We start from the raw sequence: 71,072 nt of genomic DNA, 5'->3' as shown, positions 1-71,072 counted from the left end.
GTCATAACATTTACTGATAAAAGTATGGTAGTTTTGTGTCATTGGACATATGGGAAACTAACATCATCTGTTATGCCATTTGTAACAGCTGTTATGTCATGTGTATGACTGTGTTATGTCAGCCTTATGTCGAAGGGTTCAAGTAGTGTACATTGTACATTAAGATAAAGTTTTCTATGTCACACAATTGCAACAATGTAACAGCCTGTGTTTTGGAGAGTATTTAAAATTGTTAGCTTGCCAAGCGTTCTATAATGAAGTAGCTAACTCTTGTCCAGGTGTTGTCTTCATTAGATCATCAAATCATGTTCTCTTTATGATGACTAAATTTTCATCTTTTGTCTGACCTGACAAATTCTTCTGATGACCTTGGTCAAAAGAATTTGGTCTCGTTATGGTCGTGAGCTTTCATTTCATTTTTGCAATCAGCAAAGCCCAATTAAAATGACTGAAAAGAAACGCCTAACACTTATATTCCAGAAATGATGTTTCCCACTACTGCCAGTTTTGGTTGTGGTGCTGCTCTTATCATAGCTATGGGGACAGCTGTTAAACTTACTGTAGGTTTTCTTGCAGCCATTCTATTTTGGGGAAAAAATTCACTTATCAGGGGCTCTGTTAAAAGTATCTCATTTGCTGTATGTGTTGCAGCCTGTACCACTGATGGGATGCATTCAAGCCAGCGTTGTGTCTGCTAGAAGAAATGGAGAGAGATTAGAGTGATGTTGCTTTTTGAAAGGCTGTTTCTCACAATCCCTCAGGAACCTGCACCTAGAAATGAAAGTGCACACTTCAGTACCTACAAGCCCTTGCGGTGACAACCCTTAGACATTTCTCATCCCCAGGTGCTGCTCTGGGTGGTGGGCGGCGGCCATGGTGGTGACAGGAAAGCTATCGGTTGCGCGTTTCCTTCGCCTTCGTTCTGTTCTGAGTCGCCGCACTCTCCCTCTCTGACAAGTCGCGGATCCCTCTCTTCTACCCGTCAGTTTGGCGGTTTACTCCGCGGAGACGTTGCCTCGATATCCGAGTTCGCGGATATGGCCTCGCATTACGGCCGCCTCATCCGAAACCACTCCTGAGCGCGGGCGGTAGATTTCCCAGGTGTCGCCAGGTCACGTTTTAATTGAAAAGCGGCAAAGGGCAGCTCCGCTGAACCACGGCAGAGGGCCACAGGGCTCTTTCAATATCTGCCCGACCGCGGAATCGCCGGCAGGTCAGTTTGTGTTTGCGCCGTATTTATAGACACAAGCTAATGGCAATGTGAGCGGTAAAAATAAGTATTGAGGTCAGTCCTCTTGGTTTGGATCGCAACCAGGCAGCAGAAAAAAAAAACATCCATGCTCTTGAGAGCATGCGTTGAACTGGCCTGGTTTCCGCAGCATCCCCTTCACAGTAGAGACTATCCAAATGCAGCTCAGTGGAAGAAGCCTTCCTAATGAGGCACAACAGGAGATACCCGCTAACAAAGCATGACAGGGGTCACCATCCTGACACAACGTGAAGGGAGAGACTCTTAATGAAGTGTGAGAGGGGGGATTGTCTTAACAAGGCAAGACGAGGAAAACCATCCTGAGAAGGTTTGAGAGAGAGACCTTCCTATCAGTACGTGGTTTCCCTCTCTTCAGATAGGGTGTTAGGGATTAGACGCACTCCAGAGGGATACTACGCCTAGCCCTGTGGAGCCATGGTGGGGAGAAGAGGGGCGTTTGATGATGTAATCTCGCCTCTCAACAACGAAAACTTTATGAGGTGGAAAGTGCTTTCTGTCTAGTAATTTTTTTTCACAGACTTGCTTCAAGGAAGATGAAACACGCTCAATTTCAGCGCCCCCCCTCCTCCCCCTTCCCTTCCAATTAGCCTCGGAACGCTTAATGGTGACCCATCTCAAACTGGGGTACAATGCCTCTGGAGGGAGAGCATTGTCTTAATTGCCTTTTGTTTGTTTTTTGGTCTTATCTCTCAGGCTTTTATGGGCATTGCAGCTATTATTTCATTATTATTTCAACCGGCAGAGTATACATATTTTTCAGTATAATTTTTTATCCTCATATAAGGCAATTATATGATACGATGTATTTTACATTTTCAGTCTTCATCATTAAAAAATGCTCATCGCAATTATGTCTCCACCAACCTAGCCTCTGGACTAAGGAAAGAACATGTTAAATTGAACTATTTTTTTCATGTGCCAACTGAAATTCACAGACAAAATGTTACTAATCGCATGACATCTATAGACTGACCAAATGGTCGACCTTGAATTCTAAACATTGAACGGTTCATCTCTGTACAGTTAAAGCTGAAACATTCCGATATGATTCAGTCCTGAACTGGGGCGACCAAGGACAAGGCAATGAAATGGACATTTATGCATGTTTATGAATTTTCATAAACTATAAGGTCCTCCCAGTGGCCACGTATACTACTGGTTAGTAATCGTATATTTAACAAGAGAATCTTAAATATTACTGGAAATCAGAACACCGTTCCATTTTTCCAATTGGCTGTGAACCTCGATCCACATACAATGCTCTGGGGTGCAATTACAGTGATGTTGATATTAAAATGTAATTACAGTGTCGGGAAATTGTGATTTGCGGAAGCTCTGCTCCAATCCCAAAGGGCCCCTAATCTCGGGCTCACAGCTGGCGCTGTGCACTTTTTTTGACAGGCTTGCTGTCAGACACCCGAGCCAGCGGCCCCCTGGTTAGGGAAACCCTGGTCCTATTATGGCAGGAAGTAAATTAAGTGGTAAAGCAGTGGAATTAGACATACAAGCTGTGGGTGGGGATTGACGGATTGGAGGGGAGGGCGTTCTGGATAGGCCAAAAAGCAGAGGAAGTATTTCTGCCGTGGTTTTGGAGAAGATGGTCCAAGAGCTGGTGTGGATTTTAGGTTGGCAAAGCAGTACACAATGAAGTTAGCCTCCCCCTTTTGATAAAGAGAATACAAACTTCCTGTGTGCTTCCAGAAAGTATGCCCATCTCCAGAGTTCTAAAAAGCATTTAAACATCAAAAAGGTTTGCGCTGGGCTAAGCAATGCTAGTGATATTTTAGCATAGAAAATGTGTGAGAAAGAAGTTTTTCTTCAATGATGTGGTAATGAACATCAAACAAATGACAAGCAATGTTATTTCGTGCCAAACACCTCAGAATTAATGGCTTTGATATACACAGCATATAAGAATAAAAATAATACTTTGTTTGCATAATCTGACCAATAAAGCTGCATTTAAAATCTATTTAGAAGTATTTGCTCCTCCATACTCTCTCTCTTTAAAGTATATAGCCCTTCCACCCCCCCCCCCCCCCACCCCCCTTCAAATTCCTATTTTGTTGGAATCCCTAATTCCCGTTTCTTTCTTTCACTAAAGGCTGTACTTTTGTCTATGTCACCACGACAACTTGTCAGTTTTCTCTGCCCATGAGCAAAGGGATGACAGCAATCTATCCGTCACGAGGACAGCAGTGAGCAGGCGGAAGTCGCTGACAGAGGCTTTTACGCGGACCCAAAACTGGGTCAGTGCACAGAGACGCTCAGGCTGTGCCGCTGACTCAGCCCTTTAAGCAAAACTTTTGCCCGTGAACCCACGTGAGGGTGGTTAGGTGGTTAACTTTGGGGAACTGCATGTTTTAGTTGAACCGTCAGTAATTTAATGGTATAGTGAAACTTGAAGGTCCCATAACCTCAAATTAAATGGTAAATGGAGTGCATTTAAATGTACCATTGCATTAAATTAAATGAATGCATTGTAAATGTACCATTGAATTGCAATACGGTGGCAGGAGATGGCATCAGTCACCCCTTACTAGTGAATTTGATTGAAAGTGATCCAATTCTTTCTAGGAGTAATTAATTCAAATGAATTAGTTCTGCAAACATTCATAGGTCATTCATAGAGCAGTACAAAGTGTATAATTTAGGGCAAAAGCAATAAGACGGACAATACCCTGCATAGTTCACCTGCTAAAGTAGTGGGTCTAAGAGTTTTTAAAAAAGGGTTTCTTCTGTCCTGAATAATATCTTAGAATTTTCTGGTAAGAGTCCATTGTCATTTGTATGTTTTAATCTTACCTGGTCAGCCCATCAGTTCTTCTGATTTGTTGTTACTGTACTGCATCTGTTTATAGGTTATTAAATCTGTAGGCACACAGTCAACAATCAAATCCAGTGGAAAACAGAATTCACCTTTAATAGAGATTAACACCTCCGCTCTGAGCTTATTATTTGCCTAGAATGTAAAGCGAATGTGGATCATTCCTGACTGCTAAAATCAGTAAAATAAAATAAAAAATTAGCCAAACTTCACTCAGTAATGCTAATTCCCTAGCTAATCCCAGTCTGCAGTCTTGGCACAGAGCTGAAAACATGTCAGGTCCCCCCACACGCATTATGCAGTCTGCCTAATAAAAGCGTGAAAGCGAGGATAAATGTCAGCAGTCCCTTTAAGCCAGCAAGCAGTCCCGGTTTGGTAATGGAATAATTGGAGCAGTGATGCTGAAATGTACGGGACACCTGTGGTGACTGCCGTCAGGGGCGGAATATTGAGGCGAGAGAAATGAATAGAAATGTAGGGGAGGGGGGAGGGGGGGCGGGGGGGGGGGGGTTGGTAGGGGCGAGCTAAAACCGACATGGAGGACAGTGGCGGAAGATCGTGATTGATGAGCCAGGACCTCAGTCACAGGCAGTAGGAACCTGAAAACTCCTGTTTTAAGCATTCATTCGTTAACCCCTAGGTCTGAACTGTCTCACGAAGGGAGATTGAAATGAGCAATGCACCTCGGCAGAAATGTTCCGATGGATGTGACTGGAGCAGGGGCGTGGCCTGGAAACGTAAAACATTTTTTAACATTTTTTTATTGGTGCCTAGCTGGTAGCGTGGAGCAGCAGGGAACTCATACTAGACATTCTGATCAATCTGTTTTCTATGTTCGTGTGGCGAGAATGACTGTCTGCTGCCAACATTTTAGAGTCTGGTTTGGATTGGTGGGCTAAAGAGAAGGAGGGGAAAAGCCTGACTACTTGTGTGGTAGTTCTATATATGTATCATCTGAATGTTATGAATTGTGATTACATATATGGTGATTGTATGTATGGTGGAAGCCTGGAAATTGGAAGAGGTGAGGATTAGAATGGATCGCTTGGCCACTCAGACGAGCAAACCCCTTATCAATGAATGAACAGGTAAAGGTTTTAATGGTTGTTTTAGCCAATGGGGAGCTGGTTCGACTGAAACAACCTGAAGCTCAGAAAGGACCATGAGGACGGGGGAACCTGTGATTTGTCCTGATTATGCTCTGGTCGTCATGGGACCAGACCCAGCTGGCTAACTGCTACTTTACTGAAAAATAAGCCCTCTGTGCTTTCAACACTTTAGAGATGACTCACCAACACAGCCATGAATCACCCAGAAACAACTAGCATGCAGCTGCAAAATCACCACACATGTAATTGCCCATCTGGTGTCTCAATGGTACCCAAAATGAGAAGAAAAAAAAAACATACACACACCATCAGAAGATCTATGGCATCAATCAATAGAAATTCACTGATATGAATATATGGATCTATGAACAAGGAACAGCAGGTGGCTAAAGCTAAATGATCAGCTAAGAAATCTAAAAAGCTAAAAAATAAAATCAAAGGAAAAAATAAATAAAAATATGGCTCAGATACTGGTGACTCATTGTTAGTCCTCATTCCTCATTAGTCCTCACCAGATTGCTTCGCAGTTCAAAAACTTCAAGGACAAAGTAAAAACAGGAAGTATTTTTCCAAATCAAAGCAGAGCTAGACAACTACTTCACTTCACACACATGCTTACATATTCTTATTCTGTCAAATGAGAAACACCCCGCATCTCGTTCTCCTTCAGTATTTAGGCTCTGTACTTTTTGATCAAAATGTCCAACAACATTATCCATGCTCAGTTTGTTTACATGAACTGGAATTCCCCCAACAGTCAGACACATTACAGACATTTCAATAAATTGGTCAATCAAACATTATTTGGTGTAATTTAATTTACTGGTCGTCATATGGCTGTTCACAGTGGATTATGAAACTAAAAACCTTTTTAAAATCCCAACCATTTTACAAACCGGAGAGAAACTGGGCCGAACAGAACCAGGTCTCACACTCACACAGTGCAGCCTTGTCACTGCTAAGCAGATTTAAACAGACGAGCAGAGCTCCACTTCCCAGGAAAAGCAAATAATAAGCAATGAAGAGATATGGAAGAAGAAATAATCCATGCAGAAAGAGAGAAAATGCACAGCTTCAGGCAGAGGCAGCATTAGGGGAACGATTATATGGGTGTGCTGGGGGCTGGCTATATTTAGACCCTGAGGAGCTGTATCGTGGATAGCGGTTGGCTGCCGGTTTGACTAAGCATAGGGGTTGAGGAGGGCTGCCAGGCTGTTAATAAACATCGCTTATAAACACCCCTCCCTGCGCTCAGGAAGCAGACACTTCATTTTGTAACATGGTGCCCGGGGTGGCTTTTTTTGCACGGAGCACAAAGTCTGATGGGTAGGGGAAATGAAGGCCTGTGGGCTTGCTGAGCCAAACAGAAAATAACAGTCTGGCGTGATTGACGGCTATCGCATCGCTCTCGCTGAAACCCTCTTCCCTAGGAGCGCAGATCGGGGGGGGTGGGGGGGGGGGGGGGGGGGGTGGGGGGGGGGGGGGGGGGGAATGGGCTGAGCATCCAGGGCTAGCATGCCCTTAGCATACCAGCCCAGTTACAGCCCCCAGGAAGACTCGCCATAAAGTGACGCCATAATCAAGGAACAGGAACTGGCCATATGTGGGGAAATAACTGAATGAAAAGGCATCTTCTGACCGGAGAGTAGCTTCCTTCCTTGTTTAAGGCAGATGCTTGGTAATGGTGTACCTCAATTACATCTCCCTGTGATGCAGGTGCTGGGTCTGTACCTGCCGGAACCACCCATCACACGGCCAGCTAATTAATGCATTAACAACTGTTTTCATATGTACAGTACAGTATGTATGTGCAAAACCTATGTCATGCCAAACATCTGCCAGAAAATATGATCCATTTTGGGCCCTGAGTCAGATAGAATACAGAGCAAATGTGAATAACAGGGTTTTAATAGAGACACATGTCAGACAGCATTATTTATTATAACAAGAACATCCTCACACACTGTTCTTCGTTGCTCCCATTTATTAAAACTATGCTACATACATAGCAGGTAGACTGTACTTGACCTGATGAAGATCTGAGGGTTGAAACTGAGTTGAAATCTTAGGATTGCAAATTGTTTGTGACATAGTTCAATAAATGTGAGCAAAAAACAGTAGTGTTCATGGTTTTCCTTCTTTTTACAATTGAATTCCCTTATAACACCAGCACCTACAAAAGACAGGGATGTGCTTGTTTTTTACTCCCTTAGCCTTATTTATTGCTCATGAAGAGCTACAGTAAGCAAACAGAGTATTTATGTTTCGGGAGATGTAATATGTGTAATATGATGAACAAAGAAACATTTCAACCTTAAGGGACCAGGATTGCGTAAAACATTTTTAAAAATGGGCTCACAGAAAACACAGACAGTTATTGAACTGTCTCACGGCAATTAAGCAGTTCAACTTTTCTAGAACTTTCTTTTGCTCCTGCACTTGCAAACTCAACGCTGCCTCTCAGCATCTCATCTGCAGACTGAAGCACCTCCGTAAGAAAGTGTTCTTTGTTCCTGACATTTATAATTGGCTATTCTGGGATCTAGCAGCTTTCTGCTGCTCACACATGATGATGCTGCAATTTTGCTGTGTTTCCGGCTTTGTCTGTGTGCTCTTTTTCAGTTACTCTGTGTTAAGGCTTTTTTTAAACTCAACTCAGACATCCTGCAAAATTGCTCCGGGTCAAATTCATATTTAAACATTATCAGCTGCTCTTTTTATCATACAAAGAGTTTTGACTCAAGTTTTTAGTCGCACCATGGATTGTCCATTATTTTATTTGTTAGTGATTTTGGTTTTTCCCTCCAAGGAAATAACATTATAATGAGAATATAATTTAACACGTTAAACGGGGTCCACAGTTAATAATGTGTCACAGTGTTTATTGCCCACTATAAAGAGACAACACGCAGCACGTGCTCACGCTCGTTCCTGTTTACGAGCCTGCCCTTTGCACCGCGGAACAGGTAGATTTATTTGTACACGGCCTACGCTCTGACATTTACATGCTCGGTGCATTATAATTTTCTGCATCTCGTGTTGTGGCGAGACTCGCTAGGTATGCAAACACTGACACCTTTATCTGTTCCAGCCAATGCTGTGTATTAATCACCTTACAGGAGTTACTGATCCAGCACTAATGGTTTTGTGTTAAATAAATTAAAAATTGCAGAGCTCTCATTAGATTCTCTCTACCGAATTGCACGCCGAACATGTACATAGTTCAGTCAATGGGCTTTCTTCTGTACATATCAGCAATTATTGTATTGACAGCAAAATGGGCAAGAAAAAAATTTTTCAGCTAAATCTGTTTTTTTCTGGTTTTTTGTTGTTGTTTAACTAGAGAAAATTTCAGCAGCAAAAAAAAAAAATCAGCAGCAAAAAATCTGAGTAGCTTTTGGGGAAGTTGTTGCATTAAGGAACATCGTGGCAAAGTGGCAGAGAATATTGATGCCTGGAGATTTGAGTTCTTCCCTTTAGTATGACAGAAATCCCTTTTAGAACGGAGTGTACCTTTTTCCAGGAGTTTCTACTTGAAACTTCACTGAGCATGTGGTCACTTTCACTGAGTCACTTTATGTTATTTCTGAAATAACGTTTCTTGGTAAAGCAACGTTCATGCAGGGAACGATGTTAGCATCATGCACTTCCTCTTCCTTTAACTTTTTTTTTTTTTGGCTTAGTCATTATTATTTTCCATATTGTTTTCCCAAGATATAATTCACATCACCAGTCTTCTTTGATCTCTCCAGCTCTCTTTCTCTGATCCCTTACCATACACTGTCACATACTCATCAAAAAAACAGAGGCTATTTTTATTGCATTTCAGCTCAATATTAATAAAACATACACAGGATTAATTTTTTTTGCCTTAATTTCTCATATCAGCAAGAACACGCTCTGTTTGCGCTGTGCTGATACTCTGTGTTCCCTCAGATAGTCTGGCTGGCATCGAAGCAGCAAACACCGAGAGCAAAACACAGCCAACTGTGAAATTACAACAATGAGAGCTGTCTGTTGTCCTGACAGGCCAGGGTAAAAGAGTTTCTGAAGACTAGAACACAGGAGCTGCTGTTTATCAACAAAGCCATTTAGAGGACAATGCTGTTGCATGCCTAGGATAAAGGCAAAGTAATGTGAGATCTACTCTGTTCACACTGCATGCATTGAATTTGAGTTACAGGTGAAGATGACATTGTACTATTTGGTCAAATTTTTTTTTTTTTTTTTTTTTTGCAAAATAATTCATTGCTAAAAATGTAATCTTTCATATCACAAAGTATTAAATGTGGATTTTAGCAAATAGGTTGGTCTGTAGTGTTGAGGTTGCCGTGCTGGAATTAGACAGTTCACTATTAGATATATTGATTTTGATCATTGAAAATAGAGGGAATGCAAAGCAAAAGCAAAAGTACCCAAGTACAGATACATGCTGTGGGATGGGGGGATTGGGGGGGGGGGGGGGATTGTGGCTTGGGTGGTTTGGGGAGATTTCTGGGTGCCCAAGCATCCACCCCTTTTGCCCCAAGTTCCCCTTTGATTTGATTTTTTTAAAATTGTATTTGTATTATTTTTTGTTGCTGTCATTCATTTTCATTAATCAATCTTGGTAAAATATATTCTATACAATAACTGGGTGTCAGAAAACAAATTTAGGCTGATGTGACCTTTTCTCACTTTGAGCACCTGTCCCTCAAAAGACTACTTCAGAGGCCCTGCCCAAGAAGACTGTACCAGTGCATACTCCACTTTAAGTGAATGAAGATGATTACACCACAGTGATAACTGAAAAAATCCCATTGACTGATAATTGTTTCTGCCATCAGGATCAATTTCAGGGCAATTATTTGATAAGGTTCTAAAGATAAAGGCTGCTATCCAATCATGGATGTGTACACAAATCAACACAATTCCTGTATTTTACTCACAGAGACAAGTATGCAAACGTACGTTATTGAAACTAAGGCATGCTGTATGAAAAGAGTGAGATGGCTTGAAGAAGAAAAACTTGACCAGAGATAGTGGATTCCCCTGAAATTAGTGATAAGTGACATGTTAGTGCATACAGTGTCGGGCTAGTTCGATGGTATGCTATTGCTTGGGGCGGTCACTAGCTTGCTAGCTGGCTGGCTATCATGTTGCCAGATACAGCAGGAACACCACCTCTGTAGTCATTCTCTCCTTTCCTCTGTGATTCACTGCTCGATCCTCGTTTCCATACAGGTTGCTCAGAAAGGGGGCTGATTGACGGATGCATTGAATAATAAAATTTCCACCGGGGTGACCATAAAATTCATAAAACGTCTTATTTATAGTTTCATTTTATAGTTTCTTTTTTTTTCTAAGTGTGACTGCAGCTTTAGCGAGAATTGGCAGTCTGCCCGAGCTATTGAAAAGGGATTATGGTTTGCATTGCATTTTCATCCTGGTTTGTACACACACACACACACACAGTCATCAAAAGGCATTTTTCTAATAATTCCAATGGACTTCCTGCCCCCAAATCAAAACAATCAAGTGCCATAGGGTGCTGCCTGGCTCAGAAGGTTAGGAAACATTTGATATTTTACTTATTTTTCCCTTTTTTATTGTATGTTTAACTGTGGCAGGTTTTTTGAAGTGTGCACTTTTGTTTTTTTTTTAAGTGTATACTGAGGAAAAGTTGGGAGAAAATGGGGAAATGCATCATTTTAATGATGCTAAAGTTATTTAATATTTGTTACCCCCAAACGTCAAAAGGCATACTGTAGCCAGTCAATAAATCGCAAAAATATATGAGTTAACTTTGACCAGTAACATGTTTTGTTAGGTTCCCTAATGCCTTGAAACTTTTCAAGTACACTGTAAATAATTGCTGTAGTTCATACAGAAATATCACTGAATAATGAACACATCCTTATTGTAGAACTCATGTACAGTATGTAGATGTAGATCTGCAAAGCCTGATGGTCAAAACTTGATGGCGGGTAAAATTTACAGCAAATATATTTTTGCTGTAAATCTAAATACAATAATAGGCCTATTTGAATGCCGAAGACTACAAAAGGCTATGCTATGAAAAGGTTATTACTTTCCTGTCCCTTTAATCCTGTTGGATTATTTTCAACATTGACCTTGTTTTCTGTAGTTTTTGCCATCATGCCAATTGATTATAGTCTACTTTCATACCCTTTTATTCATTGCCTATATAGCCTATATTGAATTCTTGAAATAATAAAAAAAGAAAAATTGAATTGCAATTGTTGGAAAAAATTTCACATGAAAGTCAATGTATACTAATCCAACCAGGCCCAAATTTGACACAGGCGCACCCTGAAATGTTCCACACTACTGGAGAGATTTCTCATTGTCGGGTAGGTAGCCTGCCATTTATGACTTATGCAAAGTAGTTTCAATTGTAACTAATTGAAGTAGCTATGAAATATCAAGCGCTAATTTTTTTTATCACAACTTCAAAAACTTATGTGCAGATACAGTAATATTTTTTTATGTGGGAAAATTGTGTTCGTTTTTTGCTTGACTTGATGTTCATCTCTGTTGCCTCACGACAAGAAGGTCCCAGGTTCAAAACCCTTTCGGGGATTTCTGTGTAGAGTTGGTTGTATTCTCCCTGTGTTTGTGTGGGTACTCTGGTTTCCTCCCACAGTCCAAAGACATTCAGGTTTGGCTAACTGGACACTCTAAACAGCCCATAGGCATGAGTGAATGGTGTGTGTGCATCCTGTGATAGATTGGCGACTCTATCCAGAGTCTATTCTTGCCTCTTGGCCAAAGCATACTGGGATAGGCTACATCATGATTAGGACATGAAGTAAACCTTGTGCTGGTGACCAACTAGGTTATTTACTGTAGGTTATCCTCCATGTGTTGCTGTACTTTGAGTTCTGAAATTGTTTGTAATAAGCACAGGTGCATGACCAGTTATACAATTAGGTACTAATTGTGATGTGTTCATCATTTTGAACGACAATAAATATGGATAAGTGTGGAAAAAGCGAACCATGAACACACAAATAATGTCAGACCAACAGTAAAACAGTATTCTACTGGTACATTGCATGCCAGAGGATTTAATTTATATTGCACATATTGCTGAGTTATATTTACCTCTTGACCACAGATTATGAAAGGCCAATACTTAAAAATGGAAAAACACAACAAAGCGCAAACAAAATGCCAGACAATGACGTGGCAAAATAGCTGTTAAAAGCACAAGGAGAAAGAGGCCAGTAAGAGGCAGCATTAGTTAATTAAATTTTTAACAGAGGCATTGGAAAGTGCAAATATTCTTATTAAGAAAATAAATCACACAAAATGAATGCCATTTTTTAAGAGGCATGTGGTAAGCATCGGGGTAAGTCCAATGCTTATGACAAAATCATAAATGGAGTATTTTCCCCAGTTTCTGGTTTGCAAAAACAGAAAATCAAAGAACTTGTCAAAACAGCCGATGGCATGCCTATTGTTACTGATGAATCCACAGATTTGAAATATTATTGTTATTATTGTTTATTTTGTAAGGACAATCAATCAAGGTTGATTTGAGAGTCATTTTAGCTGATTCGGTCAACACACAATGAATTAATCCTCAGCAGCATTTCAAAATGCTTAGAGACATTAGAGGTTATTTTTAAGAAAGACATTACAATTACATTATTATTACAACAACACCATTCATCAACAACAACCCGCTAGCATGAGAGTCTGAAAGGCGAGATTCACAAACTTGAGCAGCTACCAGATTCATGAATACAACAAGTTCACAGCGCAGGCAAAACAATGAACTGTTAATAATTTCAACCATTAGCAAGCAATATAAAAGCCCACAGGATATTCATAAACTGTAAAGCCCACAGTGTATTAATACTCCAATCAATTGAAAAGGAAAACACAGTCAACCAGCTGACTAATTTCTGAAGACATTTGAACCTAAGCAGGTTGACAGCCTGGATGTGAAAATCCTTCCACTTTGTTCTGTTCCTGGCTTTGATTAGGACTGTCCCTCTGAGCTTCAAAATTACTCACAGCACCCATGGGAAAACACACAAATCTTTCAAAAGGATCAAAGGAAGACAACCAAAAAAAAAGATTTCCGGTGTAACAAGGGTTGTCACTACTTGGCAGTTGCCAGGGATTATGTGAAAGCTAAAAGAAGTATATCTTCTTATTCCCAGATTTTCAAATGGCCATCAAAGAAAGAACAGAAAGTAAACCAAGAAGCACATTTAAAAATATACAAAATTTATAGCACATTTTGCTTTATTTGAATGTGTGACATTTACAATGCTGCCGATTTTATTACGTATGGCTGCTACTATTTTTTTGCCTTAAATTGTCTTTTCAGTACTGTGTGGCAGGTTTTTCATTTTAAACAAACATGTTCCACCTGAAAGAAGAACTGTTTTATATTTTCTTGCAGGATATCTTTGGTGGGCATGATAAATTTCATCAAACATAAACATCACATTGTTATTCTGCTCATATGTCTGCTTACATGGGCATTGAACATCAGAGATTATTGTGCAGTTAATTGAAATGGCAGTCTCTCTCGTCTCTTAGTATAATGGGTAAGGAACTGGGCTTGTAACATGAAGGTCATGGGTTCAATTCCCAGGTTGAAAACTTGAGCGAGATACTTAACCTGCACTGCTTCAGTATATAACCAGCTGTATATAATGTAAAAAAATAAATAAATAAATAAATAATAATAATAATAAAAGTACTAAATAAAAAATTGCCTGTAACGTTGAAATAGTGATTTACAAGTGGCTTTGAATTGATCTTCTTGTGGAGGAGGAAGGAATTACACGTGGGATAACACGGTGGTACCAATAATAATATAATAATTGCATTTTTGAATTTCTTTTAAGATCACGAGTCTCATTTAGGTGGACCTGGTTAGAAATATACTTTGTTAGTATATGTAATTCTCAACCTGAACAAAAGATGTAGAATAAACTGAATAAAGCTTATGAATTCACAGCTGTACTCACTACATTTCAGAAGTGTAATCTGTGCTGATTCATATATGGTCCCAGGTGGAATATTATCACTGCAAAAACTCAATGTAACATTTCTCACTGGGGGTCAGATGTATGCAGATATTGAATATAAAAATGTTCACGACCACTTCCCCCACTCTCTCTCTCTCTCTCTCTCTCTGCCTCTCTCTCTCTCTCTCTCTCTCTCTCTCTCTGCCTCTCTCTCTCTCCTTCCCTCCCTCTCTCCCTCAAGGGCTTTCATTTTATTCATAGCCAAGGGCTAATAGGTTCTGTAAGAGTACATAGCTCTCCACTGGAAAAGCCCATTTCATCGTACATTCAAAGCTGTTCTGTATATATATTGCCCGACAACAAGCTGCAGTTCTCGCTTTATCATTCTTCAGAAGCTTTTTTTTTTTCTTAAACTGTGGTATGAACATGAAATAAATACATTCACGCTTGTTACAAAAGCAAAGCGTGAGCCCTGTTACTGGGTGTTTGAGCCCTAGTGGCACCATTGTCCGCTATAGCCAGAGGTTCGCTTTGGCTAGGTAACAGTTGGCTCACCCCAAGGGAATGATAGCAGGTAAGCAGGTTAGTTCTGTTGTTCTCGTTGCTCTCTAGTGGCCACTGCTGCTCAGACCAGGCACCTGCAGAAGCACAAACCCAGAATATGCTGACCTCATTATCCTCTGATGACACTGGCAGCATATTGGTGGTGCTTCTGCAGTGCTGAAAATAGCAAAAATAGGTATCAAGTGAATTGGAGGAGTCATATTTCTGCCCGCACTTCCTGATGTCAGCTGGAGAGGTCGCAGTGGGAGATCAACAGTTTGGTTGAGTTCGGGTTGGGAAAAGGAGCCATGAATAAAATGTAATTTTAAAAAAGGAAAAGGATATTAATATATTACTGAGGCATGCCTTGCCTCTGTGCATGTATAAGGATATTGAAACAAAGCAAGTGCAAAAGCAGAGGTGTAGATTTGTGTCATAAATGCTTAACAACCAGTTTTCTTCCTTAGTTCCTGTAACTCCCTGAAGCAATCAGCAGATAGGCGTGTGATGGGAAGGAAGTTGATTAAAAAGCAGCAAAGCTTGAAAAGGGTGTGTCCCACCGGAATGGTGAATCTGGAATGCAGGATGTGAGCAGTGATTGTCCTGATAGGAACTCCATTGATATAGCGCCTTTGCGAAACCTCAAAGGGCTTTAGAGTGACTGGACTCATCGCAACCATGACCAACAGGACCAACAACAATCAAAAGATGGCACCCTTTTTTATGCAGAACACTTGACACACATCAGTTTGCTGAAGAAAGAAGGATTCATGAAAATAACTCCTAGGGCTAGAACTGGGCATTAGGATTCAAATTAGGGTTCAGCTTGGGGTTGTGTTAGGAAAAAATCTTTCATTCCAAAGTTACCCCATATGAGGTCCCCTAGGGAAAGAAAGGTTTGCACTGGCCATTCAGTTTACTGGAGCTTTTGAGTAGTAAGAATTTAGTCTTTTTTGTGCATTTGTTATGTCCTCCTCTGAATATTGCGTTTAATTTTATGATCCAGTACTTTTCTGCCCGTCTGTCTTCTTGAGTCCAATTTGTTTGTACGGCCGATATTTCTGGTGCCTCAAGTCCAAGGTGAAGGAAGTGAGCCACTAGGTGTGTGTCTGTGTCCCTATGATTTTTTTATATATAAGCGCTGTGCTAATCTAGTTCTAATTAATTATTATCCTAATTATATTAATATATTTTATGACATAGTGTCCACACTTTATGACATTTATGCAGTTTCCTGTGTTGACTGTAAGTGTTTGTTCAATTATGAAAGTTGTGTTTGTATTGTGATTCTCGACTGTTGTGGCCTGCTTGTAAAATACCGGGCCTTGTGTGTGTTGATTTTTGGTATTTTGCTACTTACCAGATGGTCCTAGAGGTTTTTTATTTTTTTTGTGAGTGGAGATAATCTTGTAGTCCTGCAGCAGGTCCGTGTTAGTTGGGCCCTGGCCAGGTTCTGTTTGATTTTTTTGTTGGCTGCTTGGCTAAATACCAAGTAGGTGGTGATCAGTGGGATTATTCTCCTGGTGTCCTGTTGCTGTGTGGCCATGAAAGTCCTTCATTTCTGTCTAAGGAAAGATCTGGAGTACCCACTAGGTTTTAATGCACTGAAGAGGGTTTTGGAGGCCTCTTCAAAATCTGTGCTTTGCGTACAAATTCTGTGAAACCTGAGCTTTTGGGATTTGATCAGGTCCTTGAAAGTGTGTTTTGGGTGGAGACTGTTTTTGCGTGGAAGTGAATGTGTGTCTGTGTCTTTAAAGAACCTTTGTGTCTAGTGTGTGTGTGTTTTGGGAAATGCAGGTCCCTTGCATGTGGTTGTGTCCAAGAAGTCTATTTGAGAATTATGCGTGGTAAGCCTATATTTAACTGTGATTGTTCTATGGTGCGTGTTGAGGACTTATGTGAAGTGTATGAAATTGTCTCAGCTATGTGTCTATGTTCCCCATATGTCATTAAAGTACCTGAAGTAATTAGTGGGTAGTTTGGGGCATTTTTCAGAAACAGTCTCCTCCCAATGTGCCATGTAGATATTAGCTTAGGCTGGTGTAAAACATTTCGCTCATAGCCATGCCACTGATCTGTAAAAATAATTCATGGTTGAATTCAAAGTCATTTTTATTAAGTCTGAGTTCCAGGGGTTGTAGGAGAGCTGTATCTGGATGGTTGTTGTCTGGATACATCTCCACCCAGATTTTTACAGCTGTTAGTCCTGCTGCTGTGTTTATATTTGTGTATAGGCTGTCTATATCTATGGTGAATAAAAATGGCTTTCTGTGGTATCCTGGAGTTTCTTGTTTTGCGTATGAAGTCAAAAGTGTCCCTTATGTGACTGTTGTGTTTTGTGGACAGTGGAATGATCCTGTAGGATTCACTGTTGCAATCTGAAACAATAGGTCTCCCTGTTGGGACCTCACATGGTATGGTCCAGGACTGTGGTGGCTTGTGGGTTTGGTTAGGGTTAGGAAAATGATAACTGTTAGATTTTAGGTAAAATTATGGTTGTGTTCAGGAGCTTGGGAAAAGACTAGGACCTGGGCTGCTCCATGATTTTGGATGGTCCAATTTTTATCATTTGTGTGATGTACAGTACCGTAACACTTATATATTTGGGTATTTCGTCTGTGAAATAGTCATTGCAAAATAAATGACTTCAAAAATATTTTTTGAATTAGCATTGAATTGATATTTCAGTTGTTCTTCATCAATTTTATTTGAAAAACCATATCATATTCATATAAGGACAAGAGGCAATTCTCTGAGCTTGCCATATGAGCTTGCTTTAATGACCTCAGAAGTGAGGCGCTCCCCAATAAAGACTCAAGTGCCACATCACTGTGCTGGATGTTCTGTTTGGTCCAGATGTAAAATTAACCCCTACTGGTCTACAATTCAACTTAAACCAACAACCTACTAATCACATGCCTGCTTAGTTTTAACTGTCAGGTGGTAGAAAGTGACATCATGGTGTATATACTGAAAGCATGGGTTTAGGCAGAATTGTTTGGGAATACTGGCTGTACACAACAAGGTTCCATATAAAATGTACTCTGATACAATACTTTTAACTCTAAGGGAGTACATTGTGTCCCAATTGGACTCTGTTAGACTTGATTTAACACTGAGGATTTTACTCTGCAGATCCCGGCTGCAGTATTCTGGGCCTACTGCTCCCCTCAGCATAAAGATCCAGGACCCATTTCTCTGTGTGCTGAGCATCAGCATCCCAGCCTGGTTCGCTGATGAAACTACTATGATATTAGAGAACACCACCCACCCACCCCCCCCCCCCCCCCCACTATCACCACCACCACCCAGCCTGCCCTGTGTTGACCCACTCACTGACACTTCATTTCCTGTTGTTGGTGCGCACGGGAGCTGTCAGGCTTGGAGGAAGAAAGGAAAGGAGCTGAGTTTGTCCGTGCAAAAGGCTACCCTCATCCCCTAATAGCACCTTCCCTAGGCAGAAAGCATTACCATTAAATGAGCAGCCAAGCATTTGGGGAAGATTTTGATCTTCATTTTAATTAATTTTACCTCATTAAATTTTACCATTCTTATTCATTTTGACCTTCCGTGAATAGATTTCACTTTCTGTAGAATCATTCATTCCTTTTGCCATTTTTTACAAATAGATTAGATTACGTTTTTGATGGAAAATCATATTTAAAGGACAATGGCTAATCTACTTTGGCGAAACATATAATTAATATTAATGCTTAACTAGCCTTTGTATTAAGTATGTAATTATTCTTGTCATCTGCCATTTTTAAAGAATACTACTGTGTTCTTCTTTTCCCTCAAAGAAAAGTGTTATGTCGCTGGTTATGACTGAACATCAAATAGTCGGTGACGTTCAATGAGCTGTTCTGTCCCGCTATCTTGGCTCGCTCCACATGTGCCAGGATATGATATTTACATACCGCTCAGTGTTATGTGGAAGTGCAATGTAATGTATAGGTCACTGCTTCTTCATTGACTTCCAAGCTAGTTTGAAGTCTATGACTGTGCCTAGATAGGAGTTCACAGTAATGCCAGTGATGCTGCATCTATATGATTCATTGTACAGGTATTTATTTATTTCAAATTAATCCTGCAACCCTGTAAAGGCCCTTCCTCAAACTGTTGCCACAAAGTTGGAAGCAAACATGTCTCAAGAATGTCATTGTATGCTGTAAGATTTCCCTTCACTGGAACTAAAGGCCCTAGCCCAAACCATGAAAAACAGCCTCAGACCATTATTCCTCCTGCACCAAACTTTACAGTTGGCGCTATGCATTTGGGCAGTGCGATTCATCACTCAAGAGAATGCATTTCCACTGCTCAAGAGTCCAATGGCGGTGTGCTTTACATCACTCCTGCCGACGCTTGGCATTGCACATAGTGATCTTAGGCTTGTGTGCCATGGAAACCCATTTCATGAAGCTCTTGATGAACAGTTCTTATGCTGATGTTGTTTCCAGAAGTTTGGAACTATGTAGTGAGTGTTGGAAGCAAGAACAGATGATTCTTACACACTACACGCTTCAGCACTCGGCAGCCTGGTTCCTTGAGTTTGTGTGACCTACCACTTCGCGGATGAGTTGTTGTTGCTCCTATGCATTTCCACGTCACAATAACACCACTTACAGTTGAATAGGGCAGCTCTAGCAGGGCAGACATTTTATGAACTAAACTTGTTGGAAAGGTGGCATCCTATGACATAGCATGCGAAAAGTCACTGAGCTCTTCAGTACGATCCATTCTACTGCCAATGTTTGTCTGTGGAGATTGCACGGCAGTATGTTTGATTTTATGTACCTGTTAGCAATGGTTGTGGCTGAAATAGCCTAAACCTCTAATTAGAAGGGGTGTCCACATACTTTTGGAAATGTAGTGTGCACACACACACACACACACACACACACTAGATAGAAAAAATTAAAACTTCTACATTGAAGTTTATAAAGTAAACCAAACATTATCAGCAATATTTTTCATGATGTATTTCAGGCGAAAAGAGTAGCGCCGTGGAGGTATTGACCTGAAATGAAATGAGTAATCATTCCAAATTTAAAATTCATGAAGTCTTCAGTTCATGTTCATATAAAACTGAAAATTACTGAATGCTGTTCAAAGACTATCATTTCAGCCTTGATTTTAAAAACGTAGTTATTTTCTATTGTTATTAAACCTAGTCCTCCACGCTCAACACACTCCGGTTTGCATAAGCTAGCAGTGAAAGACTCTACAGGTTAAAATCTAATGTGATGATAAGAAATTAAGGTGTGAAAATGGTGAGGGAAAGTAGATGTGATTGGGAAGCTTGGTAGACTACATACCATGGTGTACATAAACCCATAGGTAGAGGAGAATGTAGCAGATAAAATCAGTTTTTCTATTAAGTGCTCAACCCATTCATGACACTGTACTAGGCGTTCTCTAAACAGAAAAATAATTAGAAGGGCCACAAAACATTATTGTATTTTCATGTAACAGATAAAACTGGCAGGTCATTATCGTCTGCAGACTGATTTGCTCATTCTCAGCTGCCTTAATTATGAGGTCAGTGAGATTTAAATTGTTGTACTGACTTCTAGGGGAGGCATAAACCCAATTATAAAACAAAAGTGTTGTGCATTGTGGAAACATGTTTGTGCATGGCCAGCAGTACTACAGCGCCCCCATGCAGTACACTGTGTTATTGCATCTGCTTAATTTTCGGAAGTGTGCCTTCTGAGACCATAGGCAACAGAGTAATTCACAGTTGTTTACAAGAGGATCTGTTTATAGAAGTCTGTTGATTAAAGTTGTACTGAGATGTTCTGATCGTTTAACATGGAAATTACTGGTGTTTTATTTGAACATACTAGGTGTCATGAGAGCTATGATGAAAAAATTAAATTTTAATTCCTCCACTTATTTTAATACACAGATATTAAATATAACATCTATGTATTAAAATGTATCCCTTTTTAGTCAGGACAAAGATCCAAAACTCCAAAACAAAATACATTTGATCACATATCTACATTTTAATTACAAATATATACTTTGAAGCTGAACGAGAAGCCAAGGTTATGAAATTAATTACAAAGTCTATGTTAAATAGCATGTGATTGATACACAGACACAGCCTGGACAGGTAACTTTGTTCCACAAGTGTCACAAGGACTTTCTGGCCGGTAGTTAAACACAAAATAGATACATTACATATAAGATATTAAGCATATGTAAAAACAATCATAGTGCTTATTTATTTTAGTGTTTCAGTAATTCAGTCTTGTTAAGGTTTCTACATTCTTGAAAACTCATTAAATGCAATGAAAAGAAAGAAGATTTTAGGTTTTTTTATTTGTTTAAAACTAAGATTGTACACAAAACTTAAAATCTTTACAAGAGTAAATCTCCTGATTCAACAGTCACAAACAGTAAGGCAGCTGTTCGTCGGGGTGAGGATTTAGCCTTCCACAGAGAAGCAGAAGAGAGATTTATATTGACAGTAAATAAAAAATAAACAAAGTTTTATCTGATTACAGCTATGGCATTCTTGGGTTCAGGCAGCAGTTCCTGTGGAAGTTAGCTTCTCTTTGGCTGCCACTTTTCTAAGCCGCTTTTCAAATAAAACATGAAGCCGAATTATCTCGGTTTGGGCCAGAGATCTGTGATATGTCTCCAGGACACGGCTGCCATATTGGGGATGCATTGGTTGCCGGGCAACAAAGGTGTGAGAGCAGATAAGAATGCACACATAGAGCCTCAGTGTTGTGATGGCTCAGTGTTGATTCTCCAGGGCAACGAAGCCAGCGCTGTCCATCAATTTCTTTCCTCAAAATTGAATATAAGCAAGCCGATGTTTTTCATTTCTAGCTCATGAGCTCCCCTCAGTAGAGGCTCCTCAGGTGAATGTGCTATTTTGTGCTTTGGAAAAAAAGCCTTTGTACAAATCTGTCCCTAACATAACTTGCAAAGCCATCTGGACTTTGCGTTGACTGATACCATGAATCATAACGTAATGTAAAAACACAATTGTTTTTTACTTTGAGCACTCAAAGTCCTGCTTTACTATATATTAAATCACTCCAGCAGTGTGTAGGCTATATTTCTGTTCAATTTCATGAATGCAAACCCCAAAAAGCGATAACAGCCGGAAGCGTAGGCCATGTGTCAATGTCATGGGGGATTGCAGGTGTGCATGTGCCATCCCAGGCAAATGAATAGAAACTTCCCAAAGGGCCAATTTCGAATGCACCGGATCACGAATTACGAAAAGCCATTTTGAAAAAAAAAAAACGGGCCTCATACGTGGCAGAGCAAGTGAGCAGACAAGCCCGGCGCTAATCTTTCCCTTTCAGATAATTGCTTCCGTTCACGAGCATGCACTGCAGAGTTATAGATTGGTGGGCTAATGAGAGGATTATCGTATTACAGGCAGCGATTAACCTCGCATGCCACGTTGACTGTGCTACAGATCGCCTGCCATTCATCAAAAAATCACGGAGGACAACAGCCTACCAATACGCACCACGGTGGGCGCCTGGTGTCAGAAAGCGAACCGGACCTCCGGCCAGCGATTTTTACGGCCATCGCGGGCCGCGGAGCGGGCTGTCGCAGGTGCTGATGTCATTGTTTGAGCACTCGAGTCGGAGCAGAGTGAGCCGAATATCCACGGCGCTCATGCCACACTTTCAGATAGAGGGAGGCGAGTGATACGGGAGACTGCCCCGGGTAGCCATTAGCGGCAGCTGGAAGAGGCAGGCTGCCATCGCACCCAGCGTGTTTCCTGGCATGCTGCCACAAGGTTAGCGCCCTCACACGCGAGCGAATATGAAAACACCAGGGCGGCTGCCATGACGTGTACCACAACGTGTCGATATTGGTTTTTTTTGACAGTTATTTTTTGAATCCCAATTCTTTTTACTCGAAAATACCGAATGCCCATTCATTCTGCAGATTGGACCTACTGCTACAAACATCTCCATCATGGTAAGGGCTCACTAGCACACAAAATCTCCTAAATGTAGCCGCCAGCTGAGCTATGACAGCTTTGCAGCTGTCATACCAGAGAACTGTGGAAATCATTTTGCAGATAATGCACCATACTGACTCGAGGGATCTCTACTGCATGGTGAAGATGGGGATACAATGCTGATTGCATCCTTCTCCCCCAGGTAGTATTGAGTTCAATTATGCACAGCCCCTCTGGACCCAGACCCAGAGCCAGTGTGGCAGCACTATAATTTCTGCAGTATAGTTGTCTTAGTCCAAGTTTTTACCTTCGGGTTAATAAGCAGTTAATAGGTTAGTTTGTCTCTGGCCTTTCTATGCAAATATAAGTGGGTATTTCTTATGGATCCATGACCAAGTTTATTCATTCAAATGAAATAGTTGGAAGCGTCCATCATTCACTGTCAGACAGTTAAACCCATTGGCTTAAGACTTCTCTCACTGAGACAGCTCCAATTTTAAGGCAGTTTGAATCTAATGCATTCTGATATAACTCAGTTTTTGATTGCTTTTGTCTTGATGTTTCACAGTAGTGAGAAGGTTCCAGAGGGATTGCAAATACTGATGGGATTGTTCTATGCCCAATAAGACTATGAAAACGAATCCAGTTGTTTGTTTAGCATGTTAAGTTTACATCATCATCGGCTTGTTCTGCCATTCACTGTCTCTTGCATTTATATATGTGTCTGATTGTGTTGTCTGGTATTTATGACTAAAATATGCAGTAAATGATTTTCATAGCTGTGGTGCATCCCACTGTACAGGTGCAGAATAAATCAGGCTCAACCTTCACCTTTGCCTAGAAGGATAAACCACTGAATGTTAGTTACTTAGCATTTCCCCCGTCGATGAAAAAATGGCTAATGTGCACATATATTACCACATCAATGGCTTTTTTTAAAACAACAAAAAACAAGGTGACGTGACTGCTTGCTCTAGATTTCTTGCACCTAAACCAAGTTTGATTGTTTTTAAAGAAACAACTCAACAAAAAAAAAAGAAAGAAACACAGAAAACAAATAGATCATTCACAAAACAAATTAACGCTCCAATCTCATGACAGATGTACACCATCTGTCATGGAAAAAAATAATTCACTCTGAGTTTAGAAGGACCACAGTGATAAGCCACTCTTTAATACACGCCGCGTGAAGAGAATTCACAATACATTAGTACGGTGCTTTTTCTAAAACAAAGCAGCAAGCTCTCTGATATGCATATACAGTTTTACAACAACCACATTCTACATTGATCCAACCATGTACATATTCTTCTTCTCCGGCTGCACTGTGGCTTTCTGCCGCTGGCCAGTTTCCTGCACAGCCTCCCTGGCTTGATGGGGCTGCAGCACAGAAACAAATCTCTCCTGAGGGAGCGTCACCAAAGGGCACGAAACAAAACTGCAGGATGTCTGGTGCCTGGAACTTCCCCAGGCTGTATTTTACTTCTTATTGCCCTTGGATTATTATTATGAATATTTAAAATGTACAATATGTACTTCAACAAGGCTTACAAACGTGCGGTCCACGAGCTTTCCTGCAGCATGGTGACCTGCGTATGTGGTTGCAGACTGCAGGGGGGCACACCATGCACCTTGGCACTTGCTGCGTCAGTTGCGTCTGATGGGGGGCGGGGCTAAAACAGGGTTCAATGATGCCTGGGAAGGGGGTGTGGTTAAGGCAGGCTGGGAAGGTGGAGGATAATATGGGGTTAAAGCAGACTGTGACGCATCCACGTGTCGGTGCCAAACCGAAAATTAAACAGCGATGAAGAGACTTGAGCTGCTTAGTTTCTGTTTGGCACCGACACGTGGATACGTCACAGTCTGCCTCAACCTTATATTATCCACCCCACGAGGACATTGGGTTCATGGTCCTGGAGGTGGTCTTCACCGAGGCAGAGTAGTGCATCCTCTGGCCCATCCAGTGAAAATCTGGAGCAAAAGGAAAGATCTTGTTCCGTTATAAATATGGTCCAAATCTGATCCCCATGCATCCAAACACCGTGTTACACTGATGGGACAGCATGTTTACTTATCTGATTCACAAAATAATTTCTGACAAAGACACATGACCTGTTGTGGGTGGTGCTACAGTAATTCTAATCATGATGTAATCAGTATATCTAGACAGGAAAACACAATTGGCCCAGCTGGGATTCAGTGATGTATCACCCACCAGGGGTAACCTAATCAGAGGGGAACTCACACTAGGGCCCCATGCCCTGAGTAGTCCAGCATGGGATGGAGGTCAGCTGGGTCAGCTGCTTGGGTGGACAGTGGACAGCTGGGTTCCAGGCTCTAGGAAGACCACAAAAAGAACCTGATTCACACAGTGCACTGACCACACTACGAATGCACGTTCCACGCCCACTGCACAAGGAAATGATGCAGTAATGCATGATAGGACAGACCTGTGGACTGACAGCCAGAATACGCCCACAGGCAGGAGCAGGCTGTTTCAGCAGGTGATCTTCATCTTGATCTGAGGAATAGATGAATTATTAGACCCCACAGAACTACAGCTGGCATCATTACAAACTGCTCTCATATAAGCAGCACTACACTGAGGGCTATAGGTCGGCCATTTTGGGGGCTCTTTGATATTGATGACGGGTCTCGGTCTGGATATCCATGTGCTTCAGCTCTCTCGGACAGCATTTCTGTGACTAACCTTCCCGTGGGCACTTTGCAGGTCTGGCCCCGCTGCAGGGACCCAGGTTCTTTCCCTGCACCACTACCTGCTCTTCACACCCCATCTTCCTCTTCACACCAGCCTTCTGGGGCTTTTCTGTTGTATGATGTAGTAGCACATGATAGATCCTACCTGAGAATTGGCAGCTGTAATACGACCACAAAGAGGAACAGGCGGATAGGAACTGTTCACTGCTTTGGGCGTGGCTTAGATGGCCATCCCCTGTCGGCTCCAGCTTCCGAAGCGAGCAGCGTGCTCCTCGCTGCTCATGGCCAAGGCTGAGTACGGGGGCCTGGGGACCATGTTCACTCAGCCCCTTTCCTTCATGGCCTTGGCCTTCTCCTCCTGGAGCGTGTAATACCAGAAGCTGAAGCCATTTCAGCAGACTCTCAGCCATAACACAAGCAGCACTACACTGTAGGGCTATAGGTAGGCCATTTAGGCTTCAGGGCCAGTCAGTATTGTATTTCTGGCTTGTTTGAATGTGTCAGCTTCTATGAAGCCATGCAGAGTCCCAGTCTGGATATCCATGTGCTTCAGCTGTACAGCCGTGCAGTAGAGCCTAATTCCCTCTCTTGGAGAGCATTGCTGTGACCCTGACCTTTCCGGAGGCACTTTGCAGGAATGAGAGAGCCAGAGGAGCTCCTTTTCTGCTCTCCATCTTCCTCCGTCCCCCTCTTCCTCTTCCTGAATCCGACTGAAAGAGATCATACAGTCAGGTCACATGATGCAATAAAACACTTGAGACACATTAGCCTGTTTGCCCATGAGCTTGATTTTAATGCAGATCTTTTCAGATAATGGTACTTTTCAGATAATAGTATAGTCCAAAGAGGCCCTTAGTTCAATCTAAAGTGAGTTCTGAGGTCAAGGCTACCTTGTTCTAAGCAGGTGGGGTGGAGCCACGGGTGACGCTGGAGCTCTTCTAGCGTCGCTCGTTCATTCACCTCCGGTGCCAAACACCTGCTCATGAAGTCCTTGATTTCTGTAAATGGCAAAACCCGACAGAGCAGATAAAAGGAGGGTAAAATCTGTGACATCACACACAATCAGCCCCGCCGTTTCCTGCTGACTCAACTCACCTGAGGACAGCCCTGTAGGAAAGTGGACTCTGCTCATGCTCTCATGGCCATCGTTCGGGTTAAATGGCAGGTATCCACAAACGATGCCAAACACTGTGACCCCGAGGGACCACACTGTGCAGGGCCCAGCATGGTACAGTCCCTCCGCAAACCACTCTGGAGGTGCGAATTCAGGGGTGCCTAAGGAATATACAGAGAAGAGTGTACAGACACCTATGGATATGGCAGCGACAATACGAATATTTCATTCACGCTATGAAAATGAAGCCTATATAATTGTAAACATTTGCTGCATGCAGAATTTTCTATTTATTTTACCTAACTATTATATAAGTACATCAGAACGTCAGTATTTCCAAACCCTGTAAAACCTGTAAACTGGTCCTCTCACTGACCTGCGAAGGAACTGTAAGGAGCGTCCGTCCAGGAAGTTCCACACCCAAAATCAATGAGGATGACACGCAGGGTCTGGTCTCCGTGTTTATCAGAATGTTGGTTGGTTTCACATCCCGATGGAACACTCCTGCGTGCTGGCAGTGCAGGAGGGCGTGAAGCAGCTGTTCTATCACTGCCCGGGCCTGCTGTTCATCCATCATTTTGTTCTGGTGGTAGCAGAAACCCGCCAGGTCCTTACAGGGGTCAGGCCTCTCTAACACCATAACGTAGCAGTCTGGGGCATCGAACCACTCGTGGAGCCGCAGGATGTTAAGATGACCCGCGTTCTCATTCACAAGCCCCATTAGCCCCACCTCCCGAGGTGCTCTGACTTCCTGTCCAGGCTGTAGAGAGAGGAAGTCAAGCAGGTTGGCTAGAATGTGGATGAGCTGGGGGTGGTTATAATGAGATAAAGCAGGCCGGTTATGAGCTGGGTATGTATATAATGAGGTTCATATGGGCAGCTGGTTATGAGCTGGGTGTGATTATGAGGTTGTAATGGGAAATTAGCTGTGAGCTGGGTGTGGATATAATGAGGTTAGGCTGGGCAGTTGTATGAGCTGGATGTGGTTATAATTAAGTTCATATATATTGGAAAGTTGTATGAGCTGGGTGTGCTTTGATGCTATACTGGGCAGTCAGTGTGTGTGGTAAGGTGTCGCAACAATGAATAATGAGTCCTGATTACTGCAGATTATCCATCACAGCACACATTTTGAGGGCAGATTACAGGGCAGACTGTACAAGGAAAAACCTTATTAGGTGACAGATGAGTCGTTGTGATCATGGACAGCCAACAGGGTAAAAGCTGAAGAAATGTAACTGCTAAAGTGTTACTTACTAGAAGCAGGTCTCCTTCTATTTTCGCCGCATATTTTAGGGCAACCTGAGGAAACCGAGATAAAAGATGAGAGGTGCAAATGCAATCTTTACAAACTGCTTCATGCATTTCAGTTTTACTGTCATATACAAACACCTAAAGACAGCAGATACGCTTATATATTTCATTTCACAGTTTTGCTAATGTTGATGTTACACAGTAAAATAATATTAGTTATGAAAAAGCTAGGAAAAATGATTCATATTACAATCATAGCTTTTGAAATAAGCCAATACAAGAAAGTATGATGCATAAAAACAAGTCTAAAGAAACAGCAATATAGTTAATGGAAGTCCGTATAAATGGGGCATACAAGGGATACTAAGAATTAAATGGAAATATCAGAAGATAGTCCCAGGTGTTACTAGAGGAGAATAGATGGATGCATCAAGGCGCAGTGAAGAAGTTGACATCTTACTGGCAGTCCATCAGAGATGCGAGTTCCAGCATATACTGATCCGCATCCTCCCTCTCCCAGTAGTGATCCTTTCATATAGTAATTCTCCACATGTTCTACAACAGAAGTATGCAGACTAGTATTATGCAGATTGTTCAATGGCGCAAGCAAACAGAATATGTTCACACGTACAACCTCTAGACGTCGCTGTAGACAAAAAAAAATATTTGAAAAAATATTCCTCAAAATCTTTTCCACATTAAAACTCTTAACGCTCGTTGTTATATGAACCGCGGCTAGAAAATGCTACGTTAGCCTGGACTTTATTTACTGCACATGTATCCATTTCAGTAACTGGTTAACTATTTGCTTGGCTAGCTAGCTTTCATGATCTTTAGCTGTTTTTTGCAAGCAAATTTGCTACCTGGCTTTGATAGCAGCCATAAGCTGAATTGGAAAGAGAGGGGGCAATAGATATTCATAAAATTTGTTACCAGCAAATTGGGCTACTTTTTACTTATATGATTGCTAATATTATTTGGTAAAATAGTAAAGCAGCAGCCATGCATAGCTAATTCATGAATTAAGTCAAAGAGATTCGAATCTCTTTGATTAAGTTGCACTGGTATGTTCCAAAAGCTATGGACCATCCACCTGGTTGTCCCCAACGCCCCCTAACGGAGGCTTCAATCCTAACCACTGAGATCCTAACCTTGCCGCCTGCATCTCCAGTTGGTCGCGGAGATTGGAAAGTCGATCTCTCCATAACTCTGATCGTTGCTTATCCATAGCTCATCCATTATTGAAACAATAACGAATTCACACACCACGACTGATCACTCAAAAATCTTTGGCTTTATACATTTGATTTTGTTTTCTGTTACGTAACAGTAGCCTACACCGTTGCTTGACTACCTTGCCCTTGGCTACCGGTTGTGTTATTAGCACAACTAAAGCCACTAAAATCAATGTTAATGTCGAACAATGTTGAACAATTCATTATGTTCATATATATATATATATATATATATTTTTTTTTTTTTTTTTTTTTTTGAAAGGTACATAAGCTTTAAAAACATAAAAGCGGGCCCATGTGGGCACTGGGCAGTCCACACTCATACCACATTTCTAACTTGAGCATTCAATAAAACAGCTCATTCAGAATTCGTGGAATCGATTACTTCGTTACAGCGCAATCTGTAGTAATATATTTTCGCCACCAAGGGGCAGCGTAGCTTGTCGACTCAGTTTGGTTTGGTTAGTTTCTCTTTTCTTTCAGAATGAGATTCTTTGACTCCAGTGTAAATTGGCAATAAATGTATCAGTGCTGTATACACTTGCCTAACCTGTTTAGCAATTATAGTTAAAGATCTGTAATGTAAAACATCAGCTACCATCGTCGGAATATCGGATTTTCAATGACGACCAAATACATACAAGTGATTAGCAAAGTTACTAAATAACGAGTAGTTTTGCTGCTCATTATCGCGATCATTTCCCCCAGGTGGCTGACTGAAATATCGTTGTTATTGCCTTCCCATCACATGACAAGTCTTCAGACGGACAGTTCTGTGTTCGGATCTGACATCCTGTCTACCCATGCCCCGCACGGCACAGGCATGTCCAAAGACAGTCAGCAGCGAACTTAGTTAGCGTTAAATAACTGGTTTTCAAAAATTCCGTTGGGATTTTGTGTTGCACGTTCAATGGCAGGGTAGGTGTTTCGAAACAAAATATCGCTACCTCCGTAACTCTATAGACAACTACCACGTTTCAAAATGCCTCAGGATGGAAGAACAAATTCCAGAAAAGTTAAAAGGTTTGTTTTTATCAGGAGAGCTAGACAAATTAATTTCAATAGTCGCTACTTGTGTGCTAGCTACTTAGAACAGGCATATAATGTTACGATATTTGCCAATATTTATATGCATGTTTACACAGCAAGCCAGGTTGCTTTTCTTGAATGGTGACCAATTACGTTCCAGTTGTCCAAGTCATCCCTACTTCTGGGATATAACTGGGGAAATATAGTTATTGTACGTCCCTCAACCTGGGTTTGCCTGGGGTAGTGATTCGATTAGCCAGATTGGGGTGAGAGAGCAAGTTCTTGCAGTGAGTGAGGCAGCTTCGTTGAGTAGAATGATGTATATAGTCGGTGTAAAGTCCGTAAAAACAGAACGACCAAATAACACCTTGCCTAATGTATGCGTAAAAAACTACGAGGCTGAATAGTTTATGTCGCAGTGACGCTTGTAAGGGAACACTGGTTGTGACATATTGCTGATGGAGAAATACTCGTTTATTATGAAATTGTTTTCTCATACATGACGTACGCCACTTAGTATTTGTGTTCCTGTTTCCTTCCAAGACCGAAACTGGACCTGAAGTTCGTTCAGAGGTTCTGTGGAATTCAGAGGATTCTGTTCCCGTCCTGGTCCAGTCAGAATGTGCTGATGTTTGGGACTCTGCTCTTTGTCACCCTCCTTGGTATAATTCAATATGAGAACTAACAAAATTAAGATGCTATATTTTTATATATACTGTATACTCTTGATCTGTCTACACACTGTTGAATTTAGAAATATACTAGTGTGTATAGCTAGATATAGTAAATATAAATTATAAAAATTGGTTGTGCAGCCAGTCTAGGCTTGTCAATCAGCATGACTGATTGCACCAATGTACATGCAGTGTTTTTCATAATTATTTCCCATGAGTTCTTATGGAGTGAACAGGAGACCCTTGGTGTACATAGGTTTGCCTAGACCAGTTCAAAGTTTTTTGCATTTTTAGAGAATATACGGGGAATATTTAATTTATGAATCCCCCAATTGTGTCTTCTAGAGCAGCTGGTCATTTACCAAGTGGGTGTTCTCCCAAGCAAGTTCTACGAAGTCCTAGCCGACAAGGATTTTGGTGGTTTTAAGAGCCTTGTCAAGTTTGCGATCCTCTTGATACTGCTCAACTCCACAGTAAGTTCACCATTACAGGCTGCTCTTGTACAGAGCAAGAGCGGGTTTTGATGAGCTGCCATTTAGATAAGGATCTTGCTGTCTTCCTGTTGCATCAGCGTCTGTTATTGGGTTGTTAAAAATCTTTCCTTTTTTTAATAAGGTGGTGCTGCTTCTCTACTTTATAACTTCTCAAATAATCTAAAGGAATATTTCCTCATTCTCCACTGACACTTTAGTTTTTTTTTTCCCTCCATGTTTATGGTAATCTAACACCTGAAGTGTGAGCACATTTGAATTTGGAGTCCCATAGCTGCCTGAAATCAGGTTTAAAAATGTATCTGGTTCGATGACAAAATAATCTTGGAGGTATTTCCAAAAGTAGGTTTCCCTGCTCTGGAAATACACCACACAAGGGAGAGTGTGTAACTGAGCATGCTCACGGTTTCCAGCTGAAGAGCCTGGATCAGTACATCTGCAGTCAGATGTACGTGAGCTGGAGGGAGAGCCTGACGGAGTCCCTGCATCGGGCGTACTTCCAGAGCAGGGTGTACTACACCCTCAACGTGCTTCGCGAGGACGTCGACAACCCGTATGTCCTTCTCGCTGCCTGACGAACGGTGACCCGTGCGTCTGTGACATGCAAACACCAACATAACTGTGTCAGTCACATGCATACCCCAACAGATTTATTAGTGTTGGAAGGACAGCGTTGTATTACCTTGGCACGTACAGCTTACGAAATATACAGGGAGTAGCGTCAGCCATCCTGAGTGCATCAGTCTTAGGCGCATGTAGACGACTACAGAAAACCTGTGTGTGCGGATGTGTGACTTGACTTTGATGCCCGTTTATTAGAACATTATTGTCAATTTATTACACTAGAATAAAGATTTTTTTTAAAGTGTTTAATAATGATAATAAAAAGAACCAAAAAAACATCAATACACACAGTATCAAACCAAAAACATCATCAAAAAGCTATGTAACTAAAAATAAACCCTTAAACTCAATTTAAAAATGTTTTTGTCAAGTATATTTTGCAAAAATATATTTTTGTGTGTGCGTGCTTGTGTGTGCGTTCATGTGTTTGTGTGCGTTCATGTGTTTGTGTGCTTGTCTGTGTGCGTGTGCATGCCTGCACTTGTCTGTGTGTGTGCGTGTGCATGTGCACTTGTGTGTGTGTGCTTGTTTGTGTGTGCGTCTCAGGGACCAGCGGATCAGTCAGGACACGGAGCGGCTCTGTAAGCAGCTGAGCACCATGGCCAGCAGGCTGATCGTGTCGCCCTTCACTCTGGCCTACTACACGTACCAGTGCTTCCATAGGTGAGTTGGCCCGGAGCTCAAGGAAGAGGGTCACAGTCCCCGGCGTCCCCTCCTGTCTACCTACTGACACCACCCCTCTGCTCCACAGCACTGGTTGGATGGGGCCCGTCAGCATATTTAGCTACTTCGTCTTGGGAACCATCACCAACAAATCCCTCATGGGGCCCATAGTCTCCACTCTCTTCCTGCAGGAGAAGCTGGAGGGCGATTTCAGGTAAACCCGAGCAGCCGTCAGCTGTACAATGTAAAATATTCAGTGTTAATTCAACTCTGACAGAGTACATAATGTGAGGACAATAGGAACCATGTGTACACGGCAAGAGTTGATTTTACACTGAACATTTTACTGTGTCGCACCAGGAAGTCAGTGTATTGTGTGTCATTGTGTGTTCACTATGTGCCTCGGGTTTTAAAAATGGTTCTCTGGCAGGTTCAAACACATGCAGATTCGGGTCAACGCAGAGTCCGCCGCCTTCTACAGGTCAGCCGGTTCCAATGTCTGTCAAGTACTGCACAAAACGTCACACACACTGATTACCAAACACTGCACCGCACACTTCAGGCACACCCACCACAGGGCGTACTTCACATTGTACTGAGTAACGTATATTTCACAGTGTCCATTGTTCTCATAAATACCTTTGCTTTGGATAAATAACATGGAAAATGTATTGTGTATGCAGTGCCACAAGAGGGTGCTGCAGAGTCTGGTTGATCTACTTCTATAAACCTTGCTGTGTTGTTTTATGTATACGTGTGCGTGTGTGCCCATGTGTGTGTGTATGTAGGGCGGGTAAGGTGGAGTACATGAGGACGGACCACAGGCTACAGGCCCTGCTGCGGACACAGAGACGTCTTATCAATAAGGAGTTCTGGCTGTACAGTAAGAGCCCCGTCCTGCTCGGAACTAATGGAGCACGCAACACATTTCACAATAAGAGTCCCACCTCACTTCCTCATCTCACAACTCATCACAGATCTTAAACTGTAGATGCCTAATTCAAGTTCATTTAACGTGGAGACGTTAGAATTGGTCTGTACTTCCCGTCACTCTGTTCACCGCATGGTGTTAGTGGATGTAGGCGGGGTCTGTGGGCGTGAGTGGAGAATGGGCTGTTCGGCTGTGACAGGATGATACCGTGTGAGTGGGGTGTGGTGCCCGCGAGTGGCTGGTGCTGCTTGTCTGGGGACTGGAGGATGAGACACTATGGGGTCTCATACAGATCACATGGTCTGGCTTGTAGGATCCCAGACTCAGTCCTGGGGACTTACTGCTCATGCTGGATTGTGATACCACCAGTCTCTAGATCAGTGAAGGCAGTTAAAACGTGTTTATGTTTTTGGTACTTCCGTAGATTTTCCTCAAGCTTGTTATAATGCAGTTGTCTCATTTGTTTTGTCTTGTTTTTGGTTCTGTGACTCTAGAACAGTTATGGCCGATTATCACCCCATTGATTTCAAATCAGTCTATGATCAATTTTATGATTGAATGTAATCTCCTTCTAATAATCTCCTTCTAAAAGAATATTTTACCATGTAGCATATTACACGAAATGTGTATTAGTTTATGTGGCTGATTTAGGGTCTTTTCTTCATGGCTTTTCTTACCTATTTCTGACAGAATGTAACAAGAAGGTAACAACAGCCATTATACATTAAGTGTAATTATTTAGAATGGACAGGTCATTACAATTCAGAGATTGCCATTATGGTTTGATTGAAAACCAGCAGCAACAGTGGGGTCCCCAGGACTGAGTTTGATAACCCCTGATCTAGATCAGGCTACACAAAACCACAGTGTTCACAGCAGTGTACAGATCTGATATGCTCGTCTGCTCCTCCCTCTCCCTGTCTTCCTCTCCCCTCTCTCGTCCTCTCCTCCCATCCTCCCCTTTCTTTCCATCCCTCCACACAGTCGGGGTGAACACCTTTGACTACCTGGGGGGCATCCTCAGCTACATGGTAATTGCCATCCCCATATTTACGGGGGTGTACGACGGACTGTCCCCAGGAGAGCTGAGCGCTCTCATCAGCAAGGCAAGCGCTCACATTTCCCTCATCCACCGAGCTCACCTTTGGCCTTTGACCTTTGACACATGTACAGGTCATGAACCGGGGTGTACACCTGGGAAACATTACAAGGGGGGGGGGGGGGGGGTCCCTAAATATGAATTTCACTAAATGGTCTAAAGCAAAGTAACCAACAAGGAATAAGAGGTGTTGTGACTGTTAGATCACAAAACAAATGTCTTTGTTTTGATTATTTGAAAGACAAGATTTTTACATTACAAATGTGCTCCATTTTGTTTTCCAGTTGGGGTTCACTGTTACTGTTGAGCTTAGTTTTGTGTGTATGTTTGTAATTAAAAGCAGTATAGTAAAATGTAGGAAAAGCAGGTAGACAGATGTCATTATATCAGTCGTCCTCTAGGTGGAAGCAGTGTCCATGTTAAACTCCTGTCCCTGGAATACACAGCAGATACAGAGCAGGTGGTGTGACTTCCATCTCTCTGCTGCCCCTCTGATTCTGTGCCTCCCTCTCTTTTCAGAATGCCTTCGTGTGCATCTACCTGATAAACTGCTTCAGCCAGCTGATCGACTTGTCCACCACAGTGTCTGACGTGGCTGGCTACACACACAGGCAATGGCTCCCTAACTATTAAACCGTGTGTGTGTGTTTGTGTGTGTTGGTGTGTGAAATAGAGAGAGCATGTATGTATGAGCAGGACCTACAGTTATCACCATTTTCCCCCAACAACTCTGGTTGACATCATGATTGATAACCATGTGACTATGTGTATGGACAGGATTGGCGAGTTGAGGGAGGTGATGGATGACATCATCAGAAAGCAGTGTGACTACGACCCCGCTTCCGGGGACACGTACGATTTTGACAGGTGAAACTCCGGACATTTCGAGGAAATGTTGCGTTAAAGTTCTTACGCTGTCGACTTGCATTAATATTTCCCTATCTATGCAACGCCTTTGCCTGTTATTACCTATTACAACATTGATTCCTACAGCGATGCTTTGTATCAATTGTGTCAGAGTTTATGTTATATCTGTATTGGCCTTCAGCTAACCTTATTGTATGCGCCATATTGTTATCTGGATGAGAACCTTTGCTAAATGAGTACGTGTAAACTTAAGTATGCCTTCCTGTCCTGAGGCAGAACATTACAGTGTCACTCCCCGCCCCGCCCCGCCCGCTCCCACAGTGACTTTGACGTGCACGCCGGCCCTGGCGACACGGCCTTCGTCCTGGACCGGCTGTCCTACAAGTCCCCCTTCTCCGAGGAGCTGCTGGTGAAGGACCTGAGCCTGAAGGTCTGCCAGGGGACCCACCTGCTGGTGGTGGGGAACACGGGCACGGGGAAGACCTCCCTGCTCCGCGTCCTCAACCGCTTGTGGGAGTCCTCCAGCGGTGAGCGACAGGAAGTAGACCCCTGCCACACAGGAAATGCATGCTCGCCAGATGTGAAATGTGTATCCGCCTAACAGAAGATGCACATCTACCACATGGCAAATGAATTATTTAGGGTTAGTAAAACTGCTTGTGGGAGTCCTCTAGCGGTGAGAGACAGGAAGTAGACCCCTACCACACAGGAAATGCATACTTGCCAGATGGGAAATACACATCCATCAAACAGAAAATACACATCTGCCACACGGAAAATTCATTATTCAGGCTTAAAAAAATAGGATTAATAGAGACCGTAAGATATCTACCCATTGGTGCCACCTCCAACCAGTTTTATATGTCTCCAATACTTCCAATTTGACAGCAATGACAGCATACGTTACAGTCTTCCATAGCTGTCTCTGGGTATTGACTAAGTACCTCCCAGGAACTAACAATGCCCAACAGAAGAAATATACGCCCATCATGCAGAAAGTACTCATAACAAGGGAAATAGACATCCATCGCAGAGCTCCCACTCGTTGAGTGCACCAGAAACAAACTGTTCAGCATAAACCAACACACTCCCACACATGAAATTCACCAAATACCACACTGCAGATCACTGTAAATCTCAGTAAATCTCTGTAGCTCCACCAGAAACTGCATAGATACCATTGATATGAACTCGGAATGACTCAAAAGCATTGCTCACATGAAAAAATGCAGCCAAAGTCAAATGGAGATATGATTGGTGCTTTGGTGCTATGTACCAGGTCACAGACTCGATCCCTGGCTTTGACGCCATACGATGATCACCGCAAACCTGAATGTCTTCCGTTAACGAGAGCTATAGAAAGGCATTACGCTGTAACAGTCTGTGTAATTCTTGCGGTTGCGTCTGTGGGATTCCGCAGGGTACATGGAGATGACTTCCTGTTTCGGGCCCAGGGGAATCCTCTTCCTGCCGCAGAAGCCCTACCTGACGGACGGAACCCTGAGAGAGCAGGTAGACCCGCCGTACCCAACACTTCAACCTCACAGGCAGCGGTGTTAATTCCATCACCAACACGTGTGGGCTGAACTGTATTCTCATTCAACAGGTCATCTACCCCATGAAAGAGATATACCCTGCATCAGGTACGTGTGTGCGCAACTGCATAAGACTGATTGTTCTGGGCATTGTAATTACACAGTTTTTTATTCCGAAGTGAAGATCTTTGTTTGAATTCAGAGCCGGAAACCCTGCGAGCTGCAAGGTCATCTGCATTGCTGCGCTAATTTGAAATTGTGCAGATTGCTTGCACACACACGCGTGCGAACACACCTTCACGAACACACACGTGCACGTACACATATACACAAACACACACGTGTGCGCACACATGTACACAGACACACACGTGCGCACACACAGTGCACGCACACATGTACACAAACACACGTGCGCGCACACAGTGCACGCACACATGTACACAAACACACGTGCGCACACAGTGCACGCACACATGTACACAAACACACGTGCGCACACAGTGCACGCACACACGTACACAAACACACACGTGCGCACACACAGTGCACGCACACATGTACACAAACACACGTGCGCACACACAGTGCACACACACATGTACACAAACACACGTGCACGCACACAGTGCACGCACACGTACACAAACACACGTGCGCACACACAGTGCACGCACACGTACACAAGCACACGTGCTTGATCTGACAGCCTTTTCTCTGCAGGGGCGGTTGATGATGAGAGGATCATTGAGTCCCTGGACCTAGCTGGAGCGGTGAGCACCGCGCAGTTCAACTGTCATTAACCGTGTTTATTAATGCGTAGCATTAGCCTTGACGCTAACTGTGAACGGTCCTCTCCCATTGCAGTCCGGTCTGCTGAAGAGGACGGGCGGTCTGGACAAGAGAGTGGACTGGAACTGGTGAGTTACCACTGCAGTCACTTAGAGAAGATGTCCACTGCTGCCATTAAACGTTCATCACAAGAGCAGGTGGAGGCTCAAAGGCACATACTGTTGTTCTCTGATTGGCTTTAGTTCATTGTACAGTTCTCTGATTGGCTTTAGTTCACTGTACTGTTCTCTGATTGATTTTAGTTCACTGTACCGTTTTCAGTTAAAATGCATATGTTATTGGATTGAGAGATTAACATTTTTCTCCTCAGGTATGATGCACTGACTCCAGGGGAGATGCAGAGACTGAGCTTCGCCCGACTCTTCTACCTGCAGCCCAAATACGCCGGTGAGCGCAGCCGAAACATTTCAAACGTTTCAAACGTGTTTCAAAAGCATTCTCAGCACATCAGCTGCTAAAGGGCATGAGGGGTTTAGACCAGGACTGCCCAACCCTGTTCCTGGAAATATCCTGTCCTGTAAGTTTTAGCTCCAACCCTATGAAAGCTGTCCACATTCAACAGCTTGAGATCTCATTGCGCTGTTCATTAGTAGAATTAGGTGTGCCAATTTATCGGAGATGAAAACATGTAGGACTGTAGATCTCCAGGAATTTTAGGGGTTTTGGAGCGAAAGGGGTTGGGGTTTTGAAAGCATTGCACAGTAAAAGGGGTGTGGTTTGCAGATCATGTGACCACACGCACAACTTCCTGAATGGTGAGATCAGTTTTATCTCTGATAAAGAGCTCTGCTCTGCTCATGCGCTCTGCGGTCAATATAAAATTAGGTTTTAACCTTCAAGAAGTTCATTCTCAAGTATTCCATCACGACTTGCATGATATTAAGAAAGATGTTTTTCTATCGTACTGTACATTTGCTTTCCAATTTCAGCAAAGCGAGCTTACACTGTCTTACACTGTGCTTTTGGGGAGGGCGGTGTGCTTTTGGGGAGTTTATGGGGGGGGGGTGCTTTTGGGGCGTCGCTGAGTTGGGGGGACGGTTAATGGTGGGGTGCACAGTAGAAAATGGGATGCGATTTTGGGGGGATGTCGTGATCTTCGGACTGAAAGGGGGTGTGGTGTGGTTTTCGGCAGTGCTGGACGAGGCCACGAGCGCGCTCACCGAGGAGGCCGAGGGCCAGCTCTACCGGGCCTGCAAGAAGCTGGGAATGACCCTGTTCAGCCTGGGCCACCGGAGCAGCCTGCAGAAGGTACCGCGACCGCGCGCGACCGCGACCGCACATGACCGCGCGCGCACGCGACCGCACATGACCGCGCGCACACACACAACCACTTTCAGCCCGCGCGCAAATGAGAAGCCCGGATAGGGCCCAGCGAGGGTAAGTCTGAAGAGCTAGCCTCTGTAGCTCCATCCCTCTCTCTGACTCTTCTGTTTTCCCCCTCTCTCCGTCTCCCTTCCTCTCGCTCTTTGCAGTATCACGACGTGTTGCTCAGACTGTGCGGGGAAGGCCGCTGGGAGCTGACCAAGCTCAAAACGGAGTGACGGAGGGGGGCGGGAGGGGCCGTGTGAGAAGGGGGCGGGGCGGGGCGACTCAAACCCCTCCCACCTAGAGAGCCTTATCAACTGGATTTACTGGGGGCATTACCTCAGTATGACAGGTCAAGCAGGCTTTTGGTTAGGATACTATCCGTCATGTTTATATTTTTCACTATTTTCTTTTCTGTTTTACAATTAAATTGCCATATGTAACAAAGAAAGCTTTATCAATTCTGATACTTAAAACTGTGATTCTGTACTCTTCCTACTTTTGACAAGAGGAATAAAGTGCGAAGCCTTCTGAAAATGCACTACCAGTTAAAGGGATATAATTAAAAACTGGAACAAAACAAGGATGAGTAGGCTGACCTCTCCTTCGAGTGACTTGAACTGCAGGTTTCTCTGCCAGAAAGGGTGTTCAACCAAGCGACGCCTGTGGGTGAAACCTTAGTATTTTTGGACCCGGGGACACAGCTGCTTCCTGTACAGACGGGGGGAAAAAATCAGCACGACAGCACAGTACGTTACTGTGTACGCTGTACTGCTGCTGTTTTTGCAAGCAGCCTTTTGAACTGGAATACGGAGCTCTTTAAACAAGGCTAAGCGGATTACCGGGTTTGCTGCACCCTCTGTATCATTAATATGTTACACCCATGACACTGGTCCAGGTTGGAAGAAGACGCTAAGCAAAGGAGTCAGGCTTTGGCAGTTTATTGTCATGGTGTCATTGTGTCTTACTAACTTGCCTGTACACTGATGTAAATGAGTATATGAAATGTATTTCTTACATAATACACTTAACTGAATGAATGTATTTTATAGAGAATACAAAAAAGATTTTTTTTTTTTTTTTGCATCACAGTACAGACATAACCCAAAGAACCTGATTTGAAATATTGGTAGAGTATGATGTTTACTAAGGAATGTACTGTGTAAAGCAAAGATAATAAAGCCAAAGCAATAAATTGCACAAGACTTAAGTAATTCATACCGACATTGCGCATGATTACTGTAGTTGGCCAATCAGAGAGGATTATACAGAACTTTGGAGGTAAAATGGATATTTGTATATTTCAAACAATGCAGACTGTAGTACTAAACTCTTGATTATTATTTAAAATTCGGTTTCCAAAGTCATAAAATCATAATTGATTTAATGATTTGTCTCTGTTGCCTCAGCTCTACAGTGGAGCCCAAGTGGTCTCGATCAGGACTACTGTCCTTTTATAAAGGCACACCAACGGCATCTCATTTTATACAGTCCTGAGAAGGTTCCTGAACACACTGAGAGTGCTTGATTATTAATATGAAAACCATCAGTTGCAAAAATTCTGTTTTCACAAAACCTCCAAGCTTGAAAATAATGATGTTCCATTAGTTCAGGCATTAAGATGCCTCTGCAATAGTGATACACATCCTGTGGAAAGTCTGTCATTTTCATTGTATTTGGTGGGAGCAATGAAGATTAACAGTTCAATTTCAGTGGTCAGTTAAAACAGAACTGACTTGCTGCACCTTGAGTTAATAGCTTCAGCTGATTCTCAGCTCCTGTCCCTAGATTAGAATAAATGTGTAAATGTTGTGGGAAGTGTTTGTGAGTACGGTGTATGTCCTATGGGTAGTGTTTGTTATCGTCTAGTGTGGTTCTGGATCCTGTAGACCTGCAAGATCCTGGTCCACCACTGAGTGTACAGGTTTGGGCTCTGAGGTTTGGTATGGTCTACTTTCAGCTTTACAATGGCCAGTGAATCCTATAGGTCTGAATATGTGTGCTTGTACGCACGTGTGTGTGTGTCTGCGAGTGCGCACACGAGTGTGTGTATGCGTGCGTGTTTTGGTGGAGGGTCGGCGGACGTCAGGGCTTCGCCCCCTTCGCCAGCAGTCGCCGGTGACCCTGAATGGCCTCCTGCACGGCCGCGGGGTCGTCCAGAGTGCTGAGGTCCCCCAGGTCGTCCGCCTTCCCCTCGACCAGCTTCCGCAGGACCCGCCGCATGATCTTCCCCGAGCGAGTCTTCGGCAGGCGCTTCACCACCTGCGGCGGAGACCGAGGAGCGCCGTCGTATGTTAGCGCAAACCGCCGCGACAGCGCTAGCATAAAGGGAAGCTACAGGGCTGCGCAATGCTAAATCACCTTTAGAGTACACGCATGCGCCCCCACGCTGTCAACGAATACTACCGCTGTCGATTCATAAAATCGCAGCGCTACATTTGCATGTTGACGTGTCCAAGTGGAGAGGCGTTTATTTGGACAGGAGGGATTGCAGGAAACAAAATGGCGTCACGGACTGGTCACATGCCGTGGCAGTGCACTACCATGAAGGTAACTACAGGCCGTTGGCAGTACGGAGAGCAGGTACCTGGGTGAAGTCGGGCGCTGCATACTTGGCAATCTTCTTGGACACCATATCCCGAAGCCTCTGGGCTAGGACTTCTTCAGAGATATCAACATCTTCCTTCAGCACAGCAAACACGTAGACTCCTGCACAACAGAGCACAGCAAATATGCATACTGCTCAACACAGCACAGCAAACACGTAGACTCCTGCACAACAGAGCACAGCAAATATGCATACTGCTCAACACAGCACAGCAAACACGTAGACTCCTGTACAACACGGCACAGGAAATAGTTATGCTCCTGCACAACACAGCACAGCAAATATGTATAGTCCTGTACAACACAGCACAGCACAGCAAGCACATATACCCCTTTACAATACAGCATAGCAAACATGTACACTCCTGCACAATACAGCACAGCAAGCACATATACCCCTTTACAATACAGCACGGCAAACATGTATACTCCTACACAATACAGCACAGCAAGCACATATACCCCTATACAGCACAGCACAGCAAGCACATATAACCCTATACAATATAGCACAGCACAGCAAGCACATGTACCCCTACACAATACAGCACAGCACAGCACAGCAAACACATATACCCGTGTGCATTACTGCACAGCAAACATGTACACATATACTCCTGCACAGCACAGCACAAAGAGCACATATACCACTGCATAGCATATACCTATATATGTTGTGGTCAATATAGGACTGGCAGTTTGTCATATTAAAAACCATGAGAATGTGTAAAGGTCCCAATCACACAGCTCACTTCCTCATACCCTGTCCCTTGATGTCGTGCGAGTAGCCAATGACAGCAGACTCTGCCACGCCCTGGCACTGGTTCTGAAAGAGGAGATATCAGAGTTCCTGTAGGTTCACACTGGTCTTTATATCACATGGATCAAACATCACACTCTACAGACTGAAAAGAATACAGATACAGATTATTTACATATCAGTGAATCTTTCCAAAATCCTCGCAAACTCCACCTGCAAGAACAAACTCTAAATAAAGACGTCTGAGCATTTAGTGCTGATAAGGCCAATCACAGACTGAACAGGCAGAAGGCAAACTCTCCTCACCACCACATCTTCTATCTCTGCAGTCCCCAGCCTGTGGCCGCTCACGTTGATGACATCATCGAGACGGCCCACAATCTGATAATAGCCATCTCTAGAGCAGTGGGCCCCATCCCCAGTGAAGAAGAAACCTGGACACACAAAAGGGAATGAAGCCACACAAACAAGAGGATTCAGAGTTGGTTTCATTACTGGTAACGGCTTTGTTCATCTGCTGCTGAGTGACATTAGCCTCTATGAGAGAACAGTTTTTTTTTTTTTCTTTGAGATTACTACATGGGTCCATGGCTCGTGCTGGTAAGTACCTGGGTAGGGCTGGCAGTATGTCTCAACAAATCTCTGGTGATCATTGTGAATGGATCGGGCCATCCCAGGCCAGGCCCTGGAGATACAGAGAGCTCCAGTTGTGTCAGTATCTGTCAACATCTTCCCCTGAAAAAAGCACACACACATTTGAAAACCTTTTTTTTTCGCCAATCCAAATCTTCTACTGTGCTTCTATTATCTTCTATGCTAGTGGTTCTCAAACTCGGTCCTGGGGGCCCCTGTGTATGCCGGTTTTTGTTCCAACCACAATTGCAATCCCAGAATTTTAACAAGCTGTTAATTTTTCTTGATGAGGTGCTTTCATGTTTTAGAACAGGGGTCCCCAATCTTATCCAGAAAGGGCCAGTGTGGGTGTCGGCTTTTGTTTCAACCAAGCAGTAACATGCCATGATTCTATGAATCAAGGTACAGTTCTTAGCAAAGACTCCAGTGGTTGATTCTTGACAATTTTAAAAGAAACATGCATTTTCACCAATAATCAGAACAGATGTTTTCTCGTGACTGCAACCTTATGTTTTGGTCATTAATGCGTTCTGCCGAAAATTCTCAGGGATCTGCGGAAGAGATCTAAAAAATGTTCTATGTTTAAAGAGCAAAAGCAATACAACTAGGCATTTGACCCCGGTCTAAAGCTCAGTCTCGGGGTAATGCAATATCCTGTTGTTTCGGCCATAACCTTGCCGTCCATGAGCGCAGGCTGGACACCGAAGAACGGTCTCATGGCGAAGCCAGGGATGACCTCCGCATCGGGGTCCGCTGGCCTGGGGGCAATGCACACCCCGCCGGTCTCTGTGGAGAACAGGACAGGACAGGACAGGACAGGACAGGACGTGACAGTGCACAGCAAGGCAGGGAATAACAAAAGTGTTTGTTCTTGTATGAAAATAATATATTATGTCTGCCATATGTGAATGACTTAAGTGAGGTTAAGTAAATTACATGCTATCCGAATTCAGTCATACAGAGTAAATAAGGGGTTCTTTGGTAGGCTTTGGGTTGGCAATGAATGAAGGGGAGACAGATGCCAAGTCAAATAGCAAGAATAACAAGAGATCTACTACTAAAATTTCCACTACTACCACCACTACTACTGCTGCTGCTATTACTACTACTACTACTACTACTACTACTACTACTAATAATAATAATAATAATAACAAGGAATAAAACTGTGTCTCAGCTATGTTTAATTCTGTGTGTTTATATTTCTATATAAAACTGAGAACCACCCCATTTCTCCCCCAAATGTTCCATAACATTAAATGAATCCACTAGCACTGGGTAAGACTACACGCATTCCTTTGCCACTCAGATACTTCTGCTGTTTGGTTTGCAGAGGGGTTTCTTACAGTCAGTGACCTCAACATGATAAGTCTTGGTTTCTTGCCACTGGTGACCAATGGCGCACTGTGTATCTGAGGGGTTTCTTGCAGTGTTAGTCATGTAATTCATGAGCACAAAAGTGCTGTTGACACACTGTGCTTTAATACACCTTTATTTGAAACGAGTGCCTGACTGTATGCGGCTGTCCCTCAGTAAGGCCTCTCCCACCCCCACAGCTCACTGCACGCCCTCAGCTGAATGCAAAAATCCAACCGAAAATCCGGCTTAAAAGTGCTGCCAAAAACACCGCGACCTTATTTGACCACCACACCCCTCAGCAGTACATTCCTCTCAGCACGCAGCCCGTGAGCCGAGACTTTTTTTTTAAAAAGCCAAAATTCTATATTTTCCCTCCTCCGGACAGACTGCGTTTGGATCTCCGCGCGGGGAAAGCGTCCCACGAGAATGTTAAATTCCATGGAATGAGCTGTGCAGAAGTTCAGCGAGCGGTGCTGCTGCGTAACGCTGTAGGCGCGACTGTAACTCCAAGGCAGCGACTGTAGCTCCACTCCCCTTTAAGGCAGCGACTGTAGCTCCACTCCCCTTTAAGGCAGCGCCTGCTCTGCTTTGAGTGGAGTCTGCACTGTTCCCTAACTCCTGATGACCTGGCAGGGCACCAGAAGCACTCCGGGCTCTGGTTCCGTTCCACCGGAACGCCTGGCTGCCTCTCCGCCCTGCCACATGTGCACCCCCCCCCCCCCCCCCCCCCCCCCCAAAAAAAGGACAGTGCGTGTGCTTGTCCTACAGAATGAATAACAATGTGTGAGTTTCTTCATACCAAACCCCAGAGGGGAGGAACTACAGTCCAGAGCCTGGCCCACTGAACTCACTGCAAATGAAAGGACAACAAGAAACTTCCACCTTGCGGTGCGTAAGGTCAGTTTGAGGGCACCCTTGTAGTGTGTAATTTCAAGGTGAGAGGTGTTTACACACTCTTTGAGTACACAGAAAGAACAGTACAAAGAAGGACCAGAAAGGCCAGACAAAGCTTACACCTTACAGCATACAAGTACTGGGTGATGCATGTTCACACATCTCACAGTGTGTAAGTTGGGGCGGGGGGGGGGGGGGGGTTTAAGGTCAACGCCCTTACCTGTCTGCCACCAGGTGTCCACAACAGGGCAGCGCCCCTCGCCCACCACACGGGAGTACCAGTCCCACGCCTCTGTGTTAATTGGCTCTCCCACTGGAGGGGAGGAGAGGGTTAATGATGAAATACTGTTCCACACAAGCTCAGCTTTCAGCCCAGGCATAGGAGCAAGAGCCCCTGGCATAGCAGCCTATGATTCACTGTTGACCAATCAGAATGAAGGATATTGGTATGCAAACCGGCAACAGTTCTTCTTTCAGGAGAATATATGACCTTTCCAATTCATTCTTGTCTCTGGTTTAAATCTCAAGAAATATGCTGTATATTCTATTGTGCGAATCATACACTACAAGGACATTCCACTTTTCAGTCAAGACATATGCAGTACAAAAGCTCTCCATTACTAATACATCTGAAACATTTCCTCAAATCTATCTACATCATGTATTATTATTCTTAATTAAATTTAACATTCATTATATTTTTTGTGATTAGCATTTAGCAGCTGTATTGCTATGTACATATTAAACAAAGCTATGCTTCAGGTTGTACCAGAGCCCAGGGTCTTGAGGGACGAGCGATCGTATTTCTTCACCCACTGGTCCCCATACTTCAGGAGCAGACGAATGGCGGTCGGAGCCCCATAGAACTGACTGATCCTCAGCCTCTCCACCGTCTCCCAGTACCGGCCTGAGGGAGAAGGAGCACTCACCCGTGACACACTCCCACTAAGTACCACACACTGGGCCATAAGACCAAGGCTAGGGTCAATCCTGAATTAAATTGAGAATAACTGATAAATTGCAATTCATTACATTAATTGAATTTGTGTTTGAATTTGAATTGAAAAAGCTAACAGGATATAGAACTTGGATTTAATTCCAAATTTTCATTTATGTATTATTTTAAATAAATAATGTTTACTCTGACATCAGAGGGTACTCTGATATTACATACTGTTACAAAGACTAAAATGTGATTAAAGATTGTACATTTTAAAACATTCATAATTAATAAAGACAAACTCCTTATAATGGACTATACTTTCACAACACTATTTGGAATCCTAAATCTAAGCTAGTATTTTAAATGGTATTAGCACTGTTAGCAGTGATAAGTAACAGATGGCTTCTGGAAGAAAGCGGAGGCATTTGCCAAAATGAAAGAAGCATTCATGTTCTATAAATGCGCATATCAATTCCAAAATTCTAATCTGAACCCAAGCCTGCTTATGATAAACTTCCATTCAACACTATACACTGGGCCTTATCTATTACACCCACTTGACTGCCCTCACCTGGGTCAGGGTACACCGGCGTGCTCTCAAACAGGACGGTGGTTCCCCCGTTGCACAGGGGACCGTAGACGACGTAGCTGTGCCCTGTAATCCAGCCGATGTCCGCCACGCAGCCGAACACGTCGCCGTCGTGGTAGTCAAACACGCACTGCAGGGCGGTGAGGGAGAGAGAGGAGGCTGCTGTTACCCAACGGCCTCAATGACCTCACAGCTTAGTGTAAAGACACAACATGGCCTCCGGTGTATGACCGCACCAGGGGGCGTCCTCTGTTTTCAAAACCTAAACATGGGAAGATGGTTTATGCCTATCAGTAGGTGAACATAACTGTGCAAACGTGGAGAGACTGGTAAGGGGCTCTGTACCACAGGTGGAGTGAGGTCACGTTATTCCTGCTCTCATCCCCAAGTTCTCCCCCACCCCTCCCCCCCCCACCAGCATTTTTAATCTCTCCAGACAGTACAGAAGGAAATCTTTCATCTCTGACTGATTCAGCTGCATTGCAGCTCCAGTTCATCACTCTAAGATGTGCAGGTCCATATGGTTTGCATCAAAATAAAAAAAGCCTACATTGACTCAGACGAAAATGAAAAGCGTACCATGAATTTGCTTTGTGTAATAGAATAGGAGCCTCTATTCTGGTGTGATCCTGGATTTGGGCACTGGTTCAGAGGGAAAGCTTACAACTGGTGTTAAAATTGAGGATGACACATATCGGATGAGGTTTTTATCTAACAACAAAAGAGTCTTTATAAGGAGCTGGAGAAAGCTGAACGCATTTCAACAAGCTGAAAGGATGGCCCTGTTTGTGTGGTCAGCATCCAATGGGACTAATGGCCTCGAACCCAGCCAGCAGCTGTCCAGTTCAAATTGTTTTAGCCTGGCTCCGCCCCCCTCGCTCAACTCAAACCCTGGGTCAGATCCACAGCGGAAGCAGGTAAGTTACATTGACGGACCTGCCTTCGATCCGTAGGCCGAGAGTGGAGCTAAGCTGCAAATTGCACTCAAGAGTTAGGGTGGGATGGACTCCTGCGTGTGAGAGTTATGTTTTATTTTCTTTTCTGGTTTTTATATACCCTCAGACTTAAGAAATAAGTAGGGACAGAGCATGGGATTGGAGTACAGGTGTCAAACTCCAGTCCTGGAGAGCCGCAGTGCCTATTGGTTTCCGGGATGTTCTCAGCACCAGTAGTTGATTTAAGTCATTGATTAGCTAAGAAATTCACACACTTTGTTTTCAGGGCCTTAATTAGCTGCTGATTGAAAGGAAACCACAAACACCCACAGACACTACGGGCCCCTTGGAATTCAGTTTGACACCCCTGGGTTAGAGGATTTAATTTGTGATGAGGGTAGCGTACCTTTCAGTGAAATTAACTAGAGAGAGAGGGTGAAGCAATTAAGTGAACGGAGTTACTCTGTGAACGAAGGTAAATGACACCGGCACAATGGCTCCCCTGAACCCCCTTAGATATCCTTTCTTTTTCACTTTACTTGGATTTTCATTTGGATAATGTTATAGCAATAGCTGTGTAAGATTATGTATAGTTATGTAATCATACCTTCTTTTGTTGCAATACAAGTTGATGATACATTACAATACAATACACTTAGCGAGTAAGAATTGGCCTCTGTGCCTTCTTGGTGATCGCTTATTTTTGTATTCTTGAGAGTAACACCAATGTTCTTCACTACTGTTTGTTGCTCTGGATAAGATCCATCCATTATCTAAGATCCATCCATTTTCTATACCCGCTTATCCTGGTCAGGGTCGCAGCGGGAGCTGGAGCCTATCTCAGCATCTCTGGATAAGAGTATCTGCCAAATGACTGTAATGTAAGGCTGAGTTAGAGAAGTAATGTGATGTAACGTAATTATTGTAATGTAAGGCCTGAGCTGTGAAAGAGAGTGGAGGCGAGCGACTTTCGGAGAGACAGGGGAGGAGCCGTGAGCGGGTGCGTAAGGAGTGGCGGGACAGGAGGTGCTCTACCCTGTGAGTGAGCGCGGCGTACAGCAGGTACCCGGCCTGCGTGTGCACCAGGCCTTTGGGTTTGCCCGTACTGCCGGAGGTGTAGAGCAGGAACAGCACGTCTTCGCTGTCCATGGCCACGGGCTCGCACAACGAGTCCTCCTTCATCATCTCCTGCACGGGAAAACATTTCAGAGGACAGTAAGCTCCCAGCGCTTAGCATCGCGCCGCCACAAAGCCCCGTCCCCCATTTTAAACCTGTTTGAGCTCAGCGGTAGCCGCTGGCCCTGGTGACAGGCAGTTTACATTATAAGGATTCCGTGACCTGAGGCCAACGTGTAATAATAATCAGTCTCCTTCATTCACCGAGAGTTTACAACAGCAAATGTAAACACGCACATTTCGTCGCTGCAAAAGGAAAATAAACCATGGGAAGGACCGGGATGCGTCTCCTTTGACCGCTCGTAAAAGTGTGCAGCAAAATACGCAGTCTGATAGACATTTCTCTGATAGACTTTTTTTTACCCATAATGCACCTCCCTGATAAATTCAGCTGTGCCCTGTAACCCACGCACCTGTTCTAGGACAAGGTCTCTGTCTGTCACGGTCACAGGGTTCTCCGTTCTCATGGTGACAAGCACGTGCTGCACTGAGGGACAGCTCAGGAGGGCCTGGTCCACGGTTGCCTTCAGCTCCAGCACCCGCCCCCCACGCAGGCCCTGGTTGGCAGTGACCACTATCCTGGACCTTGCTGGAACACAGATGACACAGTTAACGTCATTGAAGTTACAGTTGGAAACATGGCAATCAGTAAGTTTCTAAAATTGCCAACACAAATGTATTATTGCGCCCTGGCCTTGAGGCCCATGCTGGGGGGGGTGGCCAACACTGGGGAATTTCCAGAAGAGAGAGGTGTGTGTTTCACATCGCAGATCTGCTGTAAAAGCAAACGTTAGCATAATTTCAACCATCAGACCTCTAGTGGTTGCCACAGAGGACACAGAGAGGGCAGAACAACACTGAATCCACAAATGCAAACAAGAGCTGGAGCCAACCCAGAACTAACCAGCTCAAAAATAGTCCAGCAGCCAGCTTTTTTTTTCTAGAGATCATTATAATTATTAGCACTTAGAATTGCAACATAATTTCTAGAGTTATTTAGGACGAATCTTCATTTGCAAATCTTTCTTAATCAGATTATCATATCAGACAGCAAAGTGGCTTTGAGATTATAGCGTTTTCATTTTGAGCTTATTTATTTTGTTTAACCTTTACTGCATTTGAGAGTGCAAACCAAAAGGAAATATACATACGGTACATAATGCACAACATTCACTGGCAGTATATAATATAGAATTCTATGAATACTTTTTAGTGTAGTGAATTTCAGAAGTTGACATTTTAATACTACTGGCTGGGGGTCGGGTTACTTCACGGACTATAGTAAACATAAAATGAATGCAGTTGGTCTGAATATACAATTTCCTAACCAGACTGACACGTTGTATAGAGGTTACATGCGCACACTTGCGCCTGACTTGTATGTGTTTGCATATGTATTGGTGTTGGCGTGCACTGCCTGCTTCTCAAACATTTGGTCGTGCAGTGTTCAGTGAGTCCTCACCGCCTCGAATGCGCTCAGCCAGGGCCTCGGCACTGAACCCGGCGAACACTGCGCTGTGCACGGCCCCGATTCGGGCACAGGCTAGCATAGCCGCCACAGCCAGGGGGCAGGGGGGCAGGTAGAGCGTGACGCAGTCCCCCCGACGAACACCCAGCCTCCGGAACAGGTTCCCCAGGCGACACGTCAGCTCCAGCAGCTGCCTGCGGGAACCCGTTGAAGACGGTCACCCATTCCGTCATCATCCTCATCGCCATCATCATTAGCACTACCGCTGTCATTAGCATCATCATCTGCATCAACATTATTATAATCACTATCTTCAAGAAGACTATTATAAATCCCATAAACATCATCGACATCATCATCACCAACACCTATTATAAATACAGTCACCAAAACTATTAGCATTATCACCTGCTCAACTGAGCATGCCTCAGCATGACATGTCATACTGAGTCTCACCTGTAGGTGACGGTGATCTCCGTCCCTGGTTCGTCTCTCTCCCAGATGAGGGCCACTCTCTCTGGGCACGTGCGGACATGCCGGTCGATGCAGTTCACTGAAGGACCACACATAAGGCAGTGCAACCCTTGAACAGTGCTTCACAGGTAGTCATATACCTGAGCGATATGCAAGCTTTACATTTATGATCAAAATATTTATCTTACTGCCTCACAGTACACTACTAAATGTGGTTAATGCAACATACAGTATGTGCTGTATATTGTAATGTTGTTGGCTTTCCAATATGATTCCACCCTTCTGATTTATCTTGCTCAGAGGTGAATCAAGGGTTTTCTTCAATCATGGGGCACCAGTTATTGAATTAACACTCATAATTAATAATCATTTTCAATAATCAAGATGACACTACCAAGGTCTTTAAATGTAGTTTGTTTTAATCAGTCGAGCCCACTTACCATAATAAAAGAACAGCACCATTTGTAACTAAATATTCACAAAAAATTTCCTAAAAGCACAGATTTAATTATGAGTATAAAAGGGTAATATATTATACTCAAGCATATTATGCTGAAATTAGGGTTGCAACAGTAAGAAAAAAAAATTGGCTTGTCTCCCACCGTTTGGTTTGCATGTGTTCAGTTCAGTTCGGTTCACTTGCTTCAAAAATCCTTGTTTACGTCTAGCTATGTTTTTAAACAGGCAACCATAATCTTTTTACTTGTAATGGTGATATTGGCCATTTCTGTTTAATATCACACAACACTGAAACTATGGAATATTATATTCTATTTGAAAATAACAGTGGTGCATTTCCAAGAAAACATCAAGAACCTGTTTGTTCTTAAGCTTTTGCTAATGATCTGACTGATAACCATTTTAATAATATGCTGTTAATAAATTTAAATTAGATTGCTATTGGTAATTATACTTTTTTCTGTTTTACCAAAAATGTGCAGAATTGAAATGAAACTGTGGTACCAAAACCGTGAACCAAATAAAATGAAACTATAAGTTTTGTCAACTGTTGCACCCCTAGCTCAAATCAATGCTGATTTGCTCAGTGTTAATAGAAAGTCTATCCCAACTCCAAAGCTATTTTTCAGCTCTGGCGTCACAGAAGAGCCTGCACCTTCTAAATAAAGCAAAGGGTCATGTGTTCCCCATCTCACTGCATTCCAAAGGGCAAAAGATTATTTGCTCACAATTTGTGCTAATGGCAGATATAGTTATTTTCATTGAAAATGGGGGGAGGGAAATGTGAAGAAAAATGTGAAAATAATGTTCTACAACAAATGCCACAAGTTTATGTTTGAAGCCAAGCTGTCCATCATAGTTTGTGTATCACAGTGCCATGCAGGTCAGGCATAGCTACGGTCTAAAATGGTTTGGCTTAGCACAGCTCCATCAGTGGAAACGGAGCTCTAAAACGTATGCTCAGCCTAGCCAGAGTGTGGCCTCAATGTCTCCTAATCCTACTGTGTCACTCGGGTTTACCACTTTCCGCCACAATGTCACCATCAGCATCATCACTTTCGTCATCATCATCTTTTTCATTCATAATATCAACATTCTTATGATTATGACATCTGCTAAGTTGTAATGGAGCATGGTTCCGAGTTCTTTAGGTAACACAATCGTAGTATTTTAAGTTTCTGCCCCTGCGCGTAATTTTTACTCCCGAATGCATCTATTCATTACCACCCAACCCCCTCTCCTTTCTCCTCTCGTTTGTCCTCCCCCACACCCATTGTACACCCCCTAAATTTTAAGAAAGCACTTCCACCGTACCCACGCACGCTAACGACCCCCTACCAGAAAAAGAACCTGTACATCCGTTGATTTAGAAGTTCAATTCATCAACAGAAATGTAGAAGCACTCCTTTAAATGCTACCTCACTGCAAATACGACAGCCAAAGCAAAATTAATGAATATCACATTTTTTTTATGAATGGTGGTTATCTGGTAGTCCAATCAACAACTTCTGCAGACGAATTGGTTTTGCACTGCACGCACCAATATCAATATTTATCTGCAACCATGTCAACATAAACTTCTAGTCGTGGGGCTGCAGTGCCAGACACCATAAATGCAAAGCAGTGACAGTATAATTTCGCATTGCAAATAATGTCCTAATAATTTATATGGATGTATTTCATTAATATTTATCATCCTTTCTTACCAGATACGTTCAGCTGTCCTCCTTCAAACCACTTTATTTTGCCTTTAATGAGGTCGCAGTTTTGGACAGTGTGAAAAGGTGTAATCCAGGACAATCTTTGCCTCCCTACAGTCCCCCAGAAAGTGTCACTTTGGTTGATTGAAAACTCGTACAGTCCCTTATAGTCCCCTACGCCTTGAAATTCTGCAGCTTCGGGCATACAGGCAGCTATATTATAACTTCTTCTCAGCCCTTGATTGCATTTTGGCAGCCTCTGTGGTGATGAATTTGAAAACTTTGCATACAAACTGTACTTCAACAGCCTGGATCTCCAAATCGGCGTCATCGTCAAAATGTTTCTCTTTGCACATCTAGTTTGATAGACCGCTTACTATGGCACAAGCAAAGTTGTTCCCACACCTAAAACAGCATTGTTACAAGAATAATCCAGAGAAAGCCGCAAATTTCCAAAAAATAAAAATCATAAATATTGATACGAGAGAATCTACCCGAGTGTTTCGTTAAAAAGACACATGCAAAAGCCTTCTGCAGAAGTAGTTCAGCTCGAACTGCATTTAAATTCTGGCAAGTGAAAGACAGTGATGCTTTGGAGAAATTAAAGGGAACTTTAAGACTGTTGGCCGACAAGAATTTTAGATGGAAACTTAACCTCGTGATTTCATCAAATTTATAATTAACTAGCCTTCTAATTCATTATTTATTTATTTTTATGTTTATTTTTGAGTGCGTTTATGAATGCGATATTTCCCATCAATCATTTATCATCAATTGACCAAACACTTGTTCATAAACTTGGCATCTGAGGTGCGAGTAACAGAATGTGGTCTGCAAGTCGGATTACGATAGATCCTTTCCTGAGACATTGTCGGTGTAGCGATTCGTCAGGTCAAATTCTTCCAAAGTTTTTATTTTGTTCCATAAAGAACAAAATGAATGCCTGACCTGATAAATAAGTTGCTCATATGGAAAACAATAACATACACAATTATGGCATCATTAAGATATTGTCTGATGAAATATATTGTATTAGAGTAACATCATTACAATATACTGAACAAATGTAATATCTATATTAATACACATACTTTACCTAACTTAGGTTAAAGGTGTACATTGTGGGTTATTGCTCCAATCAGAATTCAATGATCTGATTGGGTTTTAACTATTAATTTGATTAGTAGAACTGTGAAAAGGGGAGGTTTCATGACAAAGAGTGACAGTATCAAGTCAGACTGTGTCATGTCTGGTCTTGTTTGAAGCGCATGGGGAGTGGGGAGTACAGTAATATTAATTTTATAAACAGCGGACATGGATTTCATATCTATTCAATAACTTAGGAGAAAAACCTGCATTGGTAAAATATTCTCTCAGAAGGACATCTGGAAAAGGTAATCAAAATTCCAATTTGACCGCTGACTGAGCAGTTCCGAGATTTATGACCTCTGTTTGGACATTTAAGGAGAAGGGACAGAGCAATCTGGGAAGATCGTAATCAACTTCCCACACTGCACATACTCTGTGTTCCGTGTGTAGCTGAACAGGCTGGGTAAGAACTTTTTACACTGTATGTATGTTCTATAAATTTCGTATTTTATAATTGATTGTCAATTCTAAGCTAATGACTTACCTGCCTGATAATAAATTCTTCTTATTTTTAACTTCCGTTTTCTTCATGACTCTAATCCATTTTATATTCTTTTCAGCCGAAATACTGATTAAATACTCAGGGGGACAATTCTGACTAAGACCCACTGATCAGGGGTCTAGTACAGCGAAAGTCTTTAGTGAGGTCCTCAAGTTAGATAGGCGATCACGATCTGCCCGCTAACGGGATTGGTGTTGTATTGGTTCTGGCGTTTTTGGCTTAAGAGGACCCTTGGGCGTTATACGTCGGTTCTTGTCAAATTCGCCTTAAGGAGCCCGATAAATGCGCACTGTCCTGGGCTCATAACTGTCTATGCAAAAATGAATGCATGTATTATGGTGGACAGCCTTCTACCATCTGTAGGCTTCGCCGAACTGAGATTTAGCAATAGTGCTAATCCCGGGAGCATATATTGAGGAATGATGGCATAAAATAGAGTCGAGTGTAACCAGTCCAAGCTCCATGTATAGTTAAAACCAAATTTTAAATTCTAATTTCATTTGGAGTCAGATGATTACGAGAGTAAACCATAGTAACTGTTACGCTTACTTACTGTGGTCATGGATATATTTGATGTGTTGTTTCGCTCATTTGTGGGTATTCTGATGCTCCCATTGGAATATTGACAGTCCGGCGACAGATCAGATATATCACTGATGACAACATAGCCCCGTGTGCGAACGGAGAGTAACAAGTGTTACTGGTCCGTTTCAGGCCAGTCTTAAACGGGATATGGAGCAGCGCATTCATATCTGACCCGTGGCGACGGATCCAGTGCATTCTTAAGTATAATTGTGCCCTGTTCTTACGAACAGAGGAAAAATAAATAACATCTCTGATTTTGACTCACACCAGCCAAGGGAAAACACGCTGTGCCTTCCCCTCCAGCTACAAACTCCCATTGGTCTAGCTGTGAGGTGTTTCCATAACAATTATGGTTAATTTTGTAGATCCTATTCATTTTACAAAGAAGAGAGAAAAAATCATGAACAAAGGACCGATATAGTTAATGTAGATAGCAGGCTATGTTTCATCATTTTGTGGAAAGCTTTCTTGTCAGATTTATCTTCACAAATTAAATGTGCATCACTGTTGGGGGTGGATTCACAAACATCAATTCATACCAAGCTAATTTGAAATTAGCCGTCCTGCTGATTAATTAGTGCAGACTATTCCCAATTAATTATTTATTAACCTGTTGCAATTAGTAGGGCTGACAGTCGTATGAGTTCTCATGCACAGTAAAATGTTCAGTGTTGAATCAACTCTAACAGAGTACATATGGTCCCTATTGTACTCATGTGCTCTGTTAGAGTTGAATTAACACTGGATATTTTACTGTGAAATTACAACAGAGTTGTATTTTTATTACATCACATCCAAGGCTATAGCTCTGATGAATGTGTTTCTAGTGTTAACAGGTTAATCGTACAACTCAAATACAAGTCAATGTACCCAAAAGCTAGTCCAGTGTAAAAAAAATTGTGTGAAAACTAGCTGGCCACATTATTTAAATAATAACAAATGTATTGAAATTATTTTTCACCACTGAAATGAATAAAGCAGTGTATGGTGTTCCAATTGACTGGCAGGCAAAGCCTTTTCCAAACATGGCAGATGTGGAACTGAGGAGGATTGTTTACCAATGACAATGATGCAAATAATTATGAGCAAATAAGCCAGAGGGCACTGCATACATGCAGAAGATTTCAAACAGCAAGTCAGCTTGGCTGGTAAGCGACATTATAAGTGTGAATAAATGCTATAAAATGAATCTGTTCAAATGAAAAACCAATAAAAACATAACATTGCTATAAAGCTTTGGAACAACTTGAAGTGTATTTCCTTGTTTTAATCCAAAATCCCTAGATGTTTGCGTTCCAGCCATTGTAATGTTGGTAGGTAAACAGAAAATTCTTTAAATATCTGAAATATCATTCTTTGCACAAAATAAATATTAGGGCCAGTTGACAACATACTGAAATCATATCAGAAACCCCAAGAAAGTGAACTGTCCCTTTGGCAGCAAATGGTAATAATGTTCCCTTTGGCCCCCCAAAATATGACTTTTTGCGTTCCCAGGTAGGAAGGAAATTTAAAAATGTCAGTCAATAAAACATAGAAAAACGCCCACTGAAAATCCTTTTTTTCTTCAGTTTAAGCCATTAAGATTTGTATTTGTGATGAAGAATAATGGATTTACAGTACTACAAGATCATCGAACATCAAAAGAGAGAGTCTGTTTAATTGTATTGTTAAAGACTTTGTTCCTCCTCTGACGTGTTTGAGTGATTTCCAGGTGTCTTTGGCCCGTTCCCTGCGTCCGTCACCCTCTCGGGTCCCCCGCAGGAAGCGGCCCTCAGCACACAGGCGCTGTGCTCCTGCGCTTTCGCCCTGAGTGCAGCGATGCTGCTCTCCCTCAGTTCCTCCTTGCAGTGGGGTGATTTGCTCGCTGTCCTCTTCTCCTCTGGCTCACGCTCACCTGCTTCCTGCTTACTGAGCTGCCGTGAGGTCATCGCCAAGCTGTCCATGGACTTTTTCTGCATTCCTGGCAAAGACACAACAGGGAAGACATCCTTAGTCAGAGATGTGGGCATTACCAATCCAACAGTAAGCGTACTGATCTAACAGAGCACGGCAAAGGGTTGGGCACTTTCATCAATATGCTTAGAGATTTTTTTTTACCATCAGTGACAATACATTTGGAATGTATAGCCTAATGTAATTTTAGAACCTTGTCACGACATGTAACAATTTCTCATGTCAGAATTCCGACCCACTATCTCAAATTTTGAATAACCTGTTAATGCACACAGTTTGTGATCACATTTATTATTTCAGCTTACAAAGAGGCAGATATTCTGAATGTTGTGCCAATGTTCTGCATGCAAGCATGTACATGTGTACCACTACTTACAAGATGAAGCGAGTTGCAGACTGCAGACAGCTGGTTATAGTTTGCTGGAGACATAGCTCAAACATATGACTTCTGGGCTCAGTCTATACTCATGGCCATTACATTCACCATTTTCAGAGATTCTTTGCTGTATCATTAGTTGCAGGTGGGTTCAAAATAAGGCTCAGACATTTTGGAACAGTGGAGACAGAAGTATTGGCAGAGAGAAAAAGAAAAAATAAAATCTGGTGATGGGGGGATGAGAATGATAGGCAGCTACAATGTACTACCGAGAAGCCAGGGGGCGCAAGAATCCAAAGCACCATCCTGCGCGGAATTGAGGACGGAGTCAGGCAGCGGGATTGAGTGGCGCACCATGGCGCCGTAGAGGCCGTACTCCGCCATCACACTGCTGCGGCCCCAGCGTTTCTCTCGCTTCCTCCATTTGGCACGCCGGTTCTGGAACCACACCTGAATATACATTTATTATTATTATTATTATTATTATTATTATTATTATTATTATTATTATTATTATACACGAGAGTGCTTTATGATCATTTGTCGGTAGCCTACCGGCAGTCTCGGAGCGACACGCGCGTCAGAATTTCTCCTCCCTTCATTGTGTGTGCAGTGCATTGAAAGCCACTGCTGCATAGGACACATTCCAAATTAGGAACCATCTAAAAGATTTTCTGTGATTTTCTAAAATCTTATGATTATCATTACATCATATCCTACAGAAGATTGGGTTTCTGGTTTTGGAAAACTAAACTGACTGAAAGCGGGGTGGACGAATGAAACGTGGTAGGATAACCTCTGGGGCAAGCGATGGCTGATTGAAAAATACGTTAATTTGGAGCCCAGTTGATGGGCAACGGCGCTGAAATACCATGGGAAATTAAACCCGACGAGCCTCGCGGATCCGTGTCATTGACCCGTTCTAATTAATTCAATGTGGTTACCGTTTCATTTTAACTCCAGTTAAGTCAGCTTGTCTCTTGGGGGTGCTGCAGCCAGCTTATCTGATCTAGCTAACTGTGTTCGATGAGGAAAGGCGGCGTTAATTTTGCTCACGATGAAAAATAAATAATTGAAGATATTCCATAAACATATTTATGCGCCAGGAGTCGCGAAGAAAATGAAATCAAAATGGGGCGCAACAGATGGACTGCCAGGGTCATGCTGTGATATTCTGCTGGCTTCATTATGATAAGGTCACCGGTGTTTTCTCTAGAAAATACTTTCTGTACTTTCACAGCCAGTTACGCTTGATGAGTAACATTTTCCGCAATTTGATTATGGGCGGTATTGGGGGAGGGAGGGGTGGGGGGGGGGGATATAGAGGTTTGTTGGGAGGGCGGGCGGGGGGGGGAGCACGGCCTCGTGCATACCTTTTCAAGAACGTTCTAATGGTTTTTATGACTAAGGATTCTAAGAGGCTTCATCAGGGTAATGCAACCTTACACTCATTGTTTTATAAAATTGTTATTTCACTTAGGTGATGCAGTTAAATCACATTGGATGCATGGATGTATTTAAACTGTTTTCAACCAGTATACCTCGAACTTCACACTTGACAGAGATTTCCATGAGTTTGAGATGAGGCATCAGCTCGCTTTAATCCCTCAGGATGAAAACATCATCAACAGGCTCAAAGACCTTTAATAAAAAGGCAACAAGTAGCCTAACCAACAGGGAAGGAGATGTAGACACAAAGGGGGCAGGGTACAGACAGACAGGGAGGAAGGGAGGGTGGTAAAGACGGATAGAGATGTTGTACCTGTATCCTGTCCTCAGGAAGTTCAGTCCTCATGGACAGCATCTCCCTTGCGTACATATCGGGGTAGTGCGCATCATTAAAGGCCTTCTCTAACTCGTCCAGCTGGTAAGAGGTGAAAACGGTTCTGGAGGGGGCACAATAACCAAAATCGTTCTATAGTATAGTCTCTACTCCAGCAAAGCCAGGATTCTATTCCAAATCCTTCAATGACTTCTGCCCTGTTGCTTTAACATCCATAATGTCTATAGGCATGGGGAAAGTTGTATGCAATCACCTTACTTCAGCTGTAGCAAACCAACATGAACCATTACAGTTTGAATATGCAGTAAAATATTCAATGTTAAATCAACTCTTACAGAGTACATGTAAACCCTATTGGACTTGTATGTACTCTGATAAGGTTGAATTAACGCTGTACATTTTACTATGTATAAGATGCAAATGGTAACAGTTGGCAGGCAGCAGAAACAGTGACTTTATGACACATGCAGGAAAGCTCACACGGAAGCAAAGGACCCAAACCACCCTCTCCCTTCTGAGTTTGAGGTTCTACCTTTGGGACGTCATTTTAAAATACCATTGGCCATGACAAAGACAATTCTCCAGCTTTCTTGGACAATAAAGTTCATGTTATTCTATTCTATTCTAATCTATATTCTAATGTTCCCATTGCGTACTAATGTTCCCCTCACCAAAAAGCCTTTCTCTGTCATTTGAAACAAAAATCTTTTCAGAAAACAGTCTGGATTGCAAAGTTTCTTATAGAGGAAATGTTTGAATATAAAATATGTCATGACTAAAGAAGCATTATAAATCTAGTTTCTTATTCGTCCATTATGGATGTCCTTCAGAACAGAATCTAACATAATATAATGTCTTCACATAATGAATTTCCTCCTCATTTATGTCTTTGAACCATGGTAGCCGCACTGCTTTTCAAAATAAGAAGAACAGCTATTTTAAAAAGCATAGCCTAAAGTAATCAATTCGTGAATTTACAGGTCTATTAGAAAATACGAATAGAAATATCTAAAATGAATCACTTTGCACCTCAGCTGGGCAGAATATTAATTGTTAGTTGCATAAGTTTAATGATACTTAGGACATAATACTTAGCATGGCCATATAAATTGAAAATTTGTACTATATGTTGATATTACATATAGCCTACAGAATATTGCGACAATTTAATATTTCAAATCAAACACATTGTTTTCTTTTTACAGTCATGTTGTATAAGATAACATAATATACATTATATAGTAGTTAGCCTATATATCGTTGTTTTCTGTATAACGTGTTTGTATAAAGGTATCTGTAAAAGCTTTACAAAGAATATTGAACTGAATTATAGAATTAAAGAAAATGTATCAAACGAAAACTACGTCGATAAATAGGTAAACAAGAATGACTAAACGGGCAGTATTGGACCTGAAAAATGAGAATAGATTAATAAAATCGATCCTTGTTATTTTATGCCTATTCCGCGTAATCGCGGACGCGCGGACGTCGCTCTCTTTAACATAGCCTATGCACAGGACGAAATAAAAAACACCTCAATTAGACATACCTATTTAAACAAATCAACAGTCTGAGAAAAGGCAGGCAAAATAGGCCTCTTCTATAGTCCTCGAAAATCCTTTTAAACATTGATACATCCAAATTCTACTTTCACAGACAATCTGATGACCACGACCGTGAATTAATTAATTAATGTCAGTAAACTACTGTTACTCCTTATAGAAACAGGCTAAACGCCAAACGCTGAATAAATGTACAAAGAATAGACTTATTTTACGTATTAAAACGCCATATATGATTACGTGTGGTTTCCCCTTGTTGAGTGCTAAAATGTTTTAAATGTGCTAAAGCTAGTTTACTACCAGGTGTCCGCATTATAAAATTTAACAAGGAAAATATTTATTTATTTATTTAGTTAGTTAGTTAGTTAGTTAGTTAGTTAGTTAGTTTGTTAGTTAGTTAGTGAGCACAAATGTGCTGTGTATTAAAGTAGATGCTTACCGATGTCGTCTCTTCTTTCGTTTATTGATTAGGCTCTGTGAAGATCTGGATAATTTTTCACTGGAAGACACATCTTCTGAGTCTGAAAAAATAGAATAAGCCACAGTAGGCTATTATGACCGGCCTAAATAACAATCTGAAAAACCTAATGGTTGTGGAAACAGCACGCGACTCAGCTCCAATTCAATTAAATTAAAATATAGGGTATTGTACAGCAGTTCGAAATAGCAGTGATACAGTAGCCGTCACGTCAAGAAATCACATTTAACAACATGTTCACAGTAAAGAACTTCTTGGGGGGCGTTTTGCTTTGAATGATGTAAGACCATGCGCATTATCATGTATTTGATCCCACTAAAAGGGACAATAATAATAATAATAATAATAATAATAATAATAATAATAATAACAACAACAACAACAACAACAACAAAAACAAATGTTTTTAGAAATTGTGAGGAAGCGCTTTCCTACCTGAACTAGCGGATTCGTCTGTGTCCACCGTTCCCACCTTTCGGTTAAGAGGCTGCAGGTGCGCATGCTGTGCCTCAGACATGATCTCCAAAAACGCATGCTGGCTGTAAAATGTATGTATTCGTCCCGGCCCAATCAATCCCATCCCCAATTGGAAACTTGGGGGGACAAGCATGGATACAGCGTCTTGCATGTGCTCTGCATCGGAAAGAAACCCCATCAAACTTCGAGGTGCTGAAGGAATCTCTTTGTCCAATCCTAAAATATCCTGTATTCCGAAACCCCTACATCTGGCCGGTTGTGTAGTGTTGTTTTTCGTTTCTTGGTTGCTGAAGTTTGGTATGTATTCGGAGGGTGTTTTAAGTTTATTTAAACTTTGCCACAATACTGCTCCATCTCTCCCTGTCATGGTTTAACTACTTTCAAACTAATTCTGCAACCACCTGCTGTGATGTGCACACACAATTGTACAGTGCGCGATATCTCCCGTGGAAATAGCTTTAAATCCAACAGGTCAATCACCACAAGGGTTAGAGCTCAGCGACCAATCACAGACGAGAAAGCACACAATGGAACTGCTCCCAACAAGGCAATTCCAATGCCTTTCATTTACGCCAAAACGACATATTTTGATGCACAGTAAAATGTCCCGTGTTAATTCAACTCTAATTATAATTGTAAGTGGTGTCTTTTGAATTGAATGAACACCGTTAGAATTGAATTTATTTACATGTGAGGTAGGCTACATTTCAATCTGACTTTATTTTATTTGTTATGACCAAAAGAAAGAAAGAAAAAGCAACAGTTAACAACATGGACGCAATGATGACACCCACTTCTTTTTCACAGTTGTAATAATAGTCTGCGGTTCATATTGTGTATTGCCTTCATTGCGTTGTTAATTAGATATAGGCAAAGAAAAGATATAGGCAAAAGCTGAATGTCCTGATTTATGTTCGAATTCATTATGCTCGAATGATCACACGCATTATTGTTTCACTAAAACATAAAAGATTACGGCGTATATATTTGTTTCGACTATTTATTTATGTATCGTATAGATAATTTCTATGAAAATCAAGCTTTGAATAAACTCATATTTTGATGCAAAGGATTACATACAGAACTTTTGTGTTTTTGGATGAGACTAGCCAAGTTCACAATGCATATTTATGCTGAATTATTTTTTTCAATAAGGGCCTAAATAGAATTAGTTTCTGACATTTGTGACGTCCAAATTAAAAACGCTGAAATCAGACGTAAATTTGCGCTAACGTGGAACTATGTCAAAGAGAAAGAGAAAGGTGAACTAGGTAGAAGTAGACAGATTTATTTTCGCACCCGTCCCGACTATAAGGTTTTCTCTATAGAACGTTTTTAAAGGCAAGCATTCGTCAAGACCTTTTTCAGCAATATTTTCAGATTGTTGTTTTATTTTGCTGCCATTCAAGTCAGTTTGTTTCGGGGATTTTGTAATCAACCAGACGAGCCTGTCCAGGACAGGCCTGTGAAGATAGATCAGCCGTTTGGGTGTCTGTTATTTCTCTCTGTATTAAAAAAAATCTAGTGTAGCCCATAAAGGACCATTCATTTATTCATGCCTACATAGTGCTTACATTATGCGCTTTTTTCTCAAAAGAACGTCTGATCAAGGAGTAAGTGTGTTGGTCGGAGTTACGAAACAAAATCGCGTGAAAGCTGTTTGCATCCGCAATCAATATAGGCCTACTGTAGCCTACCCGCGCATGTTGTAACCCTCCGATTAAGTGACAATCTCCTCACTAATATGATATTATTCAATGATAATGGCGGGTCATTAGCATAGCGATAATTTATGACACACTTATGGACATCTGGCCACCTCATTTCTACTAGATAATTTATGGTAATGAAGGGACGCCTTCGATAGAGGCGAAGATAACACCAGCACACACCATGATAATTAATAAATGAGTAGGCTACGTGTATTTAATGAGACTACTAGCCCCCATTGGTCAGTTTCATTCGAACAATTTTGGTACTTGCTTATCCAACGCCCTGGCTATATTTATTTATTTGTTTGTTTGTTTGTTTGTTTGTTTTTAACAAAATCGTTTTGGAACATGAATCTGAGATATGATAAAGTTCATATGCTGAAATGAAATATTAGCCGCATACTGTAAATGAGCCAAAGTATATGGTTTAATTCTATGGAGGCTTTTGAGCTGGAACAGGGGAAAGAGGGAAGGGATAAAACGTACCTGTAAATCGGTAAATAATTGCGAATTATTTTGACTTGCAGATTAACGTAAACCGACACTCTTGGCATATTTTTGGATCAAAGCCTTTGACACAGTCAATCACAATATTTTACTTGCCAAACTGTTCCGGTCTACCAGACCGGAACAGTTTTCATTTTTTCTGTTTTCATTTCCTTACAGGAATTTGTAGTTGAAAATACCAAACAAGAGGCTATTTTGTGAAAGGCACAAAATGACATTATTCATATACTATATTTAAAAATTGTGAAGTGGTATAGTTTAAAGCTAGTCTGTATAGACAAGCTACAGGGTAACTACACTCTATTTTTAATTGCCGCTGCGTAGTTTAAGGTATGGACTGCAGATCCTACAAGTGCTACTTGTAGCCATCTCGTTCAGCTGTTACAGAGCATAACCTTTATTTAACACGTGCCCTCTCTCCAAACCCCCACCTCCTTCCCACAAAACCCAACCCCCTATTGCCACCTCTTAGCACCGGTGGTCACAATTCAATTGCCACTTATTGCTACTTCACTGGGATGCTAAAGATGGCCACTGGCAATGATTTCCCAATGGAGCCATCAATTTTTCAGTATGAACAAGTCTGTTGCTTTCCTGTCTTGAGTGAAAACACACACACTCTCTCTCTTACTCATGGACACGTGGACAGAGATAGAGATCACCCTCATTAATTAGCGATCAGTCAAAACCCAATCACTACACTCCCCTGGAGGCACATTACACTAGAGCCTGAAGCATCTGGGAGGAAGCTCCAATGAATCCCAAATTAAGCTCTGTGAGTGACCAAAGGGTCCTTCACTCATTCAACACCAGACCAGGAACTGATGATCAGATAATTTTTTTTTATCTTAGTACTTGGTAGGCAGCTCCTCACAGATTGAGTCGGTGGGTTATTGCAGATTTAAAACATCAGTTGAGAGCAGACTGGTCCATTCTATAGTTTTTCAGATTTCTTTAAAATACTTTCTTTCTCATATTATGCGAATACCATAAATGACTTCAGGGTTATTTGTAACAACTCTCCTCTGAGCAGATGAACATCTGTGGCTTTCTCACACATTTTCCCAATTTTTCCTCTTAAAAATTATTGCATATTTTGCACATGATGTATTCCTGTGAGGAGAAAACCATTTTTCTCCCAGACACTAGGGACTGCTGTTGTAAATTTGTATGAGAGGTGTGTGAGAGTAATACCATCACAGGTGTCCAATGTTGTTCCTGCCCAACATATTGGTGGACTGCCCAGCCCATCAAATATCTACAGTCCTTTGGCCTATGCAATAGCGACACAGTCCAAACTTGCCCAAAACCGGTCGCACACTGGATATTTCTGAGTAATCAGGCGTTTTATAACTGCTCCCATGGGAGGTGTATGACAGCACCAAGCTTGTGCTGAAGGTATTAATCCCAGAACCAGGCAGGAGTGCCTGAAATGTCTTTTGCTGGATGCTCTTGTCCCCTGGGACAGGACAGATATCATTGAGGCCAGCAGAGAAGGGTTGATTTGGCCCTGTCCTAATTATGTATCATCCAGGCAATATAACAGTCAATACAAACTGCAGACACCTTCACAGACAGTATACAGATGGAGGAGGGGTATGTTTATTGAAAGAATTTCATGAAAATGTGATTGAAGATGAAATTGCCTGAAGATGAAATTGCAGTGCGTCAACGATGTGTCGTCAAGGTGCTCCTGTGAGGACGAATAATGGCACAAGGTAAATGGAAGGGCAAATTTACTGACACTCTGCCCACTCCTGAAACCTCGTCTTCTGGCATTCTGCTCTGGAATAACTGTAGACTCAGTTTGGTACTGAATACAATTATATTCTGAAATTCTTGCAAAGGTAATCCTGTGGGAGGACATTTTGAGAGAAAGATTAACAATCTTACTTTACAAACTTTCTAAATTCTCTTTACCATCATAATAATACAAATAATTATTATTTTTAAAATTATTTAACTAACCACATTTGTGGTATGTTGAGCCTACGTAGCTATATACACACATATAAATATGTACGCAATACTTTTGAATAAATAAAGTGCATTGGATTATGAAATAGGGATCTTCAATTACATGTTCCTGGGGCCTGGTTTTTTAAATGGTGCATTTTGGGCAACATTTAACACATACTATTTATTTTTAATATAAAACTATGTATTGCATATTTGAGGAAAAAACATCTTCAAAAAATATGCATATCTATTACTTTTTCTGTCATAAGAGGGAGGTATTTTGACAACGTGCATATGCAGACCTGGAGACATTTTTATTTATATGAATAACTCTTTTTATTCTTCATTGATCAAGAAGTCAAGAGTGCATCTGTGGTGGTTTGGTATTTGGCCACCGGATATCAGTTGAACATCTTGAACACTAATGGGACCCCAAAGCAGAATGAGTCATATTAAGGACCTAGAGTGCCCTCTGGTGCTGATTGCCATCCATCACACCCCATGTACTAAAAATTACATTAAAATTTTTTAAATGTGAAGTTGGGAATTTTGAAGCAAAAGTTAAGTAGCACAGTTTTCCTATTGTACTGATCCATCCTAAGCCAGCCCAAACTATGAACAAGAGAATCTCTTTCCAGGAAATACAGAAGATCCCAGGAAGTCGAATACTGAATGTGTAAATTCATACTCTGAAAATTAATGAACAGCCATTCAATATTGAAGATGTAGCCTTTCCATTGATATCAGCTGTGGCTTAAATTTATGTAATCTAGAAGACCATTGTATGACATTTCAGCTGTCAACCTGAATTTGAGCTGTTACCTCCGGGTGTCCCTGATGTTGAACATAAGTTGGAAGAGGCATTAAATCAACTGACAATGAATATATTCAGCTATACATTTTACAGTGCAGAGCAATGAAATTAACTTTCTATATCAAAATGGTATTTTTTAAAATGTTGCAAATCAAGTGGTGACATAACACGGTGTTAATTCATAGATTTCAAGAATTGCTGATGAATGATGGTTGAATGAGCCGTTTCTTCAATGAAACAACCCAGTCAGAGTTGAGCGCTATGTTATTGAACGAAAATAACCATTCCATGAAAACATTAACCCTATAGTACCCAGAGGAAACCCACGTGGACACGAGGAGAGCATGCAAACTCCACACAGAAAGGCCCAGACGGGTGTCACTGTGTGCACCACCATGCTGCTTTATATAATAATAATAATAATAATCAGTAAAAAAAAAATTGTTGAAGCAGTTTTTCTTTCAGTGTTGGACTATGGTAATATTATTTATAGAATTGCTGCTCCTTCTACTCTTAAGCGCTTGGACACAGTCTATCACTCTGCCCTCAGATTTATCACAGGCGTTAGTTATGGTACCCACCACCGTGTCCTCTATGCCAAGGTGGGTCTGTCTTCTCTGGCAGAGAGGCGTGATAAACACTGGTATGTGTTTATCTTTAATCATTGTTTATCATGGTCGGAATGCTTCCACCTTATATTACAATGATGTCAGAGTGGGGCTCTGGACCCTACCTAACCCGGTCAAATGGCTTGCTTATGCTTAAGGTCCCTCGGGCTCGATCAGAAATTGGAAAGTCAGCATTCCATTTTAGTGCCCCATCCTCCTGGAATGAGCTTCAACAATTGCTGAAAATCAGTTCTCTACCAACTTATGGGCAGTTTAGATCGCTGGTTTTGAACATTCCTGTCTCTGATTGTATCTGTTTTTGATCTTATCTGTGCTTGATTTTATTTTATTTTATTTTATTTTATTTTATTATATTTTATTTTATTTTATTCTAGTTATTATTATTATATTCTATGTTGGTTTTACTGTTGCTATATCCTGTGGTCTTTTATTATACTTATTGTGTCTTAATTGCTTTTGTAATCTCGGCTACATTGAAAATGAGGGCCTGGCCCTCAATTGTACCTTACCAAATTTCATGTTTTGTTCAGATGGTGAACTCTTGCCTTAGCAAAATATTTAGCACATTGGCCACTAGGTGGTGCTATAGATTTACATCCACACTCTATCTCAACCAAGGCCCAATCAAACAAATTAATTAATTAATACTGTTCCTCCATAGAGATTTAAAACCTGCTTCAGTGAATAATCTCCTCCTCATGTGTGGCTTAATGATCATCACGATCTTGAACTGGTGACCATTTAGTAATAGTATTACCCTTTTCCTTTTTTTCTTAGTTTTCGCTTGACTAGATTGGTGATTCTTGTGAAACTTGGCACATTGATAGAGAGTATGTTAAAATGGATACACAGGCCAGAGTACTCAACACTCCTCAGGCTTTCCAAAGATCCGAGCAGTGGTGGCTCTAATCCTGTAGTTTTGTACAGTAGTGTTGTGTACGAAATTCGGCATGGAGCATAACACACCATCTGCTCCCATTTTCTTCCCACATGCAAATTGCAAAAGGGGTTCTGGAAATGGTACACATACATCCATCCATTATCTATACCCGCTTATCCTGAGCAGGGTCATGGGAGGTGCTGGAGCCTATCTCTGTGTGCATTGGCGAGAGGCAGGAATACACCCAGGACAGGCCGCCAATCCATCGCAGGGCACACACACCATTCACTCACACACTCATACTGTACAGTTTATAGTCTCCAATTAGCTTACATGCAAACTACACACAGAAAGGCACCAAGCCAAGATTGGAACCCACAACCTTCTTGCTGGGAGGCGACAGTGCTACCCACTGTACCGTGTCGCCCCTAGTACACACACTATACCTTCTAACTGCTCAAACGCATTTCACGATCTGAGAATTTAAGGCAATAGCCCTGAAAATTGTACAACCTGGGCTCTTGCTTTCTTATGAATAGGCATAATGCAAGAGGTTTATCAGCTTAACAGAATCTTTGAAATGGAGAGCAAAAGTGAAAGAAGCTGACAGAGAATTCCACACGGATGATCTGCACAGTCACAAAGTTTTTTTGGCTTGACTCCATCCAAACCTGCAGACATTTTAACTTCAGAGTATTTTACTTCGGTATGAACCTCAACAGACGGCATGATGGGCTTACACTTATCAGTGTTATCAGCTTGGAGATCAGTTCAGCGTTCAGTGAACCTGCTTGTGTCCTGGTGAGAAATCATGCTTGTGAAATATATTTGCATCACTGGCATTCAGTGAGCCTCTGCATAGGCTTCGATTAGAGGTATTACAGCCAGTTAATAATTTCATGCCGTTCTACATGCTTTCTGTGTTACTGTAATTTAACTGCCCCTCGCACTTCAGCTTATATTTACCTTCCATTGTTTTTCTTTTCCGTTCTTTCTGGGCCTCCTTAAGGCTTTTATGAACACAACTAGAAAACACTTTTTTTTTTTACATGGTGCAACATTGTCCGCACAAAGTTAAAATAGTCAGTAATGTAGCCAAAGGGCTTATCAAGATCATTGTCCACGTCAGTAAAAACAAAACACAGACCACTCTCAAAGCACTAAAAACATTATTTCAGCTCTCACACACATCCTCAGACCAATAAACACAATGAACGCACAGTTTTTGTTGGCACAGGTTGCTGGCAGACAAAATACTTAAGAATCAAGCATAACAGGCTATGATGCAAATTACTCATGGGAAGTAGGGCCAATGAAATTCAGATATCCTTAACATTTGCATTTAATAATGCAATGGTTTGAGAGCCAACCTTAAATTGGAGAGGTTAAAATCCACATTTAGTTACGCAAGTGCATCAGGTGTGCTTTGTTACAAATTCCGGATTCCTTTCAACATCGTATCAGTAACCACCTTTGCACTGGTAGATCATGGAATGCATATAGCAACAGCTGTCACCTGAGATAACTCACCGCAAGCAGGTTAGCATGCAGAGAATTCAGTCTGCATTCATTTGCAAGTGGCATATATATGCACACTATGCAATTGTGGCTAATTGGGTGACCGGGAAAAAGCCAGCAACAATCAGTCTGATATAGCCTACATTTGATATGTGTACCACCGGGTTGTAATACTAGAAGGTCTAAGCTATGTGTTTTTACCCTGCTTTCATTCATAAAGTATGTAAGTCATAGTTCTATTTTCCAGTCAATGCAATTACATTTGGTACATGCAGTATGTTCACAGTGTGTATTTGTGGCTACTCAGGTGACAATGAAAAGCCAGAAACAATGTGTATGCTGTAAATTTGATATGAGTCTTGTTGGATTGTAATACTAGATGTCTAAGCTAACAGTTTTACCCAGCTCTCATTCATAAAGTGCATATAGTTTTTCCAGCAGAGGCAATTACATTTAGCTCACATATGCCAAACTATGCATTTCTGGCTATTTGAATGATTTGGAAAAGCCAACAACAATCCATTTGACATAAATTTGATATGAGTCTTACTTGATTGTAATACTAGAATGTGTAAGCTATCAGGTGTACCACTCTTTAATTTATAAAGAAGATATAGTTTTCCAGTAGAGGCAATTTCATTATAGGCCAAAATGATTACTTCTCTGCCTAATATTCAGATGCTACTTTTCTTTTTATTTTCACTTTTTCACTAAAAGATAATTTGTATAGTATTTATTTATTTATTTAATGGGGGAAACACGTAAAAACACACATTTTCAGACGAAGAGAATATCAACAATCAAAATGACTATAATACTCAGAGATAAGACAGTTGTGTAAACTGGAATTAACAGTGATGTGTCCACTGAACTCTCAAATGTGATTTTGTCTTTGTTTATGCACTGTAGCCCTACTATAATATCCCTCTCTATGTAGTTGTTGATGGACTGTTCTTGCAGACAAAATCTGATCATGTCCTGCAGTGACATTCTCAGTCACCTAAAGAAGAGTTGCTCTTCTGTTTTTCCTTACATATTGCACTAATACACAAGTATCACAACCATCGAATGTGCGCTTTCAACCACAATTTCTGACCCTATTTACTGATGTCT

General features: G+C 42.0%; 4 protein-coding genes across 8 annotated transcripts; 1 reads left to right on the top strand and 3 right to left on the bottom strand.

The window, feature by feature from the left end:
• Window positions 1-23,837: 23,837 nt before the first annotated feature.
• LOC118230194 (serine/threonine-protein kinase pim-1-like) lies at window positions 23,838-28,966 on the bottom strand. Its single transcript, XM_035423006.1, has 13 exons — window positions 28,922-28,966; window positions 28,231-28,325; window positions 27,774-27,818; window positions 27,004-27,276; window positions 26,893-26,965; window positions 26,498-26,677; window positions 26,293-26,400; window positions 26,017-26,112; window positions 25,548-25,760; window positions 25,395-25,511; window positions 25,135-25,205; window positions 24,930-25,021; window positions 23,838-24,655 (listed from the first exon to the last, which is right to left on the bottom strand). Exons 2-13 carry the CDS (start codon window positions 28,303-28,305, stop codon window positions 24,559-24,561), a joined length of 1,440 nt encoding a protein of 479 aa, XP_035278897.1. The 5' UTR covers window positions 28,306-28,325; window positions 28,922-28,966; the 3' UTR covers window positions 23,838-24,558.
• Window positions 28,967-29,505: 539 nt separating this feature from the next.
• On the top strand, window positions 29,506-40,271 carry abcd4 (ATP-binding cassette, sub-family D (ALD), member 4). Of its 3 annotated transcripts, none has more exons than XM_035423235.1 (19): window positions 29,506-29,923; window positions 30,578-30,696; window positions 31,054-31,181; window positions 31,613-31,752; window positions 32,370-32,486; window positions 32,575-32,700; window positions 32,917-32,967; window positions 33,275-33,369; window positions 34,402-34,523; window positions 35,036-35,127; window positions 35,294-35,383; window positions 35,705-35,910; window positions 36,804-36,895; window positions 36,990-37,026; window positions 37,642-37,691; window positions 37,786-37,838; window positions 38,081-38,157; window positions 38,903-39,018; window positions 39,243-40,271. In XM_035423235.1, the coding sequence occupies exons 1-19, from the start codon at window positions 29,916-29,918 to the stop codon at window positions 39,309-39,311; spliced, it is 1,788 nt and encodes a 595-aa protein (XP_035279126.1). In that variant the 5' UTR covers window positions 29,506-29,915; the 3' UTR covers window positions 39,312-40,271. The 3 variants fall into 3 exon arrangements, with proteins under 3 accessions (XP_035279126.1, XP_035279125.1, XP_035279127.1); XM_035423234.1 differs by having other exon boundaries at window positions 29,506-30,028; XM_035423236.1 differs by lacking the exon at window positions 29,506-29,923 and having other exon boundaries at window positions 30,584-30,696; window positions 31,059-31,181.
• Window positions 40,001-53,636, bottom strand: LOC118230335 (acetyl-coenzyme A synthetase 2-like, mitochondrial). 3 transcript variants are annotated; one of them, XM_035423232.1, is made up of 14 exons: window positions 53,079-53,636; window positions 50,896-50,992; window positions 50,434-50,633; window positions 49,385-49,560; window positions 48,831-48,983; window positions 46,843-46,990; window positions 46,098-46,235; window positions 45,549-45,641; window positions 43,749-43,861; window positions 43,051-43,177; window positions 42,749-42,876; window positions 42,445-42,508; window positions 41,663-41,784; window positions 40,001-41,337 (listed from the first exon to the last, which is right to left on the bottom strand). In XM_035423232.1, exons 1-14 carry the CDS (start codon window positions 53,401-53,403, stop codon window positions 41,161-41,163), a joined length of 2,061 nt encoding a protein of 686 aa, XP_035279123.1. In that variant the 5' UTR covers window positions 53,404-53,636; the 3' UTR covers window positions 40,001-41,160. The 3 variants fall into 3 exon arrangements, 2 of the variants coding, with proteins under 2 accessions (XP_035279123.1, XP_035279124.1); XR_004765829.1 differs by having other exon boundaries at window positions 41,198-41,337; window positions 42,435-42,508; XM_035423233.1 differs by lacking the exons at window positions 50,896-50,992; window positions 53,079-53,636 and having other exon boundaries at window positions 49,385-49,556; window positions 50,434-50,480.
• Window positions 53,637-56,978: 3,342 nt separating this feature from the next.
• On the bottom strand, window positions 56,979-62,307 carry LOC118230193 (visual system homeobox 2-like). The gene is made up of 5 exons (XM_035423005.1): window positions 61,899-62,307; window positions 61,425-61,506; window positions 59,403-59,526; window positions 57,910-58,090; window positions 56,979-57,271 (listed from the first exon to the last, which is right to left on the bottom strand). Exons 1-5 carry the CDS (start codon window positions 62,305-62,307, stop codon window positions 56,979-56,981), a joined length of 1,089 nt encoding a protein of 362 aa, XP_035278896.1.
• Window positions 62,308-71,072: the final 8,765 nt, after the last annotated feature.

This window comes from Anguilla anguilla, chromosome 6, assembly GCF_013347855.1.
Source record: "Anguilla anguilla isolate fAngAng1 chromosome 6, fAngAng1.pri, whole genome shotgun sequence".
NCBI lineage: Eukaryota > Metazoa > Chordata > Actinopteri > Anguilliformes > Anguillidae > Anguilla > Anguilla anguilla.
The sequence above is the reverse complement of the archived record's forward strand: the minus strand, read 5'-3'. Positions and strand labels throughout refer to the sequence as shown.

What these genes read in the sequence shown, in the direction of transcription:
- LOC118230194 (XM_035423006.1), bottom strand. Translation starts at nt 28,305, where the DNA reads ATGAAAGGATCACTACTGGGAGAGGGAGGATGCGGATCAGTATATGCT. An exon ending in GCATCTCTGATGGACTGCCA is followed by an intron (nt 27,819 to 28,230) that starts GTAAGATGTCAA and finishes CGGTTTCCTCAG; the next exon opens with GTTGCCCTAAAATATGCGGC. An exon ending in CCCCACCTGCTTAGAACAAG is followed by an intron (nt 26,113 to 26,292) that starts GTAGCCTTGACC and finishes GATCTCTTTCAG; the next exon opens with TCGGATTCAGGAAGAGGAAG.
- abcd4 (XM_035423234.1), top strand. Translation starts at nt 29,988, where the DNA reads ATGCCTCAGGATGGAAGAACAAATTCCAGAAAAGTTAAAAG. An exon ending in TGAGCGCTCTCATCAGCAAG is followed by an intron (nt 34,524 to 35,035) that starts GCAAGCGCTCAC and finishes CTCTCTTTTCAG; the next exon opens with AATGCCTTCGTGTGCATCTA. An exon ending in CTTGTGGGAGTCCTCCAGCG is followed by an intron (nt 35,911 to 36,803) that starts GTGAGCGACAGG and finishes GGGATTCCGCAG; the next exon opens with GGTACATGGAGATGACTTCC.
- LOC118230335 (XM_035423232.1), bottom strand. Translation starts at nt 53,403, where the DNA reads ATGACGCCGATTTGGAGATCCAGGCTGTTGAAGTACAGTTTGTATGCA. An exon ending in CTGCGCTCATGGACGGCAAG is followed by an intron (nt 43,178 to 43,748) that starts GTTATGGCCGAA and finishes TGCTTTTTTCAG; the next exon opens with GGGAAGATGTTGACAGATAC. An exon ending in ATACTGCCAGCCCTACCCAG is followed by an intron (nt 42,877 to 43,050) that starts GTACTTACCAGC and finishes TTGTGTGTCCAG; the next exon opens with GTTTCTTCTTCACTGGGGAT.
- LOC118230193 (XM_035423005.1), bottom strand. Translation starts at nt 62,307, where the DNA reads ATGACAGGGAGAGATGGAGCAGTATTGTGGCAAAGTTTAAATAAACTT. An exon ending in AGACGAATCCGCTAGTTCAG is followed by an intron (nt 61,507 to 61,898) that starts GTAGGAAAGCGC and finishes CTATTTTTTCAG; the next exon opens with ACTCAGAAGATGTGTCTTCC. An exon ending in CGAAAGAAGAGACGACATCG is followed by an intron (nt 59,527 to 61,424) that starts GTAAGCATCTAC and finishes TGCCCCCTCCAG; the next exon opens with AACCGTTTTCACCTCTTACC.